We start from the raw sequence: 72,089 nt of genomic DNA, 5'->3' as shown, positions 1-72,089 counted from the left end.
ACGCACATACAGTGCCTGCAGGCCTTGCACTGGTGTGGATATGCTGTGCCCTGCCTGCCTAGTGCTGCAATATCGGGACCCGCAAATTAGCCCTAAAAAGGTTTGGTTTCTGAGGAGATGTGGATGTAAGAGTTGCAGACCTACACTAACTCTAAAAACTACGATTGTGACCCTACCTCGGCAGCAGCTCTCCCTACTCTCGCTGAACAGGAACAGAATGCGGCGAGCAGGGCGGCGCCAATACTCTTATACTCGGGATGATGCTGTACGGCCTAGCCAATCACTGCACAACACAACAAAGATGGCTGCCGCGTTTCATGGCCTGGCAGACAATCCCTGCACCGTGATTGGGTTTCTAAAGTCTGCCAAAACTGCTGGGTGGAGACACCAGTTACCTCCAAATAATACTGGAAATGCTCGCTGCTCACCGAGTACTCCGAGTACCCCGATACTCGGGCGAATAACGAGTAGTGGCAAGCACGTTCACTCATCACTATTTCTGAACTCTTCTTGAGCTAAAAAATTAGTACTGTTGTTTCTAAATGATTATGAACTTGTTTTCTTTGCATTATTTGAGGTCTGAAAGCACTGGTTATTTTTATTTTGACCATATTTCTTTGTTAGAAAAAAATACTAAATTTATTGCTTAAAAATTCTGAGACATGTTGTCAGAAGTTTATAGAATAAAAGAACAATTTACATTTTACTCAAAAATCAGACAACCTGGACATTTTGCAGTGGTCTCTTAATTTTTGCCAGAGCTGTAAGTATAAATACAACTGTGATTTGTCAAAAATCAGAGCTGACATCAAGCCCAGGGTTAGTAATAGAGAAGTGTCTATGAAACACCCCGATTACTAACACTGTAAGTAAAAATAAAGAAACACAGATTAAAAACATGTAATTAAATTATAAAAACAGACACCCTCTTTCACCCATTTACCCCCCAAAAAACACCTGCAGGTTCAATGAGATCCACAAGGTCCAGCGTAATCCACATCGAGGTCCCAAGACGATCCCCGACTCCAATACATACAGAGGCCACAGTGACATCATAAAACGTGATCCCTCCCCGTGTCCGCCGTACACACACTAAGGGTGGCATGGAAGCCGCCACCTGTGAGGTCACCGGAGATTACAGTTTGCGGTTATCACAGACCCTCTGAGCTGTCAACTGTCACGTGAGGTGAACTCAAGGAGCACAGTGACCGGCAATACGCATAACCTGGCGGAAACATTGTAATAGGTTGGATTGCCGGACTGCCCCCTGCGTGACATGGCGGCACTACAGTACGGAAGTCCGACAGTGAACAGTGGAATCATTACAGTGCATCAGATTGGTGAATCACTGGTGGACTGCGTTACCCACTAGAATTTGTTATATACAGCAAGCTAAATCTAAGTGGGCAGAAGGACCTGGTGTTTTAGCTTACTAAGTCTGGTATTAACCCCTTTCTGCCATTAGACGTACTATTCCGTCCATGTGGGGTGGGCCCTACTTCCCAAGGATGGAATAGTACGTCATACGCGATCGGCCGCGCTCTCGGGGGGAGCGCGGCCGATCGCGGCCGGGTGTCCGCTTCTTATCGCAGCTGACATCCGGCACTATGTGCCAGGAGCGGTCACGAACCGCTCCCGGCACATTAACCCCCGGCACACCGCGATCAAACATGATCGCGATGTGCCAGCGGTACAGGGAAGCTTCCCGCAGGGAGGGGACTACCTGCGGGCTTCCCTGAGATCCCCGCAGCAACACGATGTGATCGCATTGCTGCGAGGGTCTATTACCTTCCTCCCTGCAGCAAGTCCCGGATCCAAGATGGCCGCGGATCCGGGTCCTGCAGGGAGGGAGGTGCCTTACCAAGTGCCTGCTCAGAGAAGGCATTTGGTAACACTGCACTGCTCTTTGACAGATCGGTGATCTGTCAGAGTGCTGTGCAAACTGGCAGATCACCAATCTGTATTGTCTTCCCCTCGGACAAAGTAAAAAAGTTAAAAAAATTTTTTTACAAGTGTGTAAAAAAAAAAAAAAAAAAAAACCTAAATAATGAAAAAAAAAATATTATTCCCATAAATACATTTCTTTATCTAAATTTAAAAAAAAACAAAAAAAGTACACATATTTAGTATCGCCGCGTCCGTAACGACCCGACCTATAAAACTGTCCCACTATTTAACCCCTTAAGTAAACACCGTAAGAAAAAAAAAAGAGACAAAAAACAACGCTTTATTATCATACCGCCGAACAAAAAGTGGAATAACACGCGATCAAAAAGACAGATATAAATAACCATGGTACCGCTGAAAGCGTCAACTTGTCCCACAAAAAACGAGCCTCCATACAGCAACATCAGCAAAAAAATTAAAAAGTTATGGTCCTCAGAATAAAGCGATGCAAAAATAATTATTTTTTCTATAAAATAGTTTTTATCGTATAAAAGCGCCAAAACATAAAAAAAATGATATAAATGAGATATTGCTGTAATCGTACTGACCCGAAGAATAAAAGTGCTTTATCAATTTTACCAAACGCGGAACGGTATAAATGCCTCCCCCAAAAGAAATTCATGAATAGCTGGTTTTTGGTAATTCTGCCTCACAAAAATCGGAATAAAAAGCGATCAAAAAATGTCACGTGCCAGAAAATGTTACCAATAAAAATGTCAATTCATACCGCAAAAAAATAAGACCTCACATGACTCTGTGGACTCAAATATGGAAAAATTATAGCTCTCAAAATGTGGTAACGCAAAAAATATTTTTTGCAATAAAAAGCGTCTTTCAGTGTGTGACGGCTGCCAATCATAAAAATCCGCTAAAAAACCCAGTATAAAAGTAAATCAACCCCCCCTTCATCACCCCCTTAGTTAGGGAAAAATAAAAAAATTAAAAAAATGTATTTATCTCCATTTTCGGGTTAGGGCTAGGGCTAGGGTTAGGGCTAGGGTTAGGGCTAGGGTTAGGGTTAGGGCTAGGGTTAGGGTTAGGGCTAGGGTTAGGGCTAGGGTTAGGGTTAGGATTAGGGTTAGGGCTAGGGCTAGGGTTAAGGCTACAGTTAGGGTTAAGGCTACAGTTAGGGTTGGGGCTAAAGTTAGGGTTAGGGTTTGGATTACATTTGCGGTTGGGAATAGGGTTGGGATTAGGGTTAGGGGTGTGTCTGGGTTAGAGGTGTGGTTAGGGTTACCGTTGGAATTAGGGTTAGGGGTGTGTTTTGATTAGGGTTTCAGTTATAATTGGGGGGTTTCCACTGTTTAGACACATCAGGGGCTCTACAAACGTGACATGGCGTCCGATCTCAATTCCAGCCAATTCTGCGTTGAAAAAGTAATACAGTGCTCCTTCCCTTCCGAGCTCTCCCGTGTGCCCAAACAGGGGTTTACCCCAACATATGGGGTATCAGCGTACTCAGGACAAATAGGACAACAACTTTTGGGGTCCAATTTCTCCTGTTACCCTTGGGAAAATACAAAACTGGGGGCTAAAAAATAATTTTTGTGGAAAAAAAAAGGATTTTTTATTTTCACGGCTCTGCGTTATAAACTGTAGTGAAACACTTGGGGGTTCAAAGTTCTCACAACACACCTAGATAAGTTCCTTGGGGGGTCTAGGTTCCAATATGGGGTCACTTGTGGGGGGTTTCTACTGTTTAGGTACATTAGGGGCTCTGCAAACGCAATGTGACGCCTGCAGACCATTCCATCTAAGTCTGTATTCCAAATGGCGCTCCTTCCCTTCCGAGCCCTCCCATGCACCCAAACGGTGGTTCCCCCCACATATGGGGTATCAGCGCACTCAGGACAAATTGCACAACAACTTTTGGTTCTCCTGTTACCCTCGGGAAAATACAAAACTGGGGGCTAAAAAATAATTTTTGTGGGAAAAAATTTTTGTTTTATTTTTACGGCTCTGCATTATAAACTTCTGTGAAGCTCTTGGTGGGTCAAAGTGCTCACCACACATCTAGATAAGTTCCTTAGGGGGTCTACTTTCCAAAATGGTGTCACTTGTGGGGGGTTTCAATGTTTAGGCACATCAGTGGCTCTCCAAACGCAACATGGCGTCTCATCTCAATTCCTGTGAATTTTGCATTGAAAAGTCAAATGGCGCTCCTTCGCTTCCAAGCTCTGTCATACGCCCAAACAGTGGTTTACCTCCACTTATGGGGTATCGGCGTACTCAGGACAAATTGTACAACAAGGGTTGTGGTCCATTTTCTCCTGTAACCCTTGGTAAAATAAAACAAATTGGAGCTGAAATAAATTTTTTGTGAAAAAAAGTTAAATGTTAATTTTTATTTAAACATTCCAAAAATTCCTGTGAAACACCTGAAGGGTTAATAAACTTCTTGAATGTGGTTTTGAGCACCTTGAGGGGTGTAGTTTTTAGAATGGTGTCACACTTGGGTATTTTCTATCATATAGACCCCTCAAAATGACTTCAAATGAGATGTGGTCCCTAAAATAAAATGGTGTTGTAAAAATGAGAAATTGCTGGTCAACTTTTAACCCTTATAACTCCCTAACAAAAAAAAAATTTGGTTCCAAAATTGTGCTGATGTAAAGTAGACATGTGGAAAATGTTACTTATTAAGTATTTTGTGTGACATGTCTCTGTGATTTAATTGCATAAAAATTCAAAGTTGGAAAATTGCGAAATTTTCAAACTTTTTGCCATATTTCCGTGTTTTTCACAAATAAACGCAGGTAATATCAAAGAAATGTTATGACTATCATGAAGTACAATATGTCACGAGAAAACAGTGTCAGAATCACCGGGATCCGTTGAAGCGTTCCAGAGTTATAACCTCATAAAGGGACAGTGGTCAGAATTGTAAAAATTGGCCCGGTCCATAACGTGCAAACCACCCTTGGGGGTAAAGGGGTTAAACCACTTCAAGGGACCTGGTCCTTTATCCCACTTGGATTTAGCTTTCTCACAGTGAGCAGGCTAAATCCAAGTTGGCAGAAGGACCTGGTCTTTTAGCCTGCTAGATCTAGTAGATCATCTTTCGTCGCAATGCGTACCAACGGACGTTGTGAAAGTTTTTCACGACGTGGGCAGCGGATGCAGTTTTTCGATGCATCCGCTGCCCATTCTGCAGTCCAGGGAGGAGGGGGCGGAGTTTCGGCCGCACATGCGCGGTCGAAAATGGCGGATGCGACGTACAAAAAAAGTTACATTTAACTTTCTTTGTGACGACAGTCCACCAAAACACGACGGACACGATGTGTGGCAATCCGCCACGATCCGTCACTAATACGAGTTTATGGGCAAAAAACATCCTGCGAGCACATTTTCGGGATCCGTTTTTTGCCCAAAATGACGGATTGCGACGGATTGCAAAAAAAGGAAGTGTGAAAGAGGCCTTAGCCAAATGGGATTTAGCTTTCTCACAGAGAGCAGGCTAAATCCAGGTTGAATGAAGGACCTGGTCCTTTAGCCTGCTAGGTCTAGTATTAAAACACTCAGGCCGGCGTCACACTAGCGAGTTTTACGGACGTATGAGCGCAGAAAATACGTCCGTAAAACTCGCAAAACAAACGTCCCAATGCTTCTCTATGCCCCAGCTCCTATCTGCCGTATTTTACTGATCAGTATTACGGCCGTAGAAAATCGCAGCATGCTGCATTTGTCACCGTATTGCGCAAATAAAACGCCAATGATAGTCTATGGAAGCCCCAAAAATACGGATTACACACGGACCAGCAGTGTGACTTGCGAGAAATACGCAGCGGTGTTAGAGAGAAAAGCCGGCAATTCAGTGCGGTGTACAGTAAAATCGCACTGACAGCTTACATTAGAATAGGTAGAATAAATGTGTACACATAGAATAGGTATATACAGTATATATATAATGTTAGTAGACACATATATATATATATTAATATTTCATCCAGCGCGATATAGCAGAAAGCCGGTAATTCAATTACCGGCTTTTGCTCTCTCCTTCCTAAAACCCGATATGACACATGGTTTACATCCAGTAAACCATCTCATATCACCTTTTTTTTGCATATTCCACACTACCAATGTTGGTAGTGTGTATGTGCAAAATTTGGCTGTTCTAGCTATTAAATTAAAGGGTTAAATGGCGGGAAAAATTGGCGTGGGCTCCCGCGCAATTTTCTCCACCAGAGTAGTAAAGCCAGTGACTGAGGGCAGATATTAATAGCCTGGAGAGGGTCCATGGTTATTGCTCCCCCCCCCCCCGGGCTAAAAACACCTGCCCCCAGCCACCCCAGAAAAGGCACATCTGGAAGATGGCCACTCTATTCCCATTCCTGTGTAGCGGTGGGATATGGGGGTAATGAAGGGTTAATGTCACCTTGCTATTGTAAGGTGACATTAAGCCAAATTAATAATGAAGAGGCGTCAATTATGACACCTATCCATTATTAATCCAATACCAGTATAGGGTTAAAAAAAACACAAACACATTATTAAAAATTATTTTAATGAAAAAAATCACAAAGGCTGTTGTAATAATTTATTCTTCGCTCACTCCACTCACTGAAGACCCTCGATCTGTAACAAAAAAAAATAATAAACCAACAATATACATACCTTCTGAAGATCTGTAACGTCCAACGATGTAAATCCATCTGAAGGGGTTAAAACATTTTGCAGCCAGGAGGATGCATTCGCGGTGAGGCGCCCTCTGCTGGTTGTCCTCATATGAACTCGAGCCCGGGAGCTTTCTAGTAAAGTTCCCACGATCTAGGGACAACCAGCAGAGGGCGCCTCACCGCAAATGCAGGTAAATATAGGTCATTGACCTACTTTACCTTCATTCTCCGGGGTTTTGCAGCAAGGAGCATCGCTGCATTAGCAGAACTCCTGGCTGCAAAATATTTTAACCCCTTCAGATGGATTTACATCGTTGGACGTTACAGATCTTCGGAAGGTATGGATATTGTTGCTTTTTTTTTTTGTTACAGATCGAGGGATTCGATACAAAACCAGGGATTCAAGCTTCAGGAGGCTAATTTGCATATTCCAGGTGCCTTCTGGGAGAAGCGAAGTCTCCCTAAGCTAGAAGATCGTTGGGTACAGCCGGGACCAGCTGCTTCGAAAGCATCACCAAACCAGGGATTCAAGCTTCAGGAGGCTAATTTGCATATTCCAGGTGCCTTCTGGGAGAAGCGAAGTCTCCCTAAGCTAGAAGATCGTTGGGTACAGCCGGGACCAGCTGCTTCGAAAGCATCACCAAACCAGGGATTCAAGCTTCAGGAGGCTAATTTGCATATTCCAGGTGCCTTCTGGGAGAAGCGAAGTCTCCCTAAGCTAGAAGATCGTTGGGTACAGCCGGGACCAGCTGCTTCGAAAGCATCACCAAACCAGGGATTCAAGCTTCAGGAGGCTAATTTGCATATTCCAGGTGCCTTCTGGGAGAAGCGAAGTCTCCCTAAGCTAGAAGATCGTTGGGTACAGCCGGGACCAGCTGCTTCGAAAGCATCACCAAACCAGGGATTCAAGCTTCAGGAGGCTAATTTGCATATTCCAGGTGCCTTCTGGGAGAAGCGAAGTCTCCCTAAGCTAGAAGATCGTTGGGTACAGCCGGGACCAGCTGCTTCGAAAGCATCACCAAACCAGGGATTCAAGCTTCAGGAGGCTAATTTGCATATTCCAGGTGCCTTCTGGGAGAAGCGAAGTCTCCCTAAGCTAGAAGATCGTTGGGTACAGCCGGGACCAGCTGCTTCGAAAGCATCACCAAACCAGGGATTCAAGCTTCAGGAGGCTAATTTGCATATTCCAGGTGCCTTCTGGGAGAAGCGAAGTCTCCCTAAGCTAGAAGATCGTTGGGTACAGCCGGGACCAGCTGCTTCGAAAGCATCACCAAACCAGGGATTCAAGCTTCAGGAGGCTAATTTGCATATTCCAGGTGCCTTCTGGGAGAAGCGAAGTCTCCCTAAGCTAGAAGATCGTTGGGTACAGCCGGGACCAGCTGCTTCGAAAGCATCACCAAACCAGGGATTCAAGCTTCAGGAGGCTAATTTGCATATTCCAGGTGCCTTCTGGGAGAAGCGAAGTCTCCCTAAGCTAGAAGATCGTTGGGTACAGCCGGGACCAGCTGCTTCGAAAGCATCACCAAACCAGGGATTCAAGCTTCAGGAGGCTAATTTGCATATTCCAGGTGCCTTCTGGGAGAAGCGAAGTCTCCCTAAGCTAGAAGATCGTTGGGTACAGCCGGGACCAGCTGCTTCGAAAGCATCACCAAACCAGGGATTCAAGCTTCAGGAGGCTAATTTGCATATTCCAGGTGCCTTCTGGGAGAAGCGAAGTCTCCCTAAGCTAGAAGATCGTTGGGTACAGCCGGGACCAGCTGCTTCGAAAGCATCACCAAACCAGGGATTCAAGCTTCAGGAGGCTAATTTGCATATTCCAGGTGCCTTCTGGGAGAAGCGAAGTCTCCCTAAGCTAGAAGATCGTTGGGTACAGCCGGGACCAGCTGCTTCGAAAGCATCACCAAACCAGGGATTCAAGCTTCAGGAGGCTAATTTGCATATTCCAGGTGCCTTCTGGGAGAAGCGAAGTCTCCCTAAGCTAGAAGATCGTTGGGTACAGCCGGGACCAGCTGCTTCGAAAGCATCACCAAACCAGGGATTCAAGCTTCAGGAGGCTAATTTGCATATTCCAGGTGCCTTCTGGGAGAAGCGAAGTCTCCCTAAGCTAGAAGATCGTTGGGTACAGCCGGGACCAGCTGCTTCGAAAGCATCACCAAACCAGGGATTCAAGCTTCAGGAGGCTAATTTGCATATTCCAGGTGCCTTCTGGGAGAAGCGAAGTCTCCCTAAGCTAGAAGATCGTTGGGTACAGCCGGGACCAGCTGCTTCGAAAGCATCACCAAACCAGGGATTCAAGCTTCAGGAGGCTAATTTGCATATTCCAGGTGCCTTCTGGGAGAAGCGAAGTCTCCCTAAGCTAGAAGATCGTTGGGTACAGCCGGGACCAGCTGCTTCGAAAGCATCACCAAACCAGGGATTCAAGCTTCAGGAGGCTAATTTGCATATTCCAGGTGCCTTCTGGGAGAAGCGAAGTCTCCCTAAGCTAGAAGATCGTTGGGTACAGCCGGGACCAGCTGCTTCGAAAGCATCACCAAACCAGGGATTCAAGCTTCAGGAGGCTAATTTGCATATTCCAGGTGCCTTCTGGGAGAAGCGAAGTCTCCCTAAGCTAGAAGATCGTTGGGTACAGCCGGGACCAGCTGCTTCGAAAGCATCACCAAACCAGGGATTCAAGCTTCAGGAGGCTAATTTGCATATTCCAGGTGCCTTCTGGGAGAAGCGAAGTCTCCCTAAGCTAGAAGATCGTTGGGTACAGCCGGGACCAGCTGCTTCGAAAGCATCACCAAACCAGGGATTCAAGCTTCAGGAGGCTAATTTGCATATTCCAGGTGCCTTCTGGGAGAAGCGAAGTCTCCCTAAGCTAGAAGATCGTTGGGTACAGCCGGGACCAGCTGCTTCGAAAGCATCACCAAACCAGGGATTCAAGCTTCAGGAGGCTAATTTGCATATTCCAGGTGCCTTCTGGGAGAAGCGAAGTCTCCCTAAGCTAGAAGATCGTTGGGTACAGCCGGGACCAGCTGCTTCGAAAGCATCACCAAACCAGGGATTCAAGTTTCAGGAGGCTAATTTGCATATTCCAGGTGCCTTCTGGGAGAAGCGAAGTCTCCCTAAGCTAGAAGATCGTTGGGTACAGCCGGGACCAGCTGCTTCGAAAGCATCACCAAACCAGGGATTCAAGCTTCAGGAGGCTAATTTGCATATTCCAGGTGCCTTCTGGGAGAAGCGAAGTCTCCCTAAGCTAGAAGATCGTTGGGTACAGCCGGGACCAGCTGCTTCGAAAGCATCACCAAACCAGGGATTCAAGCTTCAGGAGGCTAATTTGCATATTCCAGGTGCCTTCTGGGAGAAGCGAAGTCTCCCTAAGCTAGAAGATCGTTGGGTACAGCCGGGACCAGCTGCTTCGAAAGCATCACCAAACCAGGGATTCAAGCTTCAGGAGGCTAATTTGCATATTCCAGGTGCCTTCTGGGAGAAGCGAAGTCTCCCTAAGCTAGAAGATCGTTGGGTACAGCCGGGACCAGCTGCTTCGAAAGCATCACCAAACCAGGGATTCAAGCTTCAGGAGGCTAATTTGCATATTCCAGGTGCCTTCTGGGAGAAGCGAAGTCTCCCTAAGCTAGAAGATCGTTGGGTACAGCCGGGACCAGCTGCTTCGAAAGCATCACCAAACCAGGGATTCAAGCTTCAGGAGGCTAATTTGCATATTCCAGGTGCCTTCTGGGAGAAGCGAAGTCTCCCTAAGCTAGAAGATCGTTGGGTACAGCCGGGACCAGCTGCTTCGAAAGCATCACCAAACCAGGGATTCAAGCTTCAGGAGGCTAATTTGCATATTCCAGGTGCCTTCTGGGAGAAGCGAAGTCTCCCTAAGCTAGAAGATCGTTGGGTACAGCCGGGACCAGCTGCTTCGAAAGCATCACCAAACCAGGGATTCAAGCTTCAGGAGGCTAATTTGCATATTCCAGGTGCCTTCTGGGAGAAGCGAAGTCTCCCTAAGCTAGAAGATCGTTGGGTACAGCCGGGACCAGCTGCTTCGAAAGCATCACCAAACCAGGGATTCAAGCTTCAGGAGGCTAATTTGCATATTCCAGGTGCCTTCTGGGAGAAGCGAAGTCTCCCTAAGCTAGAAGATCGTTGGGTACAGCCGGGACCAGCTGCTTCGAAAGCATCACCAAACCAGGGATTCAAGCTTCAGGAGGCTAATTTGCATATTCCAGGTGCCTTCTGGGAGAAGCGAAGTCTCCCTAAGCTAGAAGATCGTTGGGTACAGCCGGGACCAGCTGCTTCGAAAGCATCACCAAACCAGGGATTCAAGCTTCAGGAGGCTAATTTGCATATTCCAGGTGCCTTCTGGGAGAAGCGAAGTCTCCCTAAGCTAGAAGATCGTTGGGTACAGCCGGGACCAGCTGCTTCGAAAGCATCACCAAACCAGGGATTCAAGCTTCAGGAGGCTAATTTGCATATTCCAGGTGCCTTCTGGGAGAAGCGAAGTCTCCCTAAGCTAGAAGATCGTTGGGTACAGCCGGGACCAGCTGCTTCGAAAGCATCACCAAACCAGGGATTCAAGCTTCAGGAGGCTAATTTGCATATTCCAGGTGCCTTCTGGGAGAAGCGAAGTCTCCCTAAGCTAGAAGATCGTTGGGTACAGCCGGGACCAGCTGCTTCGAAAGCATCACCAAACCAGGGATTCAAGCTTCAGGAGGCTAATTTGCATATTCCAGGTGCCTTCTGGGAGAAGCGAAGTCTCCCTAAGCTAGAAGATCGTTGGGTACAGCCGGGACCAGCTGCTTCGAAAGCATCACCAAACCAGGGATTCAAGCTTCAGGAGGCTAATTTGCATATTCCAGGTGCCTTCTGGGAGAAGCGAAGTCTCCCTAAGCTAGAAGATCGTTGGGTACAGCCGGGACCAGCTGCTTCGAAAGCATCACCAAACCAGGGATTCAAGCTTCAGGAGGCTAATTTGCATATTCCAGGTGCCTTCTGGGAGAAGCGAAGTCTCCCTAAGCTAGAAGATCGTTGGGTACAGCCGGGACCAGCTGCTTCGAAAGCATCACCAAACCAGGGATTCAAGCTTCAGGAGGCTAATTTGCATATTCCAGGTGCCTTCTGGGAGAAGCGAAGTCTCCCTAAGCTAGAAGATCGTTGGGTACAGCCGGGACCAGCTGCTTCGAAAGCATCACCAAACCAGGGATTCAAGCTTCAGGAGGCTAATTTGCATATTCCAGGTGCCTTCTGGGAGAAGCGAAGTCTCCCTAAGCTAGAAGATCGTTGGGTACAGCCGGGACCAGCTGCTTCGAAAGCATCACCAAACCAGGGATTCAAGCTTCAGGAGGCTAATTTGCATATTCCAGGTGCCTTCTGGGAGAAGCGAAGTCTCCCTAAGCTAGAAGATCGTTGGGTACAGCCGGGACCAGCTGCTTCGAAAGCATCACCAAACCAGGGATTCAAGCTTCAGGAGGCTAATTTGCATATTCCAGGTGCCTTCTGGGAGAAGCGAAGTCTCCCTAAGCTAGAAGATCGTTGGGTACAGCCGGGACCAGCTGCTTCGAAAGCATCACCAAACCAGGGATTCAAGCTTCAGGAGGCTAATTTGCATATTCCAGGTGCCTTCTGGGAGAAGCGAAGTCTCCCTAAGCTAGAAGATCGTTGGGTACAGCCGGGACCAGCTGCTTCGAAAGCATCACCAAACCAGGGATTCAAGCTTCAGGAGGCTAATTTGCATATTCCAGGTGCCTTCTGGGAGAAGCGAAGTCTCCCTAAGCTAGAAGATCGTTGGGTACAGCCGGGACCAGCTGCTTCGAAAGCATCACCAAACCAGGGATTCAAGCTTCAGGAGGCTAATTTGCATATTCCAGGTGCCTTCTGGGAGAAGCGAAGTCTCCCTAAGCTAGAAGATCGTTGGGTACAGCCGGGACCAGCTGCTTCGAAAGCATCACCAAACCAGGGATTCAAGCTTCAGGAGGCTAATTTGCATATTCCAGGTGCCTTCTGGGAGAAGCGAAGTCTCCCTAAGCTAGAAGATCGTTGGGTACAGCCGGGACCAGCTGCTTCGAAAGCATCACCAAACCAGGGATTCAAGCTTCAGGAGGCTAATTTGCATATTCCAGGTGCCTTCTGGGAGAAGCGAAGTCTCCCTAAGCTAGAAGATCGTTGGGTACAGCCGGGACCAGCTGCTTCGAAAGCATCACCAAACCGCGCGCCTTATGGCGCGCGAATTTTTGCCTGTAGGACATTATTGCAAGAGAGCTTGGCTGAGTAGATTACACAAGAAGGAAAACACACAGCAAGTCAGCAGGATCTAGGAGCAACATGGCAGATGTGACAACCTACATGGTGAGCTGCAGCATGTGCTACATGTTCACAGATCGACCAGAAGAAGAATTAAATTTCACCTGTCAGAAGTGTAGACTAGTGGCCCTTTTAGAAGAAAAGGTGCGGGGTCTGGAAGAAAGAATAGCAACTTTGAAACTCATCAAAGAGAATGAAGACTTTCTAGACAGAACAGAAGTATCTCTACTGGTCACAGAAGGTGCAAAAAGTGTCAGAGAACCTCCAAAAGCAGATGAGTGGAAGCATGTGACCAAAAGAAGCAAGAAGACCATGGAGAAATCACCAACCACACAACTGAAGAACCGATATCAAATCTTTGTAGAGGATGAAGATGGCACACCTAAGAATGAAGCAATACCAGCAAGCAAAAAAGAAAAGGGCACACAGCAACAAGTGACAGCAAAAAGTACAGCCAAGAAGCAACGAAGAGTGGTGGTGGTGGGAGACTCACTACTGAGAGGCACCGAAGCAGCCATCTGCAGACCGGACATAACTGCAAGAGAAGTATGCTGCCTTCCAGGTGCGATGATCAAGGATGTGACCGATAGGATACCAAAGCTCTTCAGCTCCAAGGACGTCCACCCATTTCTTCTGATACATGTTGGCACCAATGACACGGCAAGGAAGGACCTACCGACAATCTGCAAGGACTTTGAAGAGTTGGGGAAGAAAGTAAAGGAACTGGATGCACAGGTAGTTTTTTCTTCTATCCTTCCAGTAGACGGGCATGGCACCAGGAGATGGAACAGGATCCTTGATGCAAACAACTGGCTAAGACGATGGTGCAGACAACAAGGATTTGGATTCCTGGACCACGGTGTGAATTACTGGTATGATGGACTCCTCGCCAGAGACGGACTACGCCTCAACAAACCTGGGAAACACACATTCGCCAGAAGACTCGCTACACTCATCAGGAGGGCGTTAAACTAGAAGAAGAGGGGACGGGAAGAAAAACATTAGACTCGAACAAAGACGACCCAGGAAAACATACTCAGAAGGGAGGTAAGAACATTTCTAAAACAATCCACAGTGAGGAGATTGGAACAAAACAAAATCCTCTAAACTGCATGCTCGCAAACGCCAGAAGCCTGACAAACAAGATGGAAGAACTAGAAGCAGAAATATCTACAGGTAACTTTGACATAGTGGGAATAACCGAGACATGGTTAGATGAAAGCTATGACTGGGCAGTTAACTTACAGGGTTACAGTCTGTTTAGAAAGGATCGTAAAAATCGGAGAGGAGGAGGGGTTTGTCTCTATGTAAAGTCTTGTCTAAAGTCCACTTTAAGGGAGGATATTAGCGAAGGGAATGAGGATGTCGAGTCCATATGGGTTGAAATTCATGGAGGGAAAAATGGTAACAAAATTCTCATTGGGGTCTGTTACAAACCCCCAAATATAACAGAAAGCATGGAAAGTCTACTTCTAAAGCAGATAGATGAAGCTGCAACCCATAATGAGGTCCTGGTTATGGGGGACTTTAACTACCCGGATATTAACTGGGAAACAGAAACCTGTGAAACCCATAAAGGCAGCAGGTTTCTGCTAATAACCAAGAAAAATTATCTTTCACAATTGCTGCAGAATCCAACCAGAGGAGCAGCACTTTTAGACCTAATACTATCTAATAGACCTGACAGAATAACAAATCTGCAGGTGGTTGGGCATTTAGGAAATAGCGACCACAATATTGTGCAGTTTCACCTGTCTTTCACTAGGGGGACTTGTCAGGGAGTCACAAAAACATTGAACTTTAGGAAGGCAAAGTTTGAACAGCTTAGAGATGCCCTTAATCTGGTAGACTGGGACAATATCCTCAGAAATGAGAATACAGATAATAAATGGGAAATGTTTAAGAACATCCTAAATAGGCAGTGTAAGCGGTTTATACCTTGTGGGAATAAAAGGACTAGAAATAGGAAAAACCCAATGTGGCTAAACAAAGAAGTAAGACAGGCAATTAACAGTAAAAAGAAAGCATTTGCACTACTAAAGCAGGATGGCACCATTGAAGCTCTAAAAAACTATAGGGAGAAAAATACTTTATCTAAAAAACTAATTAAAGCTGCCAAAAAGGAAACAGAGAAGCACATTGCTAAGGAGAGTAAAACTAATCCCAAACTGTTCTTCAACTATATCAATAGTAAAAGAATAAAAACTGAAAATGTAGGCCCCTTAAAAAATAGTGAGGAAAGAATGGTTGTAGATGACGAGGAAAAAGCTAACATATTAAACACCTTCTTCTCCACGGTATTCACGGTGGAAAATGAAATGCTAGGTGAAATCCCAAGAAACAATGAAAACCCTATATTAAGGGTCACCAATCTAACCCAAGAAGAGGTGCGAAACCGGCTAAATAAGATTAAAATAGATAAATCTCCGGGTCCGGATGGCATACACCCACGACTACTAAGAGAACTAAGTAATGTAATAGATAAACCATTATTTCTTATTTTTAGTGACTCTATAGCGACAGGGTCTGTTCCGCAGGACTGGCGCATAGCAAATGTGGTGCCAATATTCAAAAAGGGCTCTAAAAGTGAACCTGGAAATTATAGGCCAGTAAGTCTAACCTCTATTGTTGGTAAAATATTTGAAGGGTTTCTGAGGGATGTTATTCTGGATTATCTCAATGAGAATAACTGTTTAACTCCATATCAGCATGGGTTTATGAGAAATCGCTCCTGTCAAACCAATCTAATCAGTTTTTATGAAGAGGTAAGCTATAGACTGGACCACGGTGAGTCATTGGACGTGGTATATCTCGATTTTTCCAAAGCGTTTGATACCGTGCCGCACAAGAGGTTGGTACACAAAATGAGAATGCTTGGTCTGGGGGAAAATGTGTGTAAATGGGTTAGTAACTGGCTTAGTGATAGAAAGCAGAGGGTGGTTATAAATGGTATAGTCTCTAACTGGGTCGCTGTGACCAGTGGGGTACCGCAGGGGTCAGTATTGGGACCTGTTCTCTTCAACATATTCATTAATGATCTGGTAGAAGGTTTACACAGTAAAATATCGATATTTGCAGATGATACAAAACTATGTAAAGCAGTTAATACAAGAGAAGATAGTATTCTGCTACAGATGGATCTGGATAAGTTGGAAACTTGGGCTGAAAGGTGGCAGATGAGGTTTAACAATGATAAATGTAAGGTTATACACATGGGAAGAGGGAATCAATATCACCATTACACACTGAACGGGAAACCACTGGGTAAATCTGACAGGGAGAAGGACTTGGGGATCCTAGTTAATGATAAACTTACCTGGAGCAGCCAGTGCCAGGCAGCAGCTGCCAAGGCAAACAGGATCATGGGGTGCATTAAAAGAGGTCTGGATACACATGATGAGAGCATTATACTGCCTCTGTACAAATCCCTAGTTAGACCGCACATGGAGTACTGTGTCCAGTTTTGGGCACCGGTGCTCAGGAAGGATATAATGGAACTAGAGAGAGTACAAAGGAGGGCAACAAAATTAATAAAGGGGATGGGAGAACTACAATACCCAGATAGATTAGCGAAATTAGGATTATTTAGTCTAGAAAAAAGACGACTGAGGGGCGATCTAATAACTATGTATAAGTATATAAGGGGACAATACAAATATCTCGCTGAGGATCTGTTTATACCAAGGAAGGTGACGGGCACAAGGGGGCATTCTTTGCGTCTGGAGGAGAGAAGGTTTTTCCACCAACATAGAAGAGGATTCTTTACTGTTAGGGCAGTGAGAATCTGGAATTGTTTGCCTGAGGAGGTGGTGATGGCGAACTCAGTCGAGGGGTTCAAGAGAGGCCTGGATGTCTTCCTGGAGCAGAACAATATTGTATCATACAATTATTAGTTTCTGTAGAAGGACGTAGATCTGGGTATTTATTATGATGGAATATAGGCTGAACTGGATGGACAAATGTCTTTTTTCGGCCTTACTTACTAACTATGAGGGTCTTCAGTGAGTGGATTGAGCGAAGAATAAATTATTACAACAGCCTTTGTGATTTTTTCATTAAAATAATTTTTAATAATGTGTTTGTGTTTTTTTTTAACCCTTTACTAGTATTGGATTAACCCCTTCCCGACCCATGACGCCACGTAGGCGTTATGAAAGTCGGTGCCAATCCGACCCATGACGCCTATGTGGCGTCATGGAAAGATCGCGTCTCTGCAGATCGGGTGAAAGGGTTAACCCCCCCATGGCTACGATCGCTCTGATTGGCTGTTGAAAGTGAAACTGCCAATCAGAGCGATTTGTAATATTTCACCTATTAAAACTGGTGAAATATTACAATCCAGCCATGGCCGATGCTGCAATATCATCGGCCATGGCTGGAAACACTAATGTGCCCCCACCCCACCCCACCGATCTCCCCCCCAGCCCTCCAATCTGTCCGGTACACTGCTCCGGCTCCCCTCCATCCTGTGCTCCGCTCCCCCCGTGCCCTTGTCCGCTCCCCCCGTGCTCCAATCACCCCCCCGTGCTCCAATCACCCCCCCTGCACTCCGATCCACCCCCCGTGCTCTGTTCCACCCCCCGTGCTTTGTTCAACCCCCCCGTGCTCCGTTCCACCCCCCATGCTCCGTTCCACCCCCCACGCTCCGATCCACCCCCCGCGCTCCGATCCACCCCCCATGCTCCGATCCCCCCCCCGTGCTCCCCCCCACCCCATCATACTTACCGATCCTGCCGGGGTCCGTCCATCTTCTCCCTGGGCGCCGCCATCTTCCAAAATGGCGGGCGCATGCGCAATGCGTCCGCCGAATCTGCCGGCCGGCAGATTCGTTCCAAAGTGCATTTTGATCACTGAGATAGATTATATCTCAGTGATCAAAATAAAAAAAATAATAAATGACCCCCCCCTTTATCACCCCCATAGTTAGGGACAATAAAAAAATAAACAATTTTTTTTTTCCCACTAATGTTAGAATAGGGTTAGGGTTAGTGGTAGGGATAGGGTTAGGGCTAGGGTTAGGGCTAGGGCTAGGGTTAGGGTTAGGGTTAGGGCTAGGGTTAGGGTTAGGGTTTCGGTATGTGCACACGTATTCTGGTCCTCTGCGGATTTTTCCGCTGCGGATTTGATAAATACACAGTGCTAAACCGCTGCGGATTTATGGCGGATTTACCGCGTTTTTTCTGCGCATTTCACTGTGGTTTTACAACTGCGATTTTCTATTGGAGCAGTTGTAAAACCGCTGCGGAATCCGCAGAAAGAAGTGACATGCTGCGACATGCTGCGGAATGTAAACCGCTGCGTTTCCGTGCAGTTTTTCTGCAGCATGTGTACAGCGATTTTTGTTTCCCATAGGTTTACATTGAACTGTAAACTTATGGGAAACTGCTGTGGATCCGCAGCGTTTTCCGCAGCGTGTGCACATACCTTTAGAATTAGGCTATGTGCACACGGTGCGGATTTGGCTGCGGATCCGCAGCGGATTGGCCACTGCGGATTTGCAGCAGTGTTCCATCAGGTTTACAGTTCCATGTAAACCTATGGAAAACCAAATCCGCTGTGCCCATGGTGCGGAAAATACCGCGCGGAAACACTGCGTTGTATTTTCCGCAGCATGTCAATTCTTTGTGCGGATTCCGCAGCGTTTTACACCTGTTCCTCAATAGGAATCCGCAGGTGAAATCCACACAAAAAACACTGGAAATCCGCGGAAAATCCGCAGGTAAAACGCAGTGCCTTTTTCCTGCAGATTTTTCAAAAATGATGCTGAAAAATCTCACACGAATCCGCAACGTGGGCACATAGCCTTAGGGTTAGGGTTGGAATTAGGGTTATGGCTACAGTTGGGATTAGGGTTGTGGTTAGGGTTGTGATTAGGGTTATGGCTACAGTTGGGATAAGGGTTAGGGGTGTGTTGCGGTTAGGGTTGTGATTAGGGTTATGGCAACAGTTGGGATTAGGGTTATGGGTGTGGGGGGGTTAGTGTTGGAGGTAGAATTGAGGGGTTTCCACTGTTTAGGCACATCAGGGGTCTCCAAACGCAACATGGCGCCACCATTGATTCCAGCCAATCTTGTATTCAAAAAGTCAAATGGTGCTCCCTCAATTCAGAGCCCCGACGTGTGCCCAAACAGTGGTTTACCCCCATACATGGGGTATCAGCATACTCAGGAGAAACTGGACAACAACTTTTGGGGTCCAATTTCTCCTGTAACCCTTGGGAAAATAAAAAATTCTGGGCTAAATAATTATTTTTGAGGAAAGAAAACGTATTTATTATTTTCACGGCTCTGCATTATAAACTTCTATGAAGCACTTGGGGGTTCAAAGTGCTCACCACACATCTAGATAAGTTTCTTTCGGGGTCTAGTTTCCAAAATGGGGTCACTTGTGGGGGGTTTCTACTGTTTAGCCACATCAGGGTCTCTGCAAACGCAACGTGACGCCGCAGAGCATTCCATCAAAGTCTGCATTTCAAAACGTCACTACTTCAATTCCGAGCCCCGGCATGTGCCCAAACAGTAGTTTACCCCCACATATGGGGTATCACCGTACTCAGGAGTAACTGGACAACAAATATTGGGGTCAAATTTCTCCTGTTACCCTTGGGAAATTTAAAAAATTCTGGGCTAAATAATTATTTTTGAGGAAAGAAAACGTTTTTATTATTTTCACGGCTCTGCATTATAAACTTCTGTGAAGCACTTGGGTGTTCAAAGTGCTCACCACACATCTAGATAAGTTCCTTTCGGGGTCTAGTTTCCAAAATGGGGTCACTTGTGGGGGGTTTCTACTGTTTAGCCACATCAGGGGCTCTGCAAACGCAACGTGACGCCCACAGAGCATTCCATCAAAGTCTGCATTTCAAAACGTCACTACTTCACTTCCGAGCCCCGGCATGTGCCCAAACAGTGGTTTACCCCCACATATGGGGTATCAGCGTACTCAGGAGAAACTGGACAACAACTTTTGGGGTCAAATTTCTCCTGTTGCTCTTGGGAAAATAAAAAATTGCAGGCTAAAAGATCATTTTTGAGAAAATAATTTTTTTTTTTATTTTCATGGCTCTGCGTTATAAACTTCTGTGAAGCACTTGGGGGTTCAAAGTTCTCACCAAACATCTAGATTAGTTCCTTTGGGGGTCTAGTTTCCAAAATCGGGTTATTTGTGGGGGATCTTCAATGTTTAGGCACACAGGGGCTCTCCAAACGTGACATGGTGTCCGCTAATGATTGGAGCTAATTTTCCATTTAAAAAGCCAAATGGCGTGCCTTCCCTTCCGAGCCCTGCCGTGCACCCAAACAGTGGTTTACCCCCACATATGGGGTATCAGCGTACTCAGGACAAACTGGACAATAACATTTGGGGTCCAATTTCTCCTATTACCCTTGGCAAAATAGGAAATTCCAGGCTAAAAAATCATTTTTGAGGAAAGAAAAATTATTTTTTACTTTCATGGCTCTGCGTTATAAACTTCTGTGAAGCACCTGGGGGTTTAAAGTGCCCAATATGCATCTAGATAAGTTCTTTGGGGGGTCTAGTTTCCAAAATGGGGTCACTTGTGGGGGAGCTCCAATGTTTAGGCACACAGGGGCTCTCCAAACGCGACATGGTGTCCGCTAACAATTGGAGCTAATTTTCCATTCAAAAAGTCAAATGGCGCGCCTTCTCTTCCGAGCCCTGCCGTGTGCCCAAACAGTGGTTTACCCCCACATATGAGGTATCGGCGTACTCGGGAGAAATTGCCCAACAAATTTTATGATCCATTTTGTCCTATTGCCCATGTGAAAATGAAAAAATTGAGGCGAAAAGAATTTTTTTGTGAAAAAAAAGTACTTTTTCATTTTTACAGATCAATTTGTGAAGCACCTGAGGGTTTAAAGTGCTCTCTAGGCATCTAGATAAGTTCCTTGGGGGGTCTAGTTTCCAAAATGGGGTCACTTGTGGGGGAGCACCAAAGTTTAGGCACACAGGGGCTCTCCAAATGCGACATGGTGTCCGCTAACGATGGAGATAATTTTTCATTCAAAAAGTCAAATGGCGCACCTTCCCTTCCGAGCTTTACCATGTGCCCAAACAGTGGTTTACCCCACATGTGAGGTATTGGTGTACTCAGGAGAAATTGCCCAACAAATTTTATGATCCATTTTATCCTGTTGCCCATGTGAAAATGAAAAAATTGAGGCTAAAATAATCGTTTTGTGAAAAAAAAAGTACTTTTTCATATTTACGGATCAATTTGTGAAGCACCTGGGGGTTCAAAGTGCTCACTATGCATCTAGATAAGTTCCTTGGGGCGTCTAGTTTCCAAAATGGGGTCACTTGTGGGGGAGCTCTAATTTTTAGGCACGCGGGGGCTCTCCAAACATGACATGGTGTCCGCTAAAGAGTGGAGCCAATTTTTCATTCAAAAAGTCAAATGGCGCTCCTTCCCTTCCAAGCCCTGCCGTGCGCCCAAACAGTGGTTTACCCCCACATATGAGGTATCAGCGTACTCAGGACAAATTGGACAACAAATTTCGTGGTTCAGTTTCTCCTTTTACCATTGGGAAAATAAAAAAAATTGTTGCTAAAGATAATTTTTGTGACTAAAAAGTTAAATGTTCATTTTTTCCTTCCATGTTGCTTCTGCTGCTGTGAAGCACCTGAAGCGTTAATAAACTTCTTGAATGTGGTTTTGAGTACCTTGAGGGGTGCATTTTTTAGAATGGTGTCACTTTTGGGTATTTTCAGCCATATAGACCCCTCAAACTGACTTCAAATGTGAGGTGGTCCCTAAAAAAATGGTTTTGTAAATTTCGTTGTAAAAATGAGAAATCGCTGGTCAAATTTTAACCCTTATAACTTCCTAGCAAAAAAAAATTTTGTTTCCAAAATTGTGCTGATGTAAAGTAGACGTGTGGGTAATGTCATTTATTAATTATTTTGTGTCACATATCTCTCTGGTTTAACAGAATAAAAATTCAAAATGTGAAAATTGCGAAATTTTCAAAATTTTCGTTTTTATCACAAATAAACGCAGAATTTATTGACCTAAATTTACTACTAACATGAAGCCCAATATGTCACGAAAAAACAGTCTCAGAACCGCTAGGATCCGTTGAAGCGTTCCTGAGTTATTACCTCATAAAGGGACACTGGTCAGAATTGCAAAAAACGGCAAGGTCTTTAAGGTCAAAATAGGCTGGGTCATGAAGGGGTTAATAATGGATAGGTGTCATAATTGACGCCTCTCCATTATTAATCTGGCTTTATGTCACCTTACAATAGCAAGGTGGCATTAACCCTTCATTACCCCATATCCCACTGCTACACGGGAATGGGAAAAGAGTGGCCAAGTGCCAGAATAGGTGCATCTTCCAGATGTGCCTTTTCTGGGGGCAGGTGTTTTTAGCCAGGGGGGGGGGCCAATAACCATGGACCCTCTCCAGGCTATTAATATCTACTCTGGCGGAGAAAATTGCGCGGGAGCCCACGCTAATTTTTTCCGCCATTTAACCCTTTAATTTAATAGCTAGAAGGGCCAAATTTTGCACATACACACTACTAATATTAGTAGTGTGGAATATGCAAAAAAAATGGTGATATGAGATGGTTTACTGTATGTAACCATGTCTCATATCATGTCGGTTTTAGGAAGGAGAAAGCAAAAGCCGGCAATTGAATTACCGGCTTTCTGCTATATCGCGCTGGATGAAGTAATAATATATATACATATATGTGTCTACTGACATATATATATATATATATATATATATATATATACAGTATATATGTGTTTGGTTTTTTTTACACATGGATCCCTTGTATAGCCGTATGTCGGTTTTGCAAGCCTGCGATAAAAACACGCATTATGGATGCCATACGGATTACATACGGAGGATGCCATGCGCAAAAAACACTGACACACCCTGCCTACGGAGAAGCTACGGACCACTATTTTGGGGACTTTTCAGCGTATTACGGCCGTAAAAAACGGACCGTATTTTCATACGCTGAGTGTGACGCCGGCCTCACAGGGACCTGGTCCTTTAGCCGACCGGGATTTAGCTTTCTCACAGAGAGCAGGCTAAATCCAAGTCGGCAGAAGGACCTGGTCCATTTGGCCAATAGTTATAGAATTGACCCCTTCACAACGCATGATGTAGTTACGTCATATATCATAGAAATGTAAGAAAAAAAATATTGCTTTTGCTCAATTAAAAAAAATACACAAATTTGGAATTGACGTGTTCAGAAAGGTCTGACCAATCAAAATGTAAAATAATCTGATCAGTAAACGGCATAACGAGAAAAAAACTCGAAACACCATAATGACTTTTTTTTTTTTTAAAAAGGGAAAATCGCCCGAGGGTGAAAACACTCCTAGGTGCATGCATGGAAAAAATCTGTGGTTGTGTGATCTACAAATATGATCACCAGAAAATAAAACGGGACGCGGATGAGATTGGCGCAGAATATTGTACACACTGGGATTAAGGGGAAAATTCTTGTGTATAATTGTCACATATAAATAAATGTGTGATCAGATGTCAGATCTAGTCTGCGGCTCAATATTACTGCAAAAAATCACATGACAGGATTCATATATATCTATATACAATAAGGATCCTTCTATCTACTGGGATTCAGCATTCTTATATAGAGCGGGCGGAATCCAAGTCACTAAAGGCCCCGGTCCGTCTGCAACCGGGAAATATCCGACTGTGTGAGAAAGCGGAATCCCAGTGCACAGAGGACCAGGGCTACAGCAACAACCATCTCATCCCTGAGGCCCCTGATCACGTGACCCCTGACTCCTCCCCCTGTGACCTCATCACAGGTCCTGTGCGCACAGAGCAGCCATATATGTGGAGTGCGGCTCTGCAGGTGGAGGTATGTGGAGATTCCCCATTACTGAGCGCGGGGACATTAACCCCTTCTGCACGGAGACTCTTTATAAGAATCATAACGTTGTTATTCTGTGTCCTGTAATAGATACATACGAGCCAACTATGGAGGACAGGAAGTGAGGGAGCGGATTGTTCTCCTAGTACAGGGCCCCTTTCTTGGCCCCACACAGTGTAATGCCCCCATTATGCCCTGTAAGCAGGTTCTGCCCCACACCCAGCTGCCTCGGGCACTTTACCATCAGCTGGTACCTCAGATTCTTCCCCGCACATGATGCTCCATACTGTATAATGGCCACACATAGCTACTCCTACACACACAGCTCCGCTCCATACACCTTGTACACACACGGCTCCGCTCCATACACCTTGTACACACACGGCTCCGCTCCATACACACATGGCTCCGCTCCATACACCTCATACACACACGGCTCCACTCCGTACACCTCGTACACTCGGCTCTGCTCCATACACATTGCACACGCTGCTCCGCTCCGTAATCCTCGTACAAACACCGCTCCGCTCCATACACATTGCACACGCTACTGCGCTCCGTATACCTTGCACACACACGGCTCCGCTCCATACACCTCATACACACACGGCTCCTCTCCATACATCTCATACACACACGGCTCTGCTCCATACACCTCGTACACACATGGCTCAGCTCTATACACATTGCACACACTGCTCTGCTCCGTATACCTTGTACACGCATGGCTCTGCTCTGTACACCTCGTACACAGGTGGGTCCGCTCCGTACACCTCGTACACACACAACTCTGCTCCATACACCTTTCACACTCTGCTCTGATCCGCACACCTCTTACACACATGACTCCGCTCCATACACCTCGTACACACGCGGCTGTGCTCCATACACCTCATGCATACGGCTCCGCTCCATACACCTTTCACACGCTGCTCCTATCCATACACCTCATACACACATGGCTCTGCTACATCCACACTGTAAACACCTCCTGACCTCACACATACTTACCCTCGTCCGGCGCCATGGCAACCAGCAGAGTCCTGTACACAGAGGTCCTCCCGATCGATCATGTGACCCCTGACTCCTCCCTCCTGTGACCTCATCACAGGTCCTGTGCACACAGAGCAGCCATTATGATTATGTGGTGTGCTGTTCTGCGGGTGCAGGGACTCAGGGAGCTCTCAACTGACCGGGTAATATTACACACCTCCCAACCAGTGCGGGACAATTAATGTCCCGCCCGGGATTGCGGGGCTGACTGTCAAAATCAGGACAGTCCCGCTAGATCCGGGACGGTTGGGAGGTATGCTTTCCTTTGATGGGCACCCCTTCACTTTTTAGACACCTTATGCAATATATATGATCCCGATCACACAGTATCATGTTCCTACTGTACTGGCATCTCTCATAAAAAAGGTATTTTCACACTACCGCCATACCCCCACACACAGTATAATGTAACTTGTGGCTTCCCGCAAACCAGGGTGGATAAAAATCAATGTTTTTTAAAAAAAAAAAATAAAAAAAATCGGATTTTTTTTAATTTAAATCGGATTTTTTTTATTTAAATCGGATTTTTTTCAATAAACTGCTTTTTGAGGAAAATATTTTACCATCCAAAGGTTCTTCCATCATAAGATAAAGCTGAGTTGTTTAACTCAGTAGAATAAAGGCTGTATATGTGTAACATTCACAATGCCATGCTCTTCCAGAGGTTTCTGTAGGATTAGTGGGCAGTTTCTCTCCTATATTATCACAGACGCTCGCTTTACTTACGCAGTTCTCAAAACTGAATTTGACTCCGCAGAGGTCCCAGCCTCTTCTTCACGGCAAAAATGTTACAACATGAACAGAGTTGAGAAAAAGACCTTAATCCTATTGTTCTACAAACCTATGAATACAGAATCAACCCCTTCAGTGCCAAGTCCAAGAAGTTAGACAATATGTTTCTGATTGTTTGGAGTGGAATAGATCTGCACAACACAAGAAGAATGTGAATCTAAGTGTGAGGAGGAGGAAGGGCAAGCAGACAAAAAAATGAAAGTGAAACTTTGAGCACAATACTGCAGCATAGCCACAAACAGACAAGTCTGGATCTGTTTGTGTGTACGATCTGAGGTTTATTACATTCTTTCCTTATAATGGCAGCAGGCCGTAAAAGAGACCCAGTTTGGGAATATTTTAATGAAGCTCCTTCACCTATCGGTAAGGCAGGCATGCGTGCAAAATGCAAACGATGCAACAAAGAGATGCAAGGCCTGGTGGCGCGAATGAGGCAACATCATGAGAAGTGCGGTGATGAAGATGACTCAGTAGGAGTAGGAAAACCACTTTTAAAGCCGGAGCAGCAGGAGCAAGTTTTGGCTTTCCTTGCTGACTCTGCTTCTAGCTCTTTTGCCTCCTCTTCGGAAAGTGCAAAATGTAAAAGCAGCGCATCGTCAGTGGATGTTCCCGGTCAGGGATAAGTCGCTTCCTTGTGTTCTTCACCCAGAACAACAGAGAAGGATGCGTCAGGCGACACAACGGGTTACTCCATGGAGCTCTTTACACATACCGTGCCTGGGTTAGAAAGGGAAATTGTTAACAGGCCATGCCCATTACAAGATGAATCGGACATGGAGTGCACAGATGCACAGCCACAGCCAGATTATTATGCTGTTCGTTTGACTCAGATCACAACATTGCCCTCGCAGTGTACTGATCCAGAATCTGACCCTGATGAGACTATGGAGCCCCGTCACGAACGCTATAGCACCGGCTTACACGGTGACACAGAGGAAGGTGCACAGGACATATAAGAGGAGGTCATAGATGACCCAGTTGTTGACCCTGATTGGCAGCCATTGGGGAAACAGGGTGCAGGCGGCAGTAGCTCTGAAGCGGAGGAGGAGGAGCCGCAGCAGGCATCAACATCGCAACAGCTTCCATCTGGCAGGCCCGTATCTGGCCAAAAATGTGTGTCAAAACCTAAAACTGTTGTTGGACAGCGTGGCCATCCGGTAAAAGTAGCTCAGTGTGCAATGCCTGAAAAGGTATCCGATAGTAAGAAGAGTGCAGTCTAGCACTTTTGTAAACAAGTTCCAAATGATCATTGCAAAGTCATCTGTAAGAAATGCTCAAGGACCTTCAGCAGAGGTCAGAATGTTAAGAATCTAAATACAAGTTGCATGCGTAGACATTTAAACACCATGCACTTGCAAGCCTGGACTAACTACCAAACGTCCCTTAACGTTGTTGCACCCTCTCACAAAGAAGCTAGTCAGCAACGCTGCATCCCTTCCCTCACTGTAAGCCCACTGTTTACCACAGCACCTGCAGCAAATGTGGAGGTTTCGTCGCAAGGCCAAAGCAGTCAGCGAATCACCAGGTTCTTGGTAGGAAACACTGTATGTAGGGCAACAGCAAGAATACCATCACCAACCCTCTCTGTCTGCCATGTCCACCGGCACCCCTGCTAGTTCCACCATATGCAGCTATCCAGTCCAGCTCACCCTACAAGAGACTCTCGTTAGGAAAAGGAAGTACTCATCCTCTCATCCGCGTACACAGGGTTTGAACGCCCACATTGCTAGACTAATCTCGTTAGAGATGATGCCCTACCGGTTAGTTGAAAGCTAAGCTTTCAAAGCCCTGATGGACTACGCTGTACCACGCTACGAGCTACCCAGTCGACACTTCTTTTCGAGAAAAGCCATCCCAGCCCTCCACCAGCATGTAAAAGACCGCATTGTCCATGCACTCAGGCAATCTGTGAGTAGAAATGTGCACCTGACAACAGATGCATGGACCAGTAGGCATGGCCAGGGGCGTTACGTGTCCATCACGGCACACTGGGTTAATGTGGTGGATGCAGGGTCCACAGGGGACGCAATATTGTGACAGTTCTGCCTAGCCCACGATCTAGGAAACAGTTGGCTGTAGGCGATCGCCCCCCTCCTCCTCCTCGTCCTCCAGCAGAAGCGAGAGCTCGTCCACAGACCGCAGTCGCACGACCACTCCATCTGCAGCTGCCACTGTTGCACACGAGGTGTCCCATTATGGAACAGCTAGTGGCAAGCGTCAGCAGGCTATATTGGCAATGAAGTGTTTGGGTGACAACAGACACACCGCGGAAGTTCTGTCCGAGTTCTTGCAGCAAGAAACTCAGTCATGGCTGGGCAGTGTACACCTTGAGGCAGGCAAGGTAGTGAGTGATAACGGAAGGAATTTTTTGGCTGCCATAGCCCTTTCTCAACTGAAACACATTCCTTGCCTGGCTCACACCTTAAACCTGGTGGTGCAGTGCTTCCTGAAAAGTTATCCGGGGTTACCCGACCTGCTCCTGAAGGTGCGCAGACTTTGCTCACACATCCGCCATTCGCCCGTACACTCCAGCCGTATGCAGAACCATCAGCGATCTTTGAACCTTCCCCAGCATCGCCTAATCATCGACGTTGCAACAAGGTCGAACTCCACACTGCACATGCTTCAGAGACTGTGCGAACAGAGGCGTGCTGTTATGTATTTGTGGGAGGATACACATACACGGGCAGGCAGTTGGATGGCAGACATGAAGTTGTCAGGTGTGCAGTGGTCGAAGCTACAAGACCTGTGTCAAGTCCTTCAGTGTTTTGAGAAATGTACACGGCTGGTTAGTGCAGACAACGCCATAATAAGCATGAGCATCCCCCTAATGCGTCTGCTGATGCAAAGTTTGACGCACATAAAGGGGCAGGCATCTGCAGCCGAGGACGAGCGAAGCCTTGATGACAGTCAGCCATTGTCTGGTCAGGAAAGTCTACTGGACGAGGTGGCAGGCGAATAGGAGGAGGATGATGGGGATGAGTATTTTTTGGATGAGGAAGCTTCTCAGGGGGCAATAAAAACTGGTAGCGTTGCAAGGCCAGGTTCAGGGTTTTTGAGGGAGACAAGTGACGTTGATTTGCCCGAAAGTGCTCCTCAACCCAGCACAAGCAGTGAATTGACAACTGGAACATTGGCCCACATGGCGAATTATGCCTTACGTATCCTCAAAAGGGACCCCCGCATTATAAAAATGATGACCGATGACAATTACTGGTTGGCCTGCCTCCTGGATCCATGCTATAAGGGGAAACTGCAAAATATCATGCCACATGAGAACCTTGAACAAATATTGGCAACCAAACAAGCAACTCTTGTTGACCGTTTGATTCAGGCATTCCCAGCACACAGCGGCGGTGATGGTTCTCACACGAGCTGCAGGGGGCAACAGGGCAGAGGAGTTAGAGGTGCACAAATCAGAAGTGGCGTTGGACGGAGGGGTTTTCTGACCAGGTTGTGGAGTGATTTCGCAATGACCGCAGACAGGACAGGTACTGCAGCATCAATTCAAAGTGACGGGAGACAACATTTGTCCAGTATGGTTACTAACTATTTTTCCTCCCCTATCGATGTTCTCCCTCACCCGTCATTCCCATTTGATTACTGGGCATCCAAAATAGACAGCTTGCCTGAATTGTCCGAATATGCATTGCAGGAGCTCGCTTGCCCAGCAGCTAGTGTGCTATCAGAAAGAGTATTCAGTGCTGCAGGTTCAATACTGACCGAAAAAAGGACTCGTCTGGCTACCCAAAATGTTGATGATCTAACCTTCGTTAAAATGAACCACAACTGGATTTCGAATTATTTTGCCCCACCTTTCCCGGCTGACACCTAGCTTTCCTGTAAAAAGGTCTTTCTTTTGGACTGGTCTTACTGATTGTTCCAATCTCTTAATTTGCAGCTGCTGTATGTCCAGCATACAACATGTTTACACCTCCCTAAATGGGCTGACTCCCCCCCACGGGGCCGTGGTCTCGCCACTTGGCGCAAGCACCCGTGAGAGTGCCGTTTGGCTGAAGAGGTGGGTGTTCCCACTTTTGGTCGACTGCACTGGCACTGGGTCCCTCATAGTACAATGAAGTGTCTCTGGCGGTGGTGGCGCGCACCCAACGTCAGACACACCGTTGTAACATGAGGGGCCCTGGGCCAGTACCGCCGGGCAGGAGAGAGTGCCCCCCACCCCCCAGCTCAAACTGTGCTCTACCACTTGCAAAATTATCTGTCACTGCTCCACCGCTGTTTAGTCTATGCGGTGAAATGCTTCAATGCCTGGCACTGACAATACCAATTTGTTGACATGTATGATGCTACTTAACCCCTTCCCGACCTTTGACGCCACGTAGGCGTCATGAAAGTCGGTGCCAATCCGACCCATGACGCCTATGTGGCTTCATGGAAAGATCGCGTCCCTGCAGATCGGGTGAAAGGGTAACTCCCATTTCACCCGATCTGCAGGGACAGGGGGAGTGGTAGTTCACCCCCCCGTGGCTACGATCGCTCTGATTGGCAGTTTCACTTTCAACAGCCAATCAGAGCGATTTGTAATATTTGACCTATTAAAACTGGTGAAATATTACAATCCAGCCATGGCCGATACTGCAATATCATCGGCCATGGCTGGAAACACTAATGTGCCCCCACCCCACCGATCGCCCCCCCCAGTCCTCCGATCAGTCCTATGCACCGCTCCGTCCTGTGCTCTGCTCCCCCCGTGCTCTTGTCCGCTCCCCCGTGCTCCAATCCAACCCCCCTGCACTCTGATCCACTCCCCCATGCTCCGATCCACCTCCCCGTGCTCCGATCCACCCCCCCGCACTCCGATCCACCCCTCCCCGTGCTCCGATCCCCCCCCCCCGTGCTCCCCCCTTACCCCATCATACTTACCGATCCTCCCGGGGTCCGTCCGTCTTCTCCATGGGCGCCGCCATCTTCCAAAATGGCGGGCGCATACGCAGTGCGCCCGCCGAATCTGCCGGCCAGCAGATTCGTTCCAAAGTGCATTTTGATCACTGAGATATAACCTATCACAGTGATCAAAATAAAAAAAATAGTAAATGACCCCCCCCCCCCCTTTGTCACCCCCATAGGTAGGGACAATAAAAAAAATAAAGGATTTTTTTTTTCCCCTAAGGTTAGAATAGGGCTAGGGTTAGGGTTTCGGTATGTGCACACGTATTCTGGTCCTCTGCGGATTTTTTCCACTGCGGATTTCATAAATCCGCAGTGCTAAACCGCTGCGGATTTATGGCGGATTTACCGTGGTTTTTCTGCGCATTTAACTGCAGTTTTACAACTGCGATTTTCTATTGGAGCAGTTGTAAAACCGCTGCGGAATCCGCAGAAAGAAGCGACATGCTGTGGAATGTAAACTGCTGCGTTTCTGTGCAGTTTTTCTGCAGCATGTGTACAGGGATTTTTGTTTCCCATAGGTTTACATTGAACTGTAAACTCATGGGAAACTGCTGCGGATCCGCAGCATTTTCCGCAGCGTGTGCACATACCTTTAGAATTAGGCTATGTGCACACGGTGCGGATTTGGCTGCGGATCCTGCAGCGGATTGGCCGCTGCGGATTCGCAGCAGTGTTCCATCAGGTTTACAGTACCATGTAAACCTATGGAAAACCAAATCCGCTGTGCCCATGGTGCGGAAAATACAGCGCGGAAACGCTGCGTTGTATTTTCCGCAGCATGTCAATTCTTTGTGTGGATTTCGCAGCGTTTTACACCTGTTCCTCAATAGGAATCCGCAGGTGAAATCCGCACAAAAGACACTGGAAATCCGCGGTAAATCTGCAGGTAAAACGCAATGCCTTTTACCCGCGGATTTTTCAAAAATGGTGCTGAAAAATCTCACACGAATCCGCAACGTGGGCACATAGCTTTAGGGTTAGGGTTGGAATTAGGGTTGTGATTAGGGTTATGGCTACTGTTGGGACTAGGGTTAGGGGTGTGGGGGGGTTAGTGTTGGAGGTAGAATTGAGGGGTTTCCACTGTTTAGGCACACCAGGGGTCTCTAAACGCAACATGGCGCCACCATTGATTCCAGCCAATCTTGTATTCAAAAAGTCAAATGGTGCTCCCTCACTTCCGAGCCCCGATGTGCACCCAAACAGTGGTTTACCCCCACATATGGGGTACCAGCATACTCAGGACAAACTGCGCAACAATTACTGGGGTCCAATTTCTCCTGTTACCCTTGTGAAAATAAAAAAATGCTTGCTAAAACATCATTTTTGAGGAAAGAAAAATGATTTTTTATTTTCACGGCTCTGCGTTGTAAACGTCTGTGAAGCACTTGGGGGTTCAAAGTGCTCACCACATGTCTAGATAAGTTCCTTGGGGGGGTCTAGTTTCTAAAATGGGGTCACTTGTGGGGGGGTTTCTACTGTTTAGGCACACCAGGGGCTCTGCAAACGCAGCGTGACGCCCACAGAGCATTCCATCAAAGTCTGCATTTCAAAACGTCACTACTTCACTTCCGAGCCCCGACATGTGCCCAAACAGTGGTTTACCCCCACATATGGGGTATCAGTGTACTCAGGAGAAACTGGACAACAACTTTTGGGGTCAAATTTCTCCTGTTACCCTTGGGAAAATAAAAAATTGCAGGCTAAAAGATCATTTTTGAGAAAATAATTTTTTAAAATTTTCATGGCTCTGCGTTATAAACTTCTGTGAAGCACTTGGGGGTTCAAAGTCCTCACCACACATCTAGATTAGTTCCTTTGGGGTCTAGTTTCCAAAATGGGGTCATTTGTGGGGGATCTCCAATGTTTATGCACACAGGGGCTCTCCAAACGTGACATGGTGTCCACTAATGATTGGAGCTAATTTTCCATTTAAAAAGCCAAATGGCGTGCCTTCCCTTCCGAGCCCTGCCGTGCGCCCAAACAGTGGTTTACCCCCACATATGGGGTATCAGCGTACTCAGGACAAACTGGACAACAACATTTGGGGTCCAATTTCTCCTATTACCCTTGGCAAAATAGGAAATTCCAGGCTAAAAAATCATTTTTGAGGAAAGAAAAATTATTTTTTATTTTCATGGCTCTGCGTTATAAACTTCTGTGAAGCACCTGGGGGTTTAAAGTGCTCAATATGCATCTAGATAAGTTCCTTGGGGGGTGTAGTTTCCAAAATGGGGTCACTTGTGGGGGAGTAACAATGTTTAGGTACACAGGGTCTCTCCAAACGCGACATGGTGTCCGCTAACGATGGAGATAATTTTTCATTCAAAAAGTCAAATGGCGCGCCTTCCCTTCCGAGCCTTACCATGTGCCCAAACAGTGGTTTACCCCCATATGTGAGATATCGGTGTACTCAGGAGAAATTGCCCAACAAATTTTAGGATCCATTTTATCCTGTTGCCCATGTGAAAATGAAAAAATTGAGGCTAAAAGAATTTTTTTGTGAAAAAAAAGTACTTTTTCATTTTTACGGATCAATTTGTGAAGCACCTGGGGATTCAAAGTGCTCACTAGGCATCTAGATAAGTTCCTTGGGGCGTCTAGTTTCCAAAATGGGGTCACTTGTGGGGGAGCTCCAATTTTTAGGCACACGGGGGCTCTCCAAACGTGACATGGTGTCCGCTAAAGAGTGGAACCAATTTTTATTCAAAAAGTCAAATGGCGCTCCTTCCCTTCCAAGCCCTGCCGTACGCCCAAACAGTGGTTTACCCCCACATATGAGGTATCGGCGTACTCAGGACAAATTGGACAACAACTTTCGTGGTTCAGTTGCTCCTTTTACCATTGGGAAAATAAAAAAATTGTTGGTAAAAGATAATTTTTGTGACTAAAAAGTTAAATGTTCATGTTTTCCTTCCATGTTGCATCTGCTGCTGTGAAGCACCTGAAGGGTTAATAAACTTCTTGAATGTGGTTTTGAGCACCTTGAGGGGTGCATTTTTTAGAATGGTGTCACTTTTGGGTATTTTCAGACATATAGACCCCTCAAACTGACTTCAAATGTGAGGTGGTCCCTAAAAAAAATTGTTTTGTAAATTTCGTTGTAAAAATGAGAAATCGCTGGTCAAATTTTAACCCTTATAATTTCCTAGCAAAAAAAAATTTTGTTTCCAAAATTGTGCTGATGTAAAGTATACATGTGGGAAATGTTATTTATTAACTATTTTGTGTCACATAACTCTCTGGTTTAACAGAATGAAAATTCAAAATGTGAAAATTGCGAAATTTTCAAACTTTTTGCCAAATTTCCGTTTTTATCACAAATAAACGCAGAATTTATTGACCTAAATTTACCACTAACATGAAGCCCAATATGTCACGAAAAAACATTCTCAGAACCGCTAGGATCCGTTGAAGCGTTCCTGAGTTATTACCTCATAAAGGGACACTGGTCAGAATTGCAAAAAACGGCCAGGGCATTAAGGTCAAAATAGGCTGGGTCATGAAGGGGTTAAAATATTCAGTGTCCCTGTCTTACATTTACACCAGTAAATACTTTGCACCAAATAACAATGTCTGAAAGTCAGCAGAGGAGCCCACCCCTGTACCTAAGTATGCCACCCTTTTTTTTGTTTTGTTTTTTTGCGAGACATTAACATCTAGGTATTATTTAGGAGTACTAACTGTGTCAGACAATCCTTCCAATTGTCCTCCGCTGACCACACCAATGTTGCCTGTGTACCCCTGGAACCTATTTAAAAGTGCATAGAGCCTACTTTTTTATTTTAGGCCTACTAAGTCTGTCTGCGGTCCCTCCTTCCAATTGTCCTCCGCTGACCACACCAATGCTGCCTGTGTACCCCTGGAACCTAATTAAAAGTGCATAGAGCCTACTTTTTTTAGGCCTACTATGTCTGTCTGCGGTCCCTCCTTCCAATTGTCCTCCGCTGACCACACCAATGCTGCCTGTGTACCCCTGGAACCTAATTAAAAGTGCATAGAGCCTACTTTTTTTAGGCCTACTATGTCTGTCTGCGGTCCCTCCTTCCAATTGTCCTCCGCTGACCACACCAATGCTGCCTGTGTACCCCTGGAACCTATTTAAAAGTGCATAGAGCCTACTTTTTTATTTTAGGCCTACTAAGTCTGTCTGCGGTCCCTCCTTCCAATTGTCCTCCGCTGACCACACCAATGCTGCCTGTGTACCCCTGGAACCTAATTAAAAGTGCATAGAGCCTACTTTTTTTAGGCCTACTATGTCTGTCTGCGGTCCCTCCTTCCAATTGTCCTCCGCTGACCACACCAATGCTGACCGTGTACCATGTAACCTTTTTTAAACCTGCAAGCCAACTTTGTGGTGTAAGGCCTACTAGCAGTGTCTGTCTGCGCCACTCAATACAGCTGTCCTCTTAAAAAAAAACTGAGCTGCAATTGTCAGGTTTTCAGCCTATCGGAATTTTAAAACTGCAGTGGGGCTACTTGTTTGGTTGGGGCCTACTAACAGTGTCTGCTGCTCCAAGGTGTTCTCCAGGTTGCCTTTCCTGAGCTTCGATCTTCAGGCTCTCGTTAAATAGTTTTTAAATGGAACAACTGCAGTGGGGCTACTAGTTTGGTTGGGGCCTACTAACAGTGTCTGTCGCTCCAAGGTGTTCTCCTGGTTGCCTTTCCTGAGCTTCTATCTTCAGGCTCTCGTTAAATAGTTTTCAAACTAACAACTGCATTGGGGCTACTAGTTTGGTTGGGGCCTACGAACAGTGTCTGCCGCTCCAAGGTGTTCTCCTGGTTGCCTTTCCTGAGCTTCTATCTTCAGGCTCTAGTTAAATTGTTTTTAATATAACACTGCATTTGGCCTACTAGTTTTGTTGGCCCTACTAACTGTGTCTGCTGCTCCTTGCTGTTCTCCACTGAACAAACCAGTGCCGCCTGTTTACTTCTGTTACCGATTTTGAACTGCATTTAGCCTACTTAGTGATTTGGGCCTACTCACTGTGTCAGCCTCTCATTACAGTTGTCCTCCACTGAACAAAGCAATGCCGCCTGGTTAGTCCTGTTACCAATTTTGAACTGCATTTAGCCCACTTTATTATTTGGGCCTATATCTGTGTTTCCTCCTCATCCTGCCCATTGCCCAGCCAGTGCTAGATGAGTCTGCTGGTACACTGACCCAGACCGCTACATTCCCCTTGCACGCTACACAGCCTGAATGTGACCCTGCTGCAAGTCAGGTTCCCCTTCCCGCATACTATACCACCTTACACGGGGATAAAGAGGAAGGTGCAGATGAAAGTGCAGGTTCCTTGATCAGGTGGGGGGGGGCATACTCATTGGCGACATCACTGGCACAGGGTCCCTCATAGTACGCAAAAGTGTCGCAGCCGGTGGGAGGCGCCCCCGCCGTGCAAACACACCGCCGTACTTTGAGGGGCCCTGTGCCAGTGCCAATGCGAATGAGTGCCCCCCTCCTGCTTGCTCAGGATCACAGCACTTGCAAAGTTGAAATACTTACTTCTCCCTGCTCCACTGCCGTGACATGGTTCACGTTTCCTGGGTCCACTAAATACGTGAACCAGCCCTACCCCCCACAACTGTAGCCAAATGACCCCCAATTTCCAATGCCTAACTATTATTGTAAGGTAAATTAAGATTGACAAGCTTCAGTAACAAGAATGGATGTTTTTGCCATTAAAATGGGCACTGTAGGTGTTTTCCTGGCCTCCACTCATTGCCGACTATGCTCCCCCATTGACTTGCATTGGGTTTCGTGTTTCGGTCGATCCCCGACTTTTCGCGATAATCGGCCGATTTCACTCGAGTCGACTTTTGAGATAGTCGGGTTTCGAGAAACCCGACTCGACCCTAAAAAAGTAAAAGTCGCTCAACCCTAGTCGCGTGTAATGAATATCTCCTGCAGTATTGCTAATGCTGATTCCAGGGTCGGTAAATGAGACGAGAATTAGCGTTATGGAAGATGAGTCTATGAGGAATGTATTCAGCTGCAGACTCCGACGAAGAATCTGCTTGTTGTCTGTGGCCTAAATATATAGGATTTATTAGTAGATGGAAAGAAGGAAACTAAATACTGTAAAATAATAAATCTCATCATATGTTTCCTTTATTATCTCCAGTAATTGTATTATTACAGGATTCTTATGATGTTACATCGGCTCATCTTCTCATTCAGGTCTCTACAATATCGGATCCTCTCAGTGAAGATCTTCTACAAAAGAACATTTTCCTGATTTACCCATCAAAGATGGATATGGACAGAAACAAGATGGCGGAGAGGATATTACACCTCACCCTAGAGATCCTCTTCCGGCTTACTGGAGAGGTGAGAGATTCTGATGACGTCACATTACATCATTCTTATCTATGGGAATAACAGATGGACAGAACTGGAGAGGTGAGGACTCTGGAAGTGTCTATAGTGAGATTTATTAATGTGTCTCTCCATTACCAGGATTACACAGTGGTGAAGAAGACCTCTAGTGATCGCTGTCAGGACCCTATGTCTGAGGGATGGGGAAGACCCCTGAGCCCAATCACGGTGCCTCCACCTCACCCCCTGATCCATGAGGACATCAATGACCAGAAGATCCTAGAACTCATCTACAAGATGATTGAGCTGCTGACTAGAGAGGTGACAGTGCTGGGAATGCTGGGACATTATACAGTAACGCTTTGAAGGGATCGGGGGGGATGACGGTATCATTGTATGTGTCAGGTTCCTATAAGGTGTCAGGATGTCGCTGTCTATTTCTCCATGGAGGAGTGGGAGTATTTAGAAGGACACAGAGAACTCTACAAGAACGTCATAATGGAGGTTCCCCAGCCCCTCACATCTCCAGGTAATAAACAGGACTAAATACACACGGCCTATAATTATCTGTATGTAAAGAATGAATTCACTCCCTGTATGTATTTCCTCCAGATCTATCCAGTAAGAGGACAACACCAGAGAGATGTCCCTGTCCTCTTCTTCCACAGGACTGTAACCAAGAAGATCCCAATGCTCATCAGGATCATCAGGTAGATGGAGAGAAGGTGTCAGGAGATCTCCCCTATGATGTGTAGATGCAGCTATACCCCCCACACAGTAAAGTTCCCCAGTACCATCATCCCTTCACACACAGTATAATCTTCTCACAGTACCGCCATACTACCAGACACAGTATAAAGTTCCTACAGTACCTCCCTCCCACCACACACAGTATAATGTTCTCATGGTACCGCCATACCCCCACACACAGTATAAAGGTCTCACAGTACCATCATCCCACCACACAGTATTTTGTTCCCACAGACACAGGATAATGTTTCCACAGGACTGGCATCCCCCTCACACACAGTATAATGTCCCCACAGTACTGCCATCCCCCACTTTTTAATGTTCCCACAGCACTGCCCCCTACATGCACAATATGGTACCATCCACCTCACCGACTACCTCCGACCACTGACAATAAATACTCACTTAGCCTCATTCTTGGTGCAAATACTAATGAACCCAGGATCTATGAGATATTTCCCATACGATAGTTGAATAGGCAGGAGTGTATAATCCAAAACGGTAGCCCACTCGGTTGCTATGATGCCTATGAATTGACAGGGCTCAGTGGGGTGTGGTATTGGTCACCCTCTCCTTCCCATCATCACAATTTCAGCGATATCCACTAGCGGTCAAGTGGGAAGAGAGATGCTACGTGCCAGAATTGGTGCATCTTAGAGATGTGCCTTTTCGGGGTGGCTGAGAGCTGATTTTTTTTTTAGCCTGGGGCCACCGTATCAATGGTCCTTCCTAGGCTATTAATATCAACCCGGAACTGTCTGCATAACCTTTGCTGGTTATTAATTATAGGGGGACCCCACATCAATTTTTGGGGAGGTCCCCCATTTTAATAGCCACTAAAGGCTAAGTATACAGTTGTGAGCTGATATTACTAGCCATGGAAGCTCCATGGGTATTACCCCCTTCCTAGGCTATAAAGAAACTTCTGCATGTGAATCAGACCTGAGGTCTAACGTGATAGAAGATTACAGTGCGGGGAAGACGGGAAACCCTCATGTAGACGGCTGGTGGTGATGGAGTCAGTGACCGACTCTGGCCAAATATGTCTCTAGAGCCGTAGTAGAAGATGAAGATGTCGTCCTCATCATGAAGTAGTTATTTCTCATGTCGCGTGTAATGAATATCTCCTGCAGTATTGCTAATGCCAATTCCAGGGTCGGTAAATGAGACTAGAATTAGCGTTATGGAAGATGAGTCTATGAGGAACGTATTCAGGTGCCGACTCCGGGGAAGAAACTGCTTGTTGTCTGTGGCCTAAATATATAGGATTTATTAGTAGATGTAAAGAAGGAAACTAAATACTGTAAAATAATAAATCTCCTCATATGTTTTCCTTATTATCTCCAGTAATTGTATTATTACAGGATTCTTATGATGTTACATCGGCTCATCTTCTCATTCAGGTCTCTACAATATCGGATCCTCTCAGTGAAGATCTTCTACAAAAGAGAATTTTCCTGATTTACCCATCAAAGATGGATATGGGCAGAGACAAGATGGCGGAGAGGATGTTACACCTCACCCTAGAGATCCTCTCCCGGCTTACTGGAGAGGTGAGAGATTCTGATGACGTCACATTACATCATTCTTATCTATGGGAATAACAGATGGACAGAACTGGAGAGGTGAGGACTCTGGAAATGTCTGTAGTGAGATTTATTAATGTGTCTCTCCATTACCAGGATTACACAGTGGTGAAGAAGACCTCTAGTAATCGCTGTCAGGACCCTGTGTCTGAGGGATGGGGAAGACCCCTGAGCCCAATCGCGGGGCCTCCACCTCACCCCCTGATACATGAGGACATCAATGACCAGAAGATCCTAGAACTCGCCTACAAGATGATTGAGCTGCTGACTGGAAAGGTGACACTGCTGGGAATGCTGGGACATTATACAGTAACACTATGAAGGGATCGGGGGATGACGGTATCATTGTATGTGTCAGGTTCCTATAAGGTGTCAGGATGTCACTGTCTATTTCTCCATGGAGGAGTGGGAGTATTTAGAAGGACACAGAGATCTGTACAAGAACGTCATAATGGAGGTTCCCCAACCCCTCACATCTCCAGGTAATAGACAGGACTAAATACACACGGCCTATAATTATATGTATGTAAAGAATGAATTCACTCCCTGTATGTGTTTCCTCCAGATCTATCCAGTAAGAGGACAACACCAGAGAGATGTCCCCTTCCTCTTCTTCCACAGGACTGTAACCAAGAAGATCCCAATGCTCCTCAGGATCATCAGGTAGATGGAGAGAAGGTGTCAGGAGATCTCCCCTATGATGTGTAGACGCCGGTGAAGGTCTTGTGCTCAGTCTTGTTTTATCCACCAGTATTATGTGTTTTATACTTGTGTAATGAGAACAGTGGAGATGGCAGGATTAGAGCTGATCATAGATGTGACTTCTCTATCTGTCGGTGACTTTTACAATATTTGTTTCAGGGTGAAGATCTGACTCATATTAATACTACAGAGACATATGTGAGGGGGGGTGAGTGGTGTAAAGAGGAGATTCCCACATATAACTACCCAGGTGAGTAGTGACCACTAAATGCAGAGAAGTCACAGATTCTTCTCATCACCGGCTGTGGCTGCTTTATCGGTGGTGTAGTCCGGCCGTATTACCATTTTGCCTCTAGACCACAACATTCTCCTCCACCCAAAACTGTTCTAATGACTTTGGTCATTGAAAGCCCTTTTCTATAGAACTTACAACCTGGTAGATCCACCTACCCCCTGGGTTTAGGAGACGCTGTTACCTGCCCAGATCTGTGAACTATAAAGGCAAATGACCGCGTACGTAGAATGTGCTGACAAGATAGAAATATATTATGATGAGAAAACGGAGGGTAATGATGCTGTTGGCTTCCAAAATCCCTGATATGGGAAGAAGGAAAAAATCAGGGCTTTGAAAAGCGCTGCCAAGTGCTGAGCCAGAAAGTTGGCTATCAAAACAAATGAACGTAAAAAAAAACAACTTTTATTCGGACTCCCATGACAGCACACGAGAGAGGGGATCCGCCCTTATAGCCTATAGAAGTTCTACAGGAGTCCAGGCCGGCCGGACCGATTCTGGTGGCGAGGGGGTCTCCCACCTCTGCCGGTGCGGGTACCTGAGGTAGTCACGGTGGCCCGGGCAGGGCGGCACGGCGGTGACTAGGCAGCGAGGAGCGGTCGCCAGGGGGTGTCCGTTCTCCGGAGCCAGCATATGGTAAGTCGCCCTTCCCGTGTGCTGTGGGTCTCTCTGTGCGGAGGGGGGGGCGGCAGCATCTAGGGGGCGCCGATCGGAATATAGCTGGCCGGCCTCGGCGTTCCCGAATCGCTGCAGCGCTGACAGGAAGCGCTGTAAGCTGTGGTGACGTCGGGGGGCGGAGCCGGCGACGACTTCCGGGTTGATGAGCTCCTGCGCATGCGCAGGGGCTCCAAGATGGCGGCGCCCACCGGAGATCATGCCGCAATCCCTCCTGAGCGTCGGTTGATCCCCCACAGCTGCGGGAGGGCGGGAAAATTAAACCAGCAAGCTGTGCAAGGTGCGCTGACCGAAGGAGGGGCTTTATAAGGCGGCTCCAGCAGCGTGTTCCCGGGTTCTGGCTCCATTTTACTAAAGATGGAATCGGATCAGGTTCAGCAGGTTGTGCTGTTGGAACAAGCATCCCAGAAACCCAAGGAGAAGGAACATGAAAGAGGAGCGATGGTTCGGGCCGCAGAGGTCTGGAGGGTCAGCCAAAAAGGATCCCCCTCGTGCTTCGGTATTTCTGGGTGTGAGCAGCCACTGGTAAGTGATCTTCGAGAAAGTTCACTTAGGGACTAGTCTTCCCTCATATGTTTTATGCAGGGAAGGAAAAACGTCAGTAAGGCGAAGCATAGGGAATGTGCCATCTGCGGGGTTCCCTTGCCTGACTCACACCCTAAAAAACTATGTGACCCCTGTATCCAGCAGATGGTGAGGTTCTGGAAGGAGGGGAGGGGGTATAGCATGTAGATCTTACACTCTAGTCTACCTTACTTATCCCCTTAGGTAGCCGAAGAATCCTCCTCTATTACGGCCAGTCTCAAAGAGATGATTAGAATGGAGGTTAAGGAGTCCTTTAAAAACCTTTCACAGTCAGGAGGTTCTAGGCAGAGAACTGAGTGGGCATCTGATTCATCTGTGGAAAAGGACAAGACTGAAGAATCGGACTATTCAGCAGCATCATCCTCCTCTTCGGAAGAAGACGCTGCTCGGTTTTGCCTACCCCTAGAAAGAATAGACAAATTGGTAAAGGCGGTCAGAGGCACAATGGGTATATCGGAACCCAAGCCTCAACTATCTAAAGAACAAATGATGTTCAGTGGATTGGAGCAGAAAAAGCGCAGAGTGTTTCCTTTAAATGAGAAAATACAGGATCTTATTAATAGGGAGTGGAGAAAACCGGAAAGAAAAGGCTCCTTACCACCTGCGCAAAAACGTCGGTACCCTTTTGATGACCCAGCAGTAGGTAACTGGGAGAAAGCACCAAAGCTGGATGCATCAATTGCCAAGGTAGCAAAACGATCTCCTCTCCCATTTGAGGATATGGGAACGCTTAAAGACCCCCTGGATAGGAAAGTGGATACCTTCCTAAAGGGGACCTGGGAAATGGCAGCTGGCTCCTTAAGACCTGCGGTAGCTTCAACCTGCACGGCAAGGTCAATGATGGTCTGACTGGACCTGTTAGAGACCCAATTAAAACAAGGGGCCTCTAGAGATTCCATACTCGCAGCATTACCTGTAATCCAGGAGGGGGCGGCTTTTTTATCGGACGCCTCAATTGACTCCGTAAAGTTGGCAGCTAGAGCAGCAGGACTTTCTAATGCTGCAAGGAGAGCCCTATGGCTGAAATGCTGGCCGGGGGATATGCAGGCAAAAGCAAAGCTCTGCGCTATTCCTTGTAAAGGCGAGTATTTATTTGGGCCTACCCTGGATGAACTCCTGGAGAAAGCAGGGGATGATAAGAAAAAGTTTCCCAACCTTTTCAATCCATACCGTCGTCCCTTCAACAAAAGAAGGTTCAACCGGGGAGGAAAGCGCACCTTCTCACCGGGGAGAGATCGTCCCAGATGGGAGGATAGGCGAAAACGAGGTACAGGTCTCATGTTTCGCCGTAACCAGACGGAAAATAAAAAACAAGACCAATGACTGGCAATTCCAGTGGGAGGGAGACTATTGCAATTCTCGGCAGAGTGGTCGAAAATTACAAACAGCGTTTGGATAAAAGACACTGTTTCCCATGGTCTCAAGTTGGAATTTGTTCATATTCCACAGGACAAATTTAGATTAACACCCTGGCGCTCATCTCCCACTGAACAATTCGCCCTAGAAGAGGAAGTGAGGACTCTTTGCTCCAAAAATGTTTTGGTAGAAGTGCCGTATTCTCAGGCAGGGAAAGGGTTTTACTCTCCCCTGTTCCTAATCCAGAAGCCTGATAAATCTTACAGGACCATTATAAATCTTAAGGGTCTCAATAAGTTTTTGGTGAAACATACTTTCAAAATGGAGTCCATCAATTCGGCAATAAAAATGCTTTTCAACAACTGTTTCATGGTAGTAGTGGATTTGAAAGATGCCTACTATCATGTACCCATTCATGCTGATTTCCAACGATACCTGAGGGTAGCGATACTAATGGGGGGTAGGATTCAACATTTTCAATTCAGAGCGCTCCCTTTTGGGATCACCTCGGCACCTAGGGTGTTTACTAAAATAATTGCGGAAGTCATGGCGCATTTAAGAGAGTCAAATGTCCTTATAATCCCCTACTTAGACGATTTCCTCATTGTAGGTAACTCGGTAGATCATTGTCTGTCACAATGGGAGGTTGCTAAAACCAAACTAGAACGGTTGGGTTGGATCATAAACTTTGAAAAATCGAAATTACAGCCCCTAAATGTTCAAAAATTCCTGGGATTAATGTTGAATTCAGTGACACAGCAGTGTCTCCTCCCTATAGAGAAAATAGACCAAATTCAGAGTTTTGTATTAAGAGCAATCAATACACCTTCCATGACACTTAGGCAAGCAATGTCTCTACTTGGGTCACTCACATCTTGCATTCCAGCAGTTAAGTGGGCTCAGTTCCACACCAGGTCCCTACAAAAAGAAGTCCTGTTCCATGACAGAGCCTTAGGAGGCGCATTGAATGGGAAATTAACGTTGAGGCCGAAAACATTGAATTCCCTTAGGTGGTGGCTAGATAAACGGAATTTATCAGCAGGGGTTCCCTGGATGGTAGATGTCACCCACGTGATAACCACAGATGCCAGCTCTTCGGGGTGGGGAGCCTATATGGGGGACATGGTGGTCCAGGGACAGTGGGAACCCTTCACAACATTCTCATCAAACCAAAGAGAGTTGTTGGCGGTTGAATTGGCTGTTAAAAAATTCCTCGTATATCTGCAGGGCCAGCACGTCAGAATTCTGTCAGACAACAGAGTGGCGGTCGCTTACATAAACCGGCAAGGGGGAACTCGTTCCGAAACTTTAATGCAGATCACGGATCGGTTGTTCCAGGTGGCAGAGCTCAATTTTCTATCTTTGACAGCTCTTCACATCAAAGGAAAAGAAAATGTGGCAGCAGATTTCCTCAGCCGAAATGTGTTAAAACAGGGAGAGTGGTCTCTCAACGAGGACATTTTCAATCTTATTGTCCGCAGATGGGGTCAACCAGTGGTGGGTCTATTCGCCACCAGAAACAACAGAAAAGTAAAACTTTTTTGCTCCCTAAATCCCAGGGAGAATCCCCTGGCGGTGGACGCGTTTCTGATAAAATGGGATTTTCCACTGGCCTATGCTTTCCCACCACTGAACCTGATACCTCTAGTGGTGAGGAAAATCAGGGAGGATCGAGCGAAAGTCATCCTTATCGCCCCCTTTTGGCCCAGAAGAACCTGGTTTGCCTGGCTCAAGACAATGTCCGTAGCGGTCCCCTGGGTACTGCCAGAGATCCCGAACTTGCTTTCTCAGGGACCGATCTCCCATCCACAAGTGGCGGCGCTCCATTTGACGGCGTGGAGTTTGAACGGTCACTATTAGTGGGGAAAGGCTTCTCTCCAAACTTAGTAGAGACACTCCTAAAGAGTAGAAAGCAAATAACTACGAGAATCTACTCTAGGACTTGGAGAAAGTTCTTGACTTGTTCAAAGTTTAATATCCAAGACGGGGTGCCAATACAACAAATCCTAGAGTTCCTACAGAAGGGGTTCGAGTTAAAACTCTCTCCTTGTACCCTTAGAGTACAGGTCTCAGCTTTAGGTGTCCTGTTTTCCTGTAATATAGCTAATAACTACTGGATAGCGAGGTTTATGAAGGCAGTTAGTAGATCTACACCAGTGCATAAAGACAGAACAGTTCCATGGGATTTAAATTTAGTTCTGTCCTCTCTAACTAAACCCCCCTTTGAACCTCTGCAGGAGGCCTCGATCAAAATGTTGACACTTAAGACAGCCTTCCTGATTGCCATAACCTCAGCTCGCAGGATAGGGGATATACAGGCACTTTCCAGAGCTCCTCCATACACTGGAATCTTGTCAGACAGAGTAGTCCTTAGACCAGACCCAGCATATCTACCAAAGGTGGCGACACGTTTCCATAGATCACAGGAGATAGTTTTGCCGTCCTTTATTCCTAATCCCTCTAATCCTAAAGAGCAGGAGCTTCATACGTTAGACGTCAGGAGATCTCTTCTTCAGTATATTTCAGCTACTGATAATTGGAAGAAAGATGGGGCACTGCTTCTTTCCTTCCAAGGTCCAAGGAAAGGGTTTAGAGTATCAAAATATTTACTGGCTAAATGGATTAGGGAAACTATCTCTCTAGCTTATACAGCAGGTGGGGGGCCAGCTCCGCAGAATCTAAAGGCACATTCCACCCGGGCCATGGCGTCATCCTGGGCGGAAAGATCTGGAGTGTCAGTGGAGCAGATATGTAAGGCGGCCACATGGTCATCCCCTTCCACTTTCTTTAAACACTATCGGTTGGATTTGGGGTCCTCCTCTGATCTCTCCTTCGGGTTAAGGGTGCTACAATCTATAGTCCCTCCCTAAGGTAGCTTACATCTCTGTAAATCTCTCGTGTGCTGTCATGGGAGTCCGAATAAAGCATTAAGCTACTTACTGGTAGCGGCCTTTTTTCGGAGGCCCGTGACAGCACCCTTAGTTCCCTCCCTATTCACGTGGGGGTAACACTTCCTGATATGTATATAGCGTAATATGTAAATCTCACTTATGATGTCTTGTTACAATAATGGGTTATTTTGTTTCAAAATGTATATAATGTATATTTGTGGACCACTAACCGCGGTAGTCCTCTCAGTCTCTGAAATACAACTGATGCATGGGGAGAGGTGCCGCCCTTTTGTATCTGTAGGTTTCCTGTTCCTTAAGGGCGGATCCCCTCTCTCGTGTGCTGTCATGGGCCTCCGAAAAATGCCGCTACCAGTAAGTAGCTTAATGCTTTCATTTTATTATTCTACTCATTTCCGATGTGAACCAGCTCCTTCCTCAGGCTTATACAAATGATACGTTGTGGATGTTTTATATCCTCCAGAACAGCGTCACTGATCCAGTTGCTTAATTCATTAATTAAACCGCGCCTATGCTGTAGTTTTTTGTATAGAATCCTTTCTTCGTATACAAAACTATACAAATAGATGTAAAATGCATATTGGATGCACAATAAAATACATGTAAAGAAAAATATACGTACATGAAAAATCCTCCGGTTTAAGTGTGGATAGTGTAAAAATCCAATAGGATTCTCTATTCACAAGTCTTTGGGACCGATTAGACACACATTCTGATATGAGTCTTAACCCCTTAACACTCGCCGATGCGCCTTTTAACGGCAGTTAAGGGTACTTAAACCACAGCGCCATTAATTAACGGCGATGTGGAAAAAGTGAATAGCGCCCCCCCCAGAATCGGATTTTCTCTGGGGTCTCGGTTGCCGAGGGTAGCCCAGACCCCAGAGAACATGATTCGGGGGGGGGGTTTTACCGACCCCCAGGTTGCGACCGCCAGTAATTAACCGTTTACCGGCGGCCGCAAAAAAACCCCAAAAACCCGCGATTTCCCATTTAATTTCTCTGTCCTCCGATGTGATCGCACCTCAGAGGACAGAGAAATGGGGTCCCCGATAGCCCCCCGATACTCACCCGTCTCCCCAATGCTCCTCGTGGTTCCCGATGGGCCCCGCCATCTTTTTCCGGGGGAAAAATGGCGGGCGCCTGCGCAGTGCGCCGGCTGGCACCCTGCAGATCTTTGGGGTCTCGGTTGCAAGGGGTAGCCGAGACCCCAAAGAACATGATCGGGGTCGGTTTTTACTGACCCCTGTTTTGTGATCGCCGGTAATTAACGGTTTACCGGTGAACGCAAGAAAAAAAAGCTGCGTGTCATTCTCGTCCTCTGATGTGATCGCACATCAGAGGACAGAGAAATAGGGGGATTCGGGGACCCTGTTATACTTACCGGTGTCCCTGGGTCCTCCTGCGTCCCCTCCTGGCTGCCAGCTTCTTCCTTAGGGAAGAAAATGGGCGCAGTGCGCCCGCCATGATGTGCCGGCCGGTAGAGGAAGATTCTTCCTCTTGTTTTATTTTGGTCACTGTGAGATCCTCTCACAGGGATCAAAATAAAAAAAAAATGGTAAATAACCCCCCCCCCCTTTATCACCCCCTTAGTTAGGGAAAAATGATAAAATAAAAAAAAAGTATGTATTTCTATTTATCAATTCTATTTATCAATTAGGGCTAGGGTTAGGGTTGGGGCTAAAGTTAGGGTTGGTGCTAAGGTTAGTGTTAGGGCTAGGGTTTGGGCTAAAGTTAGGGTTGGGGCTAAACTTAGGGTTAGGGTTGGGATTAGGGTTTGGATTAGGGTTGGTACTAGGGTTAAGGTTGGCATTAGGGTTACGTTTGGGATTAGGGTTAGGTTTGGGATTAGGGTTAAGGTTGGGGTTAGGTTTGAGGTTAGGCTTGAGATTATGATTAAGGGTGTGTTGGGCTTAGAGATTTGATTAGGGTTAGGGTTGGGATTAGGGTTAGGGGTGTCTTGGGGTTAGGGTTTTGATTAGGGTTATGGATTGGGTTGGGATTAGCATTAGGGGTGTGTTGGGGTTAGGGTTGAAGTTAGAATTGGGGGGTTTCCACTGTTTAGGTACATCAGGGGGTCTCCAAACGCGACAGCCAATTTTGCGTTCAAAAAGTCAATTGGTTCTCCCTCCCTTCTGAGCTCTGCCATACGCCCAAACAGTGGTTTACCTCCCATATGGGGTATCAGCGTACTCAGGACTGATTGGACAACAACTTTTGGGGTCCAGTTTCTCCTGTTACCCTTGTGAAAATAAAAAATTGGGGGCTAAAAAATCATTTTTGTGGGAAAAAAAATGATTTTTTATTTTCATGGCTCTGCGTCAAACTTCTGTGAAGCACTTGGGCGTTCAAAATGCTCACCACATCTAGATAAGTTCCTTGGGGGGGTCTAGTTTCCAAAATAGGGTCACTTGTGGGGGTTTCTACTGTTTAGGTACATCAGGGGCTCTGAAAATGCAACATGACACCCGCAGACCATTCCATCAAAGTGCATTTTAAAACGTCACTACTTCCCTTCCGAGCCCTGACGTGTATCCAAACAGTGGTTTACACCCACATATGAGGTGTCAGCGTACTAAGGACAAATTGGACAACAAATTTTGGGGTCCAATTTCTCCAGTTATCCTTGGGAAAATAAAAAATTGGGGGATAAAGAAATCATTTTTGTGGAAAAAAAATTATATATATTTTACTCTGCATTATAAACTTCTGTGAAGCACTTGGGCGTTCAAAGTACTCACCACACATCTAGATAGGTTCCTTGGGCCAGGGCTGGCCACTGGAATTTTCGGGGCCCCATACTGGCAAAATTTTCGGGGCCCCCTTGAAACTCCGCCCAGGCTCCACCCCAGCCCCGCCTCCACCCCTCGAACTGTCCACAGTACCTCCACTCTCTCTCGGAAAAACTCCACTTCTCATCTATCGCACCTTAACAGTTCCCATCACCATATCACACATATAGCCGGCAGCTTTTGATTTGGCCAAAAGATTTTTTAAGCCACCACCATAACACGGTAGACACTTTTGGCTGGGCCCTACTCTGCTGTAACCTATTAAATATTTGTTAAAATATGCAATACAATTTATGTATATTTTTATTTATTTTTCAATTTTTAAAATGACCAATAATATCACATACAAAGAATAAATACCACAGCACTATGACCAGATGACATATTACCACCACAGTGATCGAATAATATCACATACAAGGAGCAAATACCACAACACCATGACCAGACCACATATTACCACCACAAAGTGACCCAATAGCACATACAAGGAAAAAATTCCACTACACCATGTCAAGACCACATATTACCGCCACAGTGATCGAATAACATCACATACAAGGAACAAATACCACCGCACCTTGTCCAGACCACATATTACTACCAGTGACCGAATAATATTACATACAAGGAACAAATACCACCGCACCATGTCCAGACCACATATTACTACCAGTGACCGAATAATATTACATACAAGGAACAAATACTACCGCACCATATCCTGACCACATATTACAACCAGTGCCCGAATAATATCACATACAAGGAACAAATACCACAGCATCGTGACCAGACCACATATTACCACCAGTAACCGAATAATATCTTATACAAAGAACAAATACTACAACACCATGATCAGACACCATATTACCACCACAGTGATCGAATAATATCAAATACAGGGAACAAATACCACCTCACCATGACCAGACCACATATTACCACCACAAAGTGACCAAATAGCACATACAAGGGACAAATACCGCAACACCATGTCAAGACCACATATTACCGCCACAGTGATCGAATAATATCACATACAAAGAACAAATACCGCTACACCATGACCAGACCGCATATTACCACCACATAGTGACTGAATAATACAATACTGATCAGTAATAAAAAAAAAAAAAAAAAAAAAAAAGCACCATACTATCACCATCAGTGCCATTATACACAGGAGATCTGTACTTAGTATGCAGTGTCTGTGTAGAGGTTATACAGTGATCACTGGTGACATTATACACAGGAGCTCTGTATATAATTTATAGGTAATCCAGTGATCACCAGTGACATTATATACAGGAGCTCTGTATATAGTATACAGTGTATAGTGTCAGTGTATAGGTTACACACTGACTCACTAGTGACGTCTGTAGGTGAAGTCCTTCATCTGACATCCCGCACAGACCGCCATCACTTCTTCCAACCAGAACTTGTCTCTGCAGGAAATAACACAGTTATCTCGAGCTCCGCTTGCAGAACACATTACTTAATTTTTCCCAACTTCGACATTACACCACATGAAGAAGGCGACATAGTGTCACGCTACACAGTAAAAGGACCGCCCCCCCATTTAAAACAGTGTCCTCAAAAAATTAAATACATCACTGCAGTAATAATATCCCGTAATTCGCCCCTATGGTAATAATAATATCCCCCCATCCTGGCCCAGTGTATATCATTCCTGGCTTCAACCATATGTTCTCCCATCCTGCCCTCATGAGTATCCATTCTTCCCCATGTGACCTCCCCATCCTGCCCCATCTGTCTCCATCGTATGTATCTTGTCTCATGATCCAATCCTGCCCCCATGTCTTTCATTATGCCCCGTATCTCCATTTTTGCCCCACCTGTCTCCAGTCCTGCTCCCAGTGTGTCCAGCATTCTGCTCCCAGTGTGTCCAGTATTCTGCTCCCAGTGTATCCAGCATTCTGCCCCCAGTGTGTCCAGCATTCTGCTCCCAGTGTGTCCGGCATTCTGCCCCCAGTGTGTCCAGCATTCTGCCCCCAGTGTGTCCAGTCCTGCCCCCAGTGCTCCAGCATTCTGCTCCCAGTGTGTCCAGCATTCTGCCCCCAGTGTCTCCCGTCCTGCCCCCAGTGTGTCCAGCATTCTGCTCCCAGTGTGTCCAGCATTCTGCTCCCAGTGTGTCCAGCATTCTGCTCCCAGTGTGTCCAGCATTCTGCTCCCAGTGTGTCCAGCATTCTGCCCCCAGTGTGTCCAGTCCTGCCTCCAGTGCTCCAGCATTCTGCCCCAGTGTCTCCAGTCCTGCCCCCAGTGTGTCCAGCATTCTGCCCCCAGTGTGTCCAGCATTCTGCCCCCAGTGTGTCCAGCATTCTGCCCCCAGTGTGTCCAGCATTCTGCTCCCAGTGTGTCCAGCATTCTACCCCCAGTGTGTCCAGCATTCTGCCCCCAGTGTGTCCAGCATTCTGCCCCCAGTGTGTCCAGCATTCTGCCCCCAGTGTGTCCAGCATTCTGCCCCCAGTGTGTCCAGCATTCTGCCCCCAGTGTGTCCAGCATTCTGCCCCCAGTGTGTCCAGCATTCTGCCCCCAGTGTGTCCAGCATTCTGCCCCCAGTGTGTCCATTCTGCCCCCAGTGTGTCCAGCATTCTGCCCCCAGTGCTCCAGCATTCTACCCCCAGTGTGTCCATGTACTGCCCCAGTGTGTCCAGCATTCAGCCCCCAGTGCTCCAGCATTCTACCCCCAGTGCTTCATCATTCAGCCCCCAGCGTGTCCAGCATTCTGCCCCCAGTGCTCCAGCATTCTACCCCCAGTGTGTCCATGTACTGCCCCAGTGTGTCCAGCATTCAGCCCCCAGTGCTCCAGCATTCTACCCCCAGTGCTCCATCATTCAGCCCCCAGCGTGTCCATCATTCAGCCCCCAGTGTGTCCATCATTCAGCCCCCAGTGTATCTAGCATTCAGCCCTGGGCCCCCCCGGATCGCTGCTCTCAATAATAATAACAATAAAAAAAAGTTCTTACCTGGTCACGCTCCTGCGGCGAAGGCGAAGCTCCCTCCACTCAGCTGAAGCTCGCACTTGCCGGCAACTGACACTGACGTCAGACGCCGGCAACGTGCGCGCTGCAGCTGACATCAGCTGCCAGCCTCCGATTGGCTGGCGGCTGTTAACTATTGACGTTCGGGCGCGGACCCGCATGTCATTAGTGTTGCCACAGCGCCGCTAAGGGCCCGGTTTAGCTTGCCAGTAGGGGCCCTGTGAGCAGATGAGACGGGACTCGATGCGGGCCCCCTCTGCCCACCGGGCCCAATACGCTAGTCAGGGCAGTGATGCCCTGATGGCGGCCCTGCCTTGGGGGGGTTCTAGTTTCCAAAATGGGGTCACTTGTGGGGGATTTCTACTGTTTAGGTGCATCAGGGCCTCTGCAAACGCAATGTGACACCCGCAGACCATTCCATCAAAGTCTGCATTTTGCACTTGCCCAAACAGTGGTCCCCCCACATATGAGGTATCAGCATACTCAGGATAAATTGCACAATAAATTTTGGGGTCCAATTTCTCCTGTTACCCTTGAGAAAATAAAAAATTGTGAGCTAAAAAATCATTTTTAAGGAAAAAAAAGGATTTTTTATTTTCACGGCTCTACGTTATAAATTTCTGTGAAGCACTTGGGCGTTAAAAGCTCTCACAACACATCTAGATAAGTTCCTTAATGGGTTTAGTTTCCAAAATGGTGTCACTTGTGGGGGGTTTCTACTGTTAAGGCACATCACGGGCTCTGCAAATGCAACATGGTGTCCGATCTCAATTACAGCCAATTCTGCATTGAAAAAGTCAAACGGAGCTCCTTCTCTTCCGAGCTCTGCCATGCGCCCAAACTGTGGTTCACCCCCGCATATGGAGTATTGGCGTACTCAGGAGAAATTGCACAACAACTTTTGGGGTCTAATTTCTCCTGTTACCCTTGTGAAAATAAAAATTTGGGGGTGAAAAAAATCATTTTTGTAGAAAAAATGTGATTTTTTTTTTTATTTTTACGGCTCTACGTTATAAACTTCTGTGAAGCACCTGGGGGTTTAAAGTGCTCACCACACATCTAGATTAGTTCCTTTAAGGGTCTAGTTTCCAAAATGGTGTCACTTGGTTCCACTGTTTAGGCACATCAGGGGCTCTCCAAACGTGACATGGTGTCCGATCTCAATTCCAGCCAATTCTGCATTGAAAAAGTCAAACGGCGCTCCTTCTCTTCCAAGCTCTGCCATGCGCCCAAACAGTGGTTTACCCCCACATATGGGGTATCGGCGTATTTAGGAGAAATTGCACAACAAATTTTGTGGTTCATTTTCTCTTTTTACCCTTGTGAAAATTTAAAAAAATGGTTCTGAAGTAAAATGTATGCAAAAAAAAGTTAAATGTTCATTTTTTCCTTCCACATTGTTTCAGTTGCTGTGAAGCACGTCAAGGGTTAATAAACTTCTTGAATGTGGTTTTGAGCACCTTGAGGGGTGTAGTTTTTAGAATGGTGTCAAGTTTGGGTATTTTCTGTCACGTACACCCCTCAAAGTGACTTTAAATGTGATGTGGTCCCTAAAAAAAATGGTTTTGTAAATTTTGTTGTAAAAATGAGAAATCGCTGGTCAACTTTTAACCCTTTTAACTTCCTAACAAAAAAAAAATTGTTTCCAAAATTGTGCTGATGTAAAGTAGACATGTGGGAAAGGTTATTTATTAACTATTTTGTGTGACATACAGTACAGACCAAAAGTTTGGACACACCTTCTCATTTAAAGATTTTTCTGTATTTTCATGACTATGAAAATTGTAAATTCACACTGAAGGCATCAAAACTATGAATTAACACACGTGGAATTATATACTTAACAAAAAAGTGTGAAACAACTGAAATTATGTCTTATATTCTAGGTTCTTCAAAGTAGCCACCTTTTGCTTTGATGACTGCTTTGCACACTCTTGGCATTCTCTTGATGAGCTTCAAGAGGTAGTCACCGGGAATGGTTTTCACTTCACAGGTGTGCTCAGTCAGGTTTAATAAGTGGGATTTCTTGCCTTATAAATGGGGTTGGGACCATCAGTTGTGTTGTGCAGAAGTCTGGTGAATACACAGCTGATAGTCCTAGTGAATAGACTGCTAGAATTTGTATTATGGCAAGAAAAAAGCAGCTAAGTAAAGAAAAACAAGTGGCCATCATTACTTTAAGAAATGAAGGTCAGTCAGTCCGAAAAATTGGGAAAACTTTGAAAGTGTCCCCAAGTGCAGTTGCAAAAACCATCAAGCGCTACAAAGAAACTGGCTCACATGAGGACCGCCCCAGGAAAGGAAGAGCAAGAGTCACCTCTGCTTCTGAGGATAAGTGTATCCGAGTCACCAGCCTCAGAAATCGCAGGTTAACAGCAGCTCAGATTAGAGACCAGGTCAATGCCACACAGAGTTCTAGCAGCAGACACATCTCTACAATAACTGTTAAGAGGAGACTTTGTGCAGCAGGCCTTCATGGTAAAATAGCTGCTAGGAATCCACTGCAAGGACAGGCAACAAGCAGAAGAGACTTGTTTGGGCTAAAGAACACAAGGAATGGACATTAGACCAGTGGAAATCTGTGCTTTGGTCTGATGAGTTCAAATTTGAGATCTTTGGTTCCAACCACCGTCTCTTTGTGCAACGCAGAAAAGGTGAAAGGATGGACTCTACATGCCTGGTTCCCACCGTGAAGCATGGAGGAGGAGGTGTGATGTGTGGGGGTTCTTTGCTGGTGATACCAGCAAAATTGAAGGCAAAATTGAAAGCATACTGAACCAGCATGGCTACCACAGCATCTTGCAGCGGTATTCTATTCCATCCGGTTTGTGTTTAGTTTGACCATCCTTTATTTTTCAACAAGACAATGACCCTAAACACACCTGCAGGCTGTGTAAGGGCTATTTGACCAAGAAGGAGAGTGATGGGGAGCTATGCCAGATGACCTGGCCTCCAGAGTCACCAGATCTGAACCCAATCAAAATGGTTTGGGGTGAGCTGGACCGCAGAGTGAAGGCAAAAGGGCCAACAAGTGCTAAGCATCTCTGGGAACTCCTTCAAGATTGTTGGAAGACCATTCCCGGTGACTACCTCTTGAAGCTCATCAAGAGAATGCCAAGAGTGTGCAAAGCAGTTATCAGAGCAAAAGGTGGCTACTTTGAAGAACCTAGAATATAAGACATAATTTCAGTTGTTTCACACTTTTTGGTTAAGTATATAATTCCACAAGTGTTAATTCATAGTTTTGATGCCTTCAGTGTGAATTTACAATTTTCATAGTCATGAAAATACAGAAAAATCTTTAAATGGGAAAGTGTGTCCAAACTTTTGGTCTGTACTGTATCTCTCTGATTTAAGGGCATAAAAATTCAAAGTTTGAAAATTGCAAAATTTTAAAAATTTTCGCCATATTTCCGTCTTTTTCATAAATAATCGCAAGTAATATTGAATAAATGTTACCACTAACACGAAGTACAATATGTCACCAAAAAACATTCTCAGAATCAGCGGGATCCTTCTATGCGTTCCAGAGTTATAACCTCATAAAGTGACAGTTGTCAGAATTGTAAAAATTGGCTCGGTCATTAAGTACCAAATTGGCTCTGTCACTAAGGGGTTAAACTGGTGGGATCTCGTTTATATTCTAAAGCGAAATGCCTAAACAGACAGATTACACCTTTCCTAATATTATGTCTCTGGCTGTTCATCCTATTATGGATCGCTTGGGTCGTTTTTAGATCCCTGATATCGGATGAATCTCCCTTGTCTCCCTTCTGTGCTGCTGAATGTGATCATATGGTCCCTACAAGACCAGGTCCCGTCTTTCTGGCCAAACTTCACTTTTATGATCGACAACATTAAATGTGCAGTGAGGCCAAGTGTGAATTTCTGCACAATAACAGAGTTTCCCTTTATCCTGACTTTTCAATTTGTATTAAAACCGACTAACTTCATACAAGATTGTGATAAACTACATAATAAACAGTACACCGATGCCATGATATATCTCTAAGTTGTGCGTGGCTGATGGCTGTAATATACATTGGGTACGGAAAGTATTCAGAAGAAGACTTTAAATTTTTCATTGTTTCATTGCAGCCATTTGGAAATTCAAAAAAAGTTAATTTTTCTTCTCATTAATGTTCACTCTGCACCCCATCTTGACTGGAAAAAAAACAAAAATGTAATTTTTGCAAATTTATTAAAAAGAAAAACTGAAATATCACATGGTCATAAGTATTCAGACCCTTTGCTCAGTATTAACCCTTTAGAGCTAGTACAGCCATGAGACTTCTTGGGAATGATGCAACAAGTTTTTCACCCCTGGATTTGGGGATCCTCTGCCAGTTCCGTCAGGTTGGATGGTGCATGTTGATGGACGGCCATTTTCAGGTCTCTTCATAGATGCTCAATTGGGTTTAGGTCAGGGCTCTGGCTGGGCCAGTCAAGAATGGTCACAGAGTTGTTCTGAAGCCGCTCCTCTGTTATTTTAGCTGTGTGCTTAGGGTCATTGTCTTGTTGGAAGGTGAACCTTCGGCCAAGTCTGAGGACCAGAGTACTCTGGAAGAGGTTTTCATCCAGGATATCTCTGTACTTGGTTTCCTTCAATGACAACTAGTTGTCCTGTCCCTGCAGCTGAAAAACACCCCCATAGCATGATGCTGCCACCACCATGTTTCACTGTAGGGATTGTATTGGGCAGGTGATGAGTAGTGCCTAGTTTTCTCCACACATACCGCTTAGAATTATCACCAAAAAGGTCTGTCTTCATCTCATCAGAGCAGAGAATCTTATTTCTCATAGGCTGGGAGTCCTTCATGTGTTTTTTTTAGCAAACTCTATGTGGGCTTTCATATGTCTTGCACTGAGGAGAGGCTTTCGTCAGGCTACTCTGCCATAAAGGCCGACTGGTGGAGGGCTGCAGTGATAGTTGACTTTGTGGAACTTTCTCCCATCTCCCTACTTCATCTCCGGAGCTCGGCCACAGTGATTTTGGGGTTCTTCTTTACCTCTCTCACCAAGGCTCTTCTCCCACAATTGCTCAGTTTGGCTAGACGTCCAGGTCTAGGAAGACTTCTGTTGGTCCCAAACTTCTTCCACTTAAGGATTATGGAGGCCACTGTGCTCTTAGGAATCTTGAGTACTGCAGAAATTCTGTTGTAACCTTGGCCAGATCTGTGCCTTGCCACAGTTCTGTCTCTGAGCTCCTTGGCCAGTTTCTTTGACCTCATGATTCTCATTTGGTCTGACTTCCACTGTGAGCTGTGAGGTCTTATATAGACAGGTGTGTCTCTTTCCAAATCAAGTCCTATCAGTTTAACCCCTTACCGACATCGGGAGTAATAGTACGCTGAAGTCGGACTCCCTCCCTTTGATGTGGACTCCGGCGGTGAGCTTAAATCTTTCCGGGGACACGTCAGCTGTTTTGAACAGCTGACATGTGCCCGCAATAGCCGCGGGTGGAATAGAGATCCACCCATGGCTATTAACCAGTTAAATGCCGCTGTCAAACGCTGAAGCGGCATTTAAATTTCACTTATGGCAATCACGAAGGAAATATGCAAACTGGTGACCCCGTCACATGATCGTGGGTCACCGATGTGTTGGCATGACAACCTGAGGTATCCTGGAGACCTCTATGGTTGTCAGTGCTGGCTTCCTGTGAGCACAACCCAGTGGTCGGCGCTCATAGCAAGTGAGTAAATCTGCTATATACAGGCCATCTGAACATCGCCTCTATGTAGCAGAGCCGATCGGGTTGTGGCAGCTTCTAGTCTCTTATGAAGACTATTGATGCATGCCAAAAGTAAAACAAAAAAGTTTTTAAATATATAAAAATAAAAAATATAAAAATTCAAATCACCCCCCTTACGCCCCATTCAAAATAAAACAATAAAAATAAAATCAAACATACACATATTTGATATCGCCGCATTGAGAATCGCCCGATCTATCAATAAAAAAAGGATTAACCCGATTGCTAAACGGAATAGCGAGAAAAAAGTAAAATTGCCAGAATTACTTGTTTTGGTCGCTGCAACATTGCATTAAAATGCAATAATGGGCGATCAAAAGATTGTATCTGCACCAACATGATGTTATTGAAAAACGGCAGCTCGGCGCACAAAAAATAAACCCTCCCCCGACCCGATATCGCGAAAAATAAGACGCTACGGGTATCGGAAAATGGCGCAAATTTTCTTTTCTTTTTTTTTTAACAAAGGTTTTTTTTGTTTGTTTTTTCACCACACAGATGAAAAAGAACCTAGACATGTTTGGTGTCTATAAACTCATAATGACCCGGAGAATAAAAAAACAAGTGTGGGAGTGCACTTTTTTTTTAAATTTCACCACACTTGGAATTTTTCCCCATTTTCTAGTACACGACATGGTAAAATAAATGGTGTCATTCAAAAGTACAACTCGTCCCGCAAAAACAAGTCCTCACATGGCCATATTGATGGAAAAATAAAAAAGTTATGGCTCTCAGGAGAAGGGGAGTTAAAAATGAAAACGCAAAACTGAAAAAGGCTCTGGGGGTTAATTAAACACAGCTGGCCTCCAATGATGGAGTAGAGCCATCTCAAGGAGGATCACAAGGAAATGGACAGCGTGTGACTGATATATGAGTGTATGAGCAAAGGGTCTGAATACTTATGACCATGTGATATTTCAGTTTTTCTTTTTTATTAAATTTGCTAAAATTTCTACGTTTCTGATTTTTTTCAGTCAAGATGGGGTGCAGCGTGTACATTTAATGAGAGAAAAATGAACTTTTTTTAAATTTACCAAATGGCTGCAATGAAACAAAGAGTGAAAAATGTAAAGGGGTCTGAATACTTTCTGTACGCACCGTACATTTATTCCCGCCTGCAGGAGATGTGTTGGCTCCAGCCCTGGTTTCATGGATTCACTCCACCTCATAAATTACATTGTTTTTCATCCTAAAAAATTCAGATTACTGCACAATCTCTCCTGAAATGGGGAGCAATATTATTTTCTGTAATCTTCTGGTCAGCATTCATAGTAGCTCCAATGGTCCACCATAAATGAGTGCAACACCGGTTTAGGCCGGTTTCACACGTCAGTGGCTCCGGTACGTGAGGTGACAGTTTCCTCACGTACCGGAGCCACTGACACACGTAGACACATTAAAATCAATGCATCTGTGCAGATGTCATTGATTTTTTGCGGACCGTGTCTGCGTGTGCCAAACACGGAGACATGTCAGTGTTCGTGGGAGCGCACGGATTACGCGGACCCATTAAAGTCAATGGGTTTGTGTAAAACACGTACCGCACACGGACAACGTCCGTGTGCAGTCCGTGTGCCGTGCAGGAGGCAGCGCTACAGTAAGCGCTGTCCCCCCCACTGGTGCTGAAGCCCCATTCATATCTTCCCTGCAGCAGCGTTTGCTCTAGAGAAGATATGAATAATCCTTTTTTTTTTTTTTGTTTCTCGTGTTTAAAATAAAGCTCCATGTCCCCACCCCCTGTGCGCCCCCCCGCTGTTCTTAAAATACTCACCCGGCTCGCTCCCTCGCTTGCGCTGCTTCCTGTCCTGGCTGCACCTTCTACTGTATGAGCGGTCACGTGGGGCCGCCGATTACAGTCATGAATATGCGGCTCCACCTCCCATAGGGGTGGAGCCGCATATTCATTACTGTAAATGAGCTGCCCCACGTGACCGCTCATACAGTAGAAGGTGCGGCCAGGACAGGAAGCAGCGCCAGCCAGCGAGGGAGCCGGGTGAGTATTTTAATAACAGCGGGCGGGCGCACAGGGGGTGGTAGGGGGGTGGGGACATGGATCTTTATTTTAAACACGAGAAACAAAAAAAAAAAAGGATTATTTTTTTAGTTATTTGTTTATACTATTTTCTCACTTGCTTATCACGGTATATTTATATATATTGAAAATTTCTTTCACTTGTATATATTAAGTAATCTGGAATTACTCCACTGCTCCATGACATATCCCATTATTTTTTCTCAAATCTAGTATAGTCTTCCGTATGCTTGCTCCCATTTAATATAAAGTTTAGCGCTGTCCCCTGCATCTGGTGCTAAAGCGACGATTCATATCTTCCCTGCAGCAGCGTTTGCTGTAGAGAAGATATGAATAATCGTGTTTAAAATAAATATCCATGTGCCAAACCCCCGCCCACCCCCTGTTCAACCCCCCCCCCCCCCCCCCCCCCGCTGTTGTTAAAATACTCACCCGGCTCCCTCGCTGGCTGGCGCTGCTTCCTGTCCTGGCCGCACCTTCTACTGTATGAGTGGTCACGTGGGGCCACTCATTTACAGTAATGAATATGCGGCTCCACCCCTATGGGAGGTGGAGCTGCATATTCATGATTGTAATGGGCGGCCCCACGTGACCGCTCATACAGTAGAAGATCTTTATTTTAAACACGATTATTCATACCTTCTCTACAGCAAACGCTGCTGCAGGGAAGATATGAATCGCGGCTTCAGCACCAGTGGGGGGACAGCACTTACAGTAGCGCTGTCTCCTGCACGGCACACGGACTGCACACGGACAACGTCCGTGTGCGGTACGTGTTTTACATGGACCAATTGACTTTAATGGGTCCGTGTAATCCGTGCGCTCCCACGAACACTGACATGTCTCCGTGTTTGGCACACGGAGACACGGTCCGCAAAAAATCAATGACATCTGCACAGATGCATTGATTTCACTGTGTGTACGTGTGTCAGTGGCTCCGGTACATGAGGAAACTGTCACCTCACGTACCGGAGCCACTGACGTGTGAAACCGGCCTCAGGCAGACATATTGCATATGCTTTGGCATTGTCCCAGATTGTCCTCATTGGAGTGATGTATGGGTACGTTATCCCTAGGGATCCGTTGATATGTATATTAGGGTAAATATTAACTGACAATACGACTAAAATTGTAACTGCAAGATTATAGTTTGCTGCAAGGAAACTGATTGCAAAATATTGGGTTAGAGAGGAGCCTCCGTCCAGACGTGAATTCATTGCTCAAACGAACCACATAACTGAGCTTGAGAAAAGCATTTACACCAGGAGGGATGAGCTAGATTTCTTCCATAAATTATGGCAGCCGTGGTTGGATAGGATTAATGTTCTACCAGTATATAGTATTATAGAGTACAACTTATGGTAAACTGGAACTCTGTTTGATATTGTCAACTATGGATGAATTATTGTTTGCTCCTGATATGGCCTCCATGGGGGGTTAATTTACTGGTAAGCATAAAATGAGTATAAACATGTGATCTGATGTAAATCTTGTTATCGTTAATACAAATTTATCTGATTAAAAAAATGGTGCTTTCCAAATGGCTAAAACAGAGAGCAGATTACTTCAGCTGACAGCACACACACCCATACTGCCAAACTGGATGGTATTACAGATGCCAGGCACCCTAATCTTAGTGGGTGGGAGGAGCCTGCACCGCCAAGAGCTTCTGGTTCAAACACCACCTCTGTTACCAGCATTGCCTTCAGAATGAGTAAGTCAGCGTCTGGTGTCCAAAGCAGACATTGCAGGAGCAGATACCAGAGGAGAGAGGGCACACCATTTGCAGAATTCCTAATATGACAAAATTGCAGAAAACCAGAGCAGATGAAATCCCTATAACCCCTTTCTGACTTCGGACGGGATAGTACATCCGAGGTCAGAACCCCCGCTTTGATGTGGCCTCCGGCGGTGAGCCCGCATCAAAGCCTGTTCAAAACAGCTGACATGTGCTCGCAAGAGCGGGGGGGTGGGGTGGATTCACGATCCACCCGACACTATTAACTAGTTAAATGCTACTGTCAAACGCTGACAGCAGCATTTAACTAGCGCTTCCGGCCATCGGGTCTAAAATGCGTGCATTGCTGACCCCCGTTACGTGATCGGGGGTCAGCGATGCGTCGGCATGACAACCAGACGTCTATTGAAGACCTCTATGTTGATGCCTGATTGCTGTGAGTGCCACCCTGTGGTCAGCACTCATAGCAATGCAGTAAATCTACTACATAGGAGCAATCTGAGCATCGCTCCTATGTAGCAGAGCTGATCAAGCTATGCTAGCTTCTAGCCTCCCATAGAGTCTATTGAAGCTTGGCAAAAGTAAGAAAAATGTTTTAAAAAATATGAAAAAAATATAGAAGTTTTAAATCACCCCCCTTTCGCCCCATTCAAAATAAAACAAAAAAAATCAAATATACACATATTTCATATCGCCACGCTCAGAATTGCCCGATCTATCAATAAAAAAAATTACTTGATTGCTAAACGGCGTAGCGAGAAAAAAATTGAAATGTCAGTAGTACAATTTTTTTGGGTCACCACATTTTTTTGGGTTATTGCATTAAAATGCAATAACGGGCGATCTAAAGAATGTATCAGCACCAAAATGGTAGCATTAAAAATGTCAGCACAGCACAAAAAATAAGCCATCACCCAACCCTAGATCACGAAAAATGGAGACGCTACAGGTATCGGAAAAGTGCGCAATTTTTTTTTAGCAAAGTTTGGAATTTTTTTTTACCACTTAGATAAATAATAACCTAGACATGATTGGTGTCTATGAACTCGTACTGACCTGGAAAATCATAATGGCAGGTCAGTTTTAGCATTTAGTGAACCTAGCAAAAAAGCCAAAAAAAAAACAAGTGTGGGATTGCACTTTTTTGCAATTTCACCACACTTGGAATTTTTTTTCCCGTTTTCTAGTACACAACATGCCAAAACCAATAATGTCGTTCAAAAGTGCAACTCGTCCTGCAAAAGAATAAGCCCTCACATGGCCATATTGACGGTAAAATAAAAAAAGGTATGGCTCTGGGAAGGAGGAGAGCGAAAAACGAAAACGCAAAACCAAAAAAAGCTGGGGTCATGAAGGGGTTAAAATGACTCCATTTTGTAAATTATAACCCTCAATAAATTATAGGAATAGTGACTATTTTGACTCCACTTGCAGTTTCCAGATATTAGCACGCGCAGTGAATGTTGGAAAGTGAAAATTGCAAATATCCCAAGTTATTACATAACACATAGTGCCCAGATTGTGCTCCAGAAGATACACATGCCATACAATAAGCGATTTCTTCTCACTATAGTAATGCCAAAAGCATCGATGCTTAATGTGGTTTAAGCACAGTCTAGTAAACTGTAAATTGTCATTGTCTTGGTGAATAATTCAATAATTTTGCATAACTTGCCATTTTTACAGACCATTTAAGTAGAAATGGTCAAAAATATAGAATTCAAGGATATTTTATTCTAAAATAATAATTGGTTTTATTCTTGGCAGATGACCTTACCAGAAGATCAGCAGGACAGCTGACATCTTCAATGTTTAAATCAGATAATCTTGAGATCCCACAGGATACAATTGAAGTGAATGCCATTACTCCAAATATACCATCATCCCTTCACAGCAAAGATCTGTCATCTGATCCTGTGGAACAGATCCTGTCTTCTGATTCATTACCGACTACTAAGGAAAATCAAAGTCACAAAATAAGCATTAAAAAACTAACTACTCCTAAAGCAATGAAGACATTTTCATTTTCAGAATATGAAAATAGTTTTCCACTAGAAAAGTCCTTTCTCAAACAACAAAACCTTCACAAAGCAGACAATAAAATTTCTTGTTCCAAGTGTGGGAGATGTTTTAACCAGAAATCAGATTTTGTCAGTCACCAGAGAATTCACACAGAGAAGAAGCCATTTTCATGTTCAGAATGTGGAAAATGTTTTATTCGGAAAGCGCAGCTTGTTACCCACCAAAGAACTCACACAGGAGAGAAGCCTTTTTCTTGTTCAGAATGTGGGAAATGTTTTACAGATAAAAATGTTCTTATCAGACATCATATGACTCACACAGGGGAGAAACCTTTTTCCTGTTCGGAATGTGGGAAATGTTTTAACCAGAAAGCGGATCTTGTTAGCCACCAGAAAACCCACACAGGAGAGAAGCCTTTTTTTTGTTCAGAATGTGGGAAATGTTTTATCCAGAAAGCGCATCTTGTTAGCCACCAGAAAACCCACACAGGAGAGAAGCCTTTTTCTTGTTCAGAATGTGGGAAATGTTTTACAGATAAAAATGTTCTTATCAGACATCATAGATCTCACACAGGGGAGAAGCCTTTTTCCTGTTCAGAATGTGGAAAATGTTTTAACCACAAAGCGAATCTTGTTAGCCACCAGAAAACCCACACAGGGGAGAAGCCTTTTTCCTGCTCAGAATGTTGGAAATGTTTTAAACACAAATCAAGTCTTGTTAGCCACCAGAAAACCCACACAGGGGAGAAGCCTTTTTCCTGCTCAGAATGTGGGAAATGTTTTAACCACAAATCGAGTCTTGTTAGCCACCAGAAAACCCACACAGGGGAGAAGCCTTTTTCATGTTCAGAATGTGGGAAATGTTTTAACCACAAATCGAGTCTTGTTAGCCACCAGAAAACCCACACAGGGGAGAAGCCTTTTTCATGTTCAGAATGTGGGAAATGTTTTAACAGCAAAGCAAATCTTGCTAGCCACCAAAAAACCCACAGAGGGGAGAAGCCTTTTTCCTGCTCAGAATGTGGGAAATGTTTTAACAGGAAGACGAATCTTGATAGACACCAGAAAACTCACACAGGGGAGAAGCCTTTTTCATGTTCAGAATGTGGGAAATGTTTTAACAGGAAGACGAATCTTGATAGCCACCAGAAAACTCACACAGGGGAGAAGCCTTTTTCCTGCTCAGAATGTGGGAAATGTTTTATCCACAAATCGAGTCTTGTTAGCCACCAGAAAACTCACACAGGGGAGAAGCCTTTTTCATGTTCATATTGTGGAAAATGTTTTGTGAAGAAACCATCTCTTTCTAGCCACCAAAGAATTCACACAGGGAAGAAGCTTTTTTTATGTTCTTAATTGTGTTTACATAGTCACATACAAGTGCTTCTCACTAAGTTAGAATATTATCAAAAAGTTACCGTAATTTATTCCAGTTAAATGCAAAAAGTGAAACTCTTATATTATATAGAGTCATTACAGAGTGATGTATCTCAAGTGTTTATTTCTGTTGATGACTAGATCCTACAGCCAATGAAAACCCAAAAGTCATTATGTCAGTAAATTAGAATAAAAACACCTGGAACGGCTTCCTAAACATTTTAAAAAGGTTCCTTGGTCTGTTTCAGTAGGCTCCACAATCATGAGGAAGACTGCTGACTCGACAGATGTCTAAAAGGCAGTCATTGACACACTCCAGAAGGAGGGTAAGCCACTGTAAAATATTAGTATTTCAATAATAATTAAAAAATATAGTTTACTTAACATATGCAGGTTCTGACTAGCAAATAGGTACTCTGGATAGTGAGGGACTGAGTTATTGTGAGGATTGTGGCCGATACATCTGTTCTCTGTTTGTCAGAACTATAGGGCTTTTGTCAGAACTGTGGCTATTTGGAGATAATAAATGGTTCTTAAAGGTCACAGGCTATATGCTTAAGCATTTCAAAATGAGGTAATGTACAAAAAACTGATATTCATATTCCGCAAGTTACTAGTGTTATAATATGGTAGAGGCTGTGAACATAGTGGCAGATCACCATATGTGGTTATGAGACAGGAAAAATAGATCCAATGTAAGTCTATGGGTCCAAATAGTATATAAGCTGACCTAACTCCTGTTCCTTTTACTAGGCACTGCTGCTAATAGCCAGTTTCCTACTCCACACTGATGAGGGGCAAATACCCCGAAACAGCTGTGTGTGGATGGACACCATGTTTTGGCATAGGTGGTTTTCCTTTTTGGATGCTGCCCTTCCCGTGGTTGTTCCTTCCCGGTGAAAGACCTGGCTATTTATTGCTTGCGTTGACAAACATGTGATGGTGTCTCCGCGGCTTATCTACATGCACGAACTCCTGTTCAGACAGATCTCTCATACTTTAAGAATCTTCAACCCAGACCACATCATACTTCAAAACCATATGTAAGAACCAATGAATGCTTGTTTTCTATAATCTAATACTTACTACGTGCTATGAACTTACTTTTCTTCATTTTTGTCATCACTTTTTGAATGAACATTAAACAAGATTTGTTTTATCCACACAATTCAATATTGCTTTCCTTTCTATCTTCACTGTGCTCTTACTTAAAAAAGTAAGAAACTGTTATTTTCTCTAACATTTTGGCGAGCCCTGCCAAATCTGATTTTTGTGCTATTTTTGTGAAATCCTTTCCCTTGCACACGGAGGTGGAGAGCTCTGCTAAACACCTGTTGTTCAAGGTGCAGGAATTCTGCTATTTCACGTCACAAGGATCAGACAGAGCCTACAGACAGTGAGGATTCGTGTCTCCAACCATAAAGAGCTGGATGTGTCCAATGACGGAGGTCTGAGGATTTCAGTAGAGACACAGAGGACCATCCATTGACGGTTGGATCAATCCAGGAGAGGAAAATATATTCCACAGGTGAGAAAATGGATTTCATTCATGATTATTCTAAGAAAAGTAATATAGAGTTTAAGTTTGTTCATAGCCATACAGATTCACAATTATGGTCTAGTTTTCATAGCCAATGTGAAGCAGTGAATCTTAAGATTGAACAGAGGTTTTTCAGTAAAAAAAAGTTACAGAGAAAGCTTCAAAATGTCATGTACATGGTCCGAGTGTACAATAATTTAGTCTTTGAGAAAACTGAAACACAAACACATAAAGCATGTACTATCACACAAGAGATTGGTCATACTGACACACAAGGTGACACACAAGAGTCTGACGGGGATTACTTTGATTGTCCAAATTGTTTTGTATTCGTCAGAACATAATGAAAAATTGGAAGATCAAATCGATGCTCGAACAGAATTATTGTCAAAATTGCACCAAGATATAAAAAAGGTTTCTGTTCTTACAAGATCAAACAAACATGAAGACAATGCCGCCACATCATTTGTACCAGACACACAAAATCCACATGTTTCAGTAGAAGATTTACAGGCAGATGAACTACAATGGAAGAAATTACATGACAGAGCAGCACAAACTGAAAATACACGATCAGTTAATGAAAATTGTAAAAGACATTCCAAACTACAATGACAAGATGGATGCCTTTTATAATGCGGGAAAGATATATATCTTGGTACTATGTTAGCCAGTAGATAGAAAAATATTTAGAATTGAGAAGGGAAAATGGACTCATGCCAAAATCATCCACCAAACCTTCCGCACCTCCATTACATTCTTCTGCACTCACTCACACTGACAACAGACAAATGTCACCGTATGCACCATTAATCAGACAGATCAGAGCGATGACAATGAAGGAAACTGAGTCCAGGGACAGAATTCCAAGTGCTTTTAAAAAGGACTCTGGTCTTCTCCTATCTCCTCCATCTTTCTGACAATCACAGACAATTCCTACACCCCATCCATTGGAATTTGTGACTCGAGTTACATTGGATGACTGTGGAAGACCATTTGTCAAGGTAAATCTAGCAGGACAGAATGTTGTATTTCTTATTGATACAGGAGCCCAATTAAGTGTTACAAATCTTGATTTTAAGCTACAACCACATTCACCAGTTTGTACAATTGTTGGTTTTAGTGGACAAGGTGGAACTAAAGCAACCTTAGTTACCAATGTGACGTTGGAAACACCTATCAAAACAGGAATTGACATTTGGTATTGTCGTGATTCTGAAAATATACTTGGCACAGATTTTATGCAGAAATTTTGGATGGGTAGTCGATCTAGGAAATCAAGTTATCTGGAAAGATTCTGATGGTTGTAAACCTGTAGTCAAGAAAAAAGATTGCACTAAAACAGGCTCGCACGACCACAAAATATAGAAAAGTAAAGAACATGTTTATTAAACACCACAACATGAATAAAAACACTTAAAATGACAACAAATGTGTACAAAAACACCCTCATAACATAATACAATGTCTGCAGAATACATCTGCATGCATGAAGTCATGTGAATAGCAGGGCATGTAATAATATATACTGCGAGCTAGCACCAAAGGAGCCAAAACCAGAGACAAAGGAAATATATGTACTAAGTCCCTAAATACCCTGCTGGTAAAAAGGTGCACCAGAATGACCCTAAATGAGTAATCTAAAGACCACCCACAGTATAGTGTAACCGGGGGGAGAGAATGTCTGGATGGAAAATCAGAGCTCCCATATAGAGAGAGCAGATGGCATCACGCCAGAAATACTCAGCTGGGTCTAGGATAAAGCAGGTGAGAAGAAAAGGCTGCTAGGCTGCAAATAGCTCCAGAGTCCACATGCCTCACATAACCGGCAAGTGCCAAGCAGGAGGGGGGGTGAAAGCGAGACCCCACGCGTATCGCCGGCGCAGCGCCTTCGTCAGGGGAAGCCGCTGCGGCGGCGATACGCGTGGGGTCTCGCTTTCACCCCCCCTCCTGCTTGGCACTTGCGGGTTATGTGAGGCATGTGGACTCTGGAGCTATTTGTAGCCTAGCAGCCTTTTCTTCTCACCTGCTTTATCCTAGACCCAGCTGAGTATTTCTGGCGTGATGCCATCTGCTCTCTCTATATGGGAGCTCTGATTTTCCATCCAGACATTCTCTCCCCCCGGTTACACTATACTGTGGGTGGTCTTTAGATTACTCATTTAGGGTCATTCTGGTGCACCTTTTTACCAGCAGGGTATTTAGGGACTTAGTACATATATTTCCTTTGTCTCTGGTTTTGGCTCCTTTGGTGCTAGCTCGCAGTATATATTATTACATGCCCTGCTATTCACATGACTTTATGCATGCATATGTATTCTGCAGACATTGTATTATGTTATGGGGGTGTTTTTGTACACATTTGTTGTCATTTTAAGTGTTTTTATTCATGTTGTGGTGTTTAATAAACATGTTCTTTACTTTTCTATATTTTGTGGTCGTCCGAGCCTGTTTTAGTGCAATCTTTTTTCTTTTTGCTTGGTTATAGTAGTTATTGGACTAGGCTCTGCACCCTTGCTTTATATTGACTTACAGCTGGAGTGCACCCTCGTATTTATATATTGTAAACCTGTAGTCATTGATCCTAGTGATTATAGCCATGTTGGAAGTATTTGCTTAAATGATGTTGTGTTAACAGATCATTTGTGGCCTGAAACTGGTGGTGACGAGGTATTGACAGAAATTGTAAAGCTTTTTCATTCTCTTTGGGCTAAGTTCAGGAATGAGGTTGGTACAATGAAGGATGTTGTTGTAAATGTGGAAGGGCGAGATCCTCAGCGTCCGTATAAATTGCCTCCAGAATCAATTGATTCTATGTCAAAGATAATACAGGAATTGTTAGATCAAGGTGTCATCCAAAAGGCTAATTCTGTAAGTAACAATCCTTTGTGGTGTGTCCTTAAATCTGATGGTTCTTATCGAATTATATTGGATTTGCGGATGTTTAACAAACATACTCCCAATGTAGCACCCATTGTTGCAGATATTCATGACATGATGGCAAGGTTGAATGAAAAGGCAAAATACTTCTCTGTACTAGAGATCAGTAATGTTTTTTCAGTATACCTCTTGAAAAGAGTTGTCAGTACAAGTTTGCATTTACTTTCTTGGATGAACAATATCTGTTTTGTAGGTTACTTCAAGGAGCACATTTGTCACCTAGTGTTTTCCATCAGGCGTTGGCAAAGGTATTATCTAGATTTTCGAGGCCTGATTGTATTTTGCAGTATGTGGATGATATCCTGTTGTCTACTGAGGATAAAGAATCACATGTTTCTCTTCTGACAGAATTGTTTGAGCTGCTGCATGATGCAGGGTTAAAATTGAACACCAAAAAGGTCAAATTGATGCAGACCGAGGTCAGGTTTTTGGGAGTGTTGTTGAGTCCAGGAAAAAGACAGCCACTGCAGGAAAGAATAGAGGCAATTGCTTCTCTACCAATTCCAACATCACACAAGGCATTGCGACATTTCTTGGGTCTTATAAACTTTTCAAGGGACTTCAATGAAAATTTTGCAGACAAGGCCAGGCCTTTGTATGATCTTTTAACAGGTGAAAATAGTGATTACTTTGGTCCTTGGGGTGATGAACAACAAACCTCATTTGAACAATTGAAAATGAATTTACAAACTGCACCTCCTTTGTCCACAGTAGATCCTTCCGCACCATTTGCTTTGCAAGTACACACATCAGAGACTTCCGTGTCTGCTGTGCTGCTACAGTTGCAGGGAGAAGAGTGGAGAATTTTGGGCTACTTTTCTAAGGTTCTCTCACCTGTTGAAAGAGGGTTTGAGACATGTGCAAGACACCTGGTAGGTGTGTACTTTGCAGTCAAAGCAACTGAACACATTGTTGGGTTCAACAAAATCACTTTGCAAACTCCTCATTCTACACTAACACTTCTCTTTGAGAATAATATCCCAGGTATGTCACATCAGAGATTTGCTCATTGGTTATTGTCATTGCCTCCCAAACAAATTGAGGTAGATTATAAGGCCAAATATGTTCTTCCTCCGTTGATGCAATATGAAGGACAAACTCATGATTGTTTACAGTCTTTTCAGGATCCTAGTCCATCACTTTTCAGACAGTAGGCAGAGGCAACAGATGAATCAATTTTGTAGATGGTTCCAGATTCTATTCAGATGGGCACTACTATTCAGGATATGCCATTTTTTATCCCAAAAGAGGACAGGTTGTAAAACACAAATTACCAAGTCATTTTTCAGCTCAAAGGGCAGAGCTAGAAGCAGTAAAAATGGTACTGCAGCTGAATGAAGCTGATGATCAGTGTCCCATTGTAATCTACAGTGGTAGCTCCTATGTTGTTAGATCACTGACAGATTATTTGCCAGTTTGGGAAAAAAGAGGCTATGTAGATTCTTCTAATGACTCTTGTACATAGTGACACACTGAAAACAATCTTTGAAATAGCATCGAAAATTCCTAATGGTTTTGCTATTGTTAAAGTTCCTGTCCATAAAAAATCTGATGATGAATTATCTGTTGGAAATGCCACAGCAGATAGGTTAGCCAAAGAGGCAGCCCTGACAGGAGAAGAAGTGTTTCAAGCTGAACCTCTCAAGGCTAGAGCAGTTAAAAAAACAGACACGCATATCCCTTCTTTTGCGGAATAACAAGAAAAAGACACATCTTTTGTTGCTTCCCGGGTTGATCCAAAACCTCCCTTTGTTTCTTAAAACGGGGTTTTGTGTCATGACTTAAACGGGGAGTTGCGTCCTGTTGTACCAAAACATCTACAGGCTGAGTTCACAAAATATAATCATGAAAGTTTGGGTTATTTGGGCCAACAGAAATTGTTAGACATTCTCAGAGAGAAATTTTACTGGGAAAAGATGGAAGAGACAGTACAAAGTGTTGTCCAATCATGTCTTATTTGTGCCCAAATTAATCCAAGACCAAAAGGACAGAAACTGCCACTAGTCCGAACCGCACCTGCAGATGGTCCATGGTCTACACTACAAATCGACTACATTGGTCCGTTACCATCAGGTAAAAATGGTCTCAGGTATGCATTGGTGGTATTACAAATGATATGATCGCAAAAGGGAAAGTTGGAACATCCAAAACAGATATTTGGTTAAAGACACAACTTTTTGGGAAAATGTTAGATCCTTCATTACTTTCTATTACAGAGGGAGATGAAGATTGGGTAAAAACATGGAACTTCCAGATAACTAGAAAACCAGTACAAGTACAGGTATCTGTAATTTTTACAGTAACAAATACTATAGCTCCAGAAGTAAGGGTCACCTCACAAGCAGTACATAGTCAAGAAAATATGTCTCCTTTGTCATTAAAATGCAACATAAGGTTATAGTTACCTTCGGAATCTCTGTTAACATGGACCAAAGATAGATTATTTTTGGGAAGTTTTTCAAATGGTCCAACAAATGTTATACACAGAGGTCAATCCGGTAATGTGAGATGGTTGAATAAGAATTTTATTTTTTCTGTAGATAATCCATCTCCTAAGGATTCTGGACTTTACCAATGTTGCGTTTTAACGAAAAATAATTACAAACAATGTAAAGATGTAAATGTGAATATATGGTCAGCAGTAGATAATATATGCACACAGACAAGATTTCAACCATCTACTTTCCAAATTAACAAATTCCAATCTAAACCCCTATTACGAGAAGGAGTGTTTATGACTGTGATATGGACTTTTAACATGTCTAATTGGAAAATCTCTTCTAGATATCCCCAGTGTCAATCACATCTCATTAACATGGAAATGGGAATAGAACAATGGGAAAAGAACCCCAGCACGAGTTAGAAGTAAGAGGGGAGTGTTAGAAGGTATTTTGGGGGGATTAGGAACTGTAGGAAGTCTAATTAACACTATGGACATACATACACTTACATCAGATTTGGAAAATGTTGGATATATTAGAGGTAAAGGAGTAAAGATACAGAAAAGTTTGAATCAAGCCCTTGAAAAGATGGTTTTGAACACTGCTGTTGTATTGGGATCTTCCGTGTCACATCTACAGGATGCTACTTTAGCTTTAATTGAAAGTGAACAGGAATCCCAAGTGGCCAAAACGTGTCTAGAAAATCAGATTGAATATTCCACCAATCTGAAAATGATTGCACAAGCCTTACAAAGTGGAATTACACCTTTAAGACTAATGAGGA

At 44.9% G+C, this 72,089-nt stretch overlaps 1 protein-coding gene across 1 annotated transcript; it reads left to right on the top strand.

Moving 5' to 3' along the window:
- Positions 1-23,672: 23,672 nt before the first annotated feature.
- Positions 23,673-65,552, top strand: LOC138662914 (zinc finger protein 182-like). The gene is made up of 11 exons (XM_069748915.1): positions 23,673-23,723; positions 36,670-36,819; positions 36,949-37,128; positions 37,213-37,336; positions 37,420-37,517; positions 38,961-39,110; positions 39,240-39,419; positions 39,502-39,625; positions 39,709-39,806; positions 40,005-40,095; positions 62,754-65,552. The coding sequence occupies exons 1-11, from the start codon at positions 23,697-23,699 to the stop codon at positions 64,361-64,363; spliced, it is 2,832 nt and encodes a 943-aa protein (XP_069605016.1). The 5' UTR covers positions 23,673-23,696; the 3' UTR covers positions 64,364-65,552.
- Positions 65,553-72,089: the final 6,537 nt, after the last annotated feature.

The sequence above is a fragment of the Ranitomeya imitator genome, chromosome 2 (genome assembly GCF_032444005.1).
Source record: "Ranitomeya imitator isolate aRanImi1 chromosome 2, aRanImi1.pri, whole genome shotgun sequence".
Classification (NCBI taxonomy): domain Eukaryota; kingdom Metazoa; phylum Chordata; class Amphibia; order Anura; family Dendrobatidae; genus Ranitomeya; species Ranitomeya imitator.
This window is presented reverse-complemented; position numbering and strand designations above follow the sequence as displayed.

Excerpts from the sequence above, each read along its gene's own strand:
- LOC138662914 (XM_069748915.1), top strand. The coding sequence starts at position 23,697 with ATGTGGAGTGCGGCTCTGCAGGTGGAG. Across the intron at positions 36,820-36,948 it reads TCTTCCGGCTTACTGGAGAG|GATTACACAGTGGTGAAGAA; the intron begins GTGAGAGATTCT and ends CTCCATTACCAG. Across the intron at positions 39,111-39,239 it reads TCTCCCGGCTTACTGGAGAG|GATTACACAGTGGTGAAGAA; the intron begins GTGAGAGATTCT and ends CTCCATTACCAG.